The following is a 62,525-nucleotide window of genomic DNA, read 5'->3' on the forward strand; positions in this document are numbered from 1 at the left end:
CAAAAAGTATTATTTAAAAATAAAGAGGAATTCAAAACGGCCAAAGTCATGGATAAGGTCAAAGAGGATTTGGTGGGGCCCAAGATCATTAACATCAGTTTCTCCCCCTATATCATGGCTTGCTCATCACGTTCTCAAATTTGTCTCCTCCCTACCTACGAGACAAACCAACCAGAATCAGAAAGTTCACAAATTATCAATATAATTTAATTCTAACATTCCCAAACTATTTCTTAGAGAACAGAATCTGTCTTCACACAATGGTTTAGTAAAAATGTCTGCAAGTTGTTCTTCGAATTTAACAAATTGAATATCAATAGTTCCCTTTTTCACATGTTCTCTAATGAAATAATATCTCACTTCAATGTGCTTGGTTCTAGAGTGCAGAACAGAATTTTTTAAAATGTTTATTGTACTCATATTGTCACAAAATAAGGGTATGCTATTGATTTTCAATTTGTAATCTTCCAACTGAGTTTTCAACCAAATTAATTGTGAACAACACGTAGAGGCAGATATATATATTCAGCTTCGGCTATGGATAGAGCAACTGTGGCTTGTTTCTTGCTTGACCACATGTTATGTGAGCTTCCAAGGAAGCAACACATTCCGGAGGTGCTCCTTCTATCCACCCGGTCTCCCGCATAATCTGCATCACAAAAACCTACTGCACAAAAGTCATTAGTTCTAGGATACCATAAGTCATAATCATAAGTTCCCTTAATGTATCTAATGATTCTTTTTACAGCTGAAAGATGGGATTCTTTTGGGTGAGATTGAAATCTTGAACATACACCCACACTATGAACAATATCCGGTCTAGAGGATGTAAGATACATGAGTGAACCAATCATTCCTCTATACCGTGTTTCATCCACATCTTTACCGTTCTCATCTTTTTCAAGTTTAGATTTGGATGCATTAGAGTTCACATAGGTTTGGAATTTTATAGGCCAAATTTCTTGATTAATTCTTTAGCATATTTTCCTTGGTGAATAAAAATGCCACTAGGAGTTTGTTTAATTTGGAGACCAAGAAAGAATGTTAGTTCTCCCATTAAACTCATTTCAAACTCACTAGTCATGAGTTTTCCAAACTCTTCACACAAGGATTCATTTGCCGATCCAAACACTATATCATCCACATAAACTTGAACAAGAAGAATATCATCATTTGATACTTTTATAAACAAAGTTGTATCGGTGGTTCCCTTTGAAATTAGTTTTCCAACAAGAAGGCAATAAGCCTTTCATACCAAGCTCTTGGAGCTTGCCTTAGGCCATAAAGAGCCTTTAAAAGCTTAAAAACATGATTTGGATATTCTTTTCTTTCAAAATCGGGGGGTTAGGCCACAAATACTTCTCTATCTATAAATCCATTAAGGAAAGCACATTTGACATCCATTTGGAACATTTTAAACCCCTTGTGGGTAGCATAGGCAAGAAGCAACCTAATTGCTTCCATTCTTGCTACCGGGGCAAAAGACTCATCAAAATCTATATCCTCTTCTTGATCGTAACCTTGGGCCACTAATCTAGCCTTGTTACGAACAACACTTCCATCCTCACCTAATTTATTTTTGAAAATTCACTTAGTACCCGTTACCTTCTTACCATTCGGATTAGCAACAAGTGTCCAAACATCATTCTTTTCAAATTGAGCAAGCTCCTCTTCCATGACTTTGACCCAAGAGGGGTCTTCAAGTGCTTGCTTCACATTGAGAGGCTCTATTTGTGACAAAAAAGCAACATTGCTAGGCTCGGCTTGTTTCTTGGATGAGAATCTTGTTGTTACTCCTTTGGAAGGGTCACCTATGATGAAATCATGAGGATAACCTCTCATAGACTTCCACTCTCTTGGTTTTCAGAGTAAGGATGAGCTTTGGTGAGCTTCAGCAGATTGTTCTATTCCAGATTCTCTTACTGGCTCAGGAGACAAAACAAAAATATCTCCTCCATTCTGATGAGATAAATTTGGGCAGACAAATTCTTCATTTTAGACAACTGTTGGGTTTTCTTGACTTGATTGATGGTTCATGTTAGCTTCACTTCCTGTATCATCATCTAAAAGAACACTGGGTATTGCATTAGTATCACAAAAAGAAACGTGTATGAATTCCTCTATGGTCCTATGATCTTTGAGGTAAATTCGATATGCTTTGCTAGTAGTGGAGTATCCAACAAACATTCCCTCATAGGCTTTTGGATCAAATTTTCCAATGTTTTCTTTGTTATTAAGCACAAAACATTTGCAACCAAAAATGTGGAAATACTTAAGATTAGGAGGGGTTCCTTTCCATAGCTCATAAGGAGTTTTCTTTAACCATTTTCTAATAATAGTCCTATTCAAAATATAACAAGCTGTATTCACAGCTTCAGCCCATAGAAATTTTGGAATCTCATTTTTACATAGCATAGCCCTAGTCATTTTTTGAAGGCTTCTATTCCTTCTTTCAACTACCCCATTTTGTTGAGGTGTTCTAGGGCATGAAAAATTATGAGCAATTCCAAAATCATCACATAATTTTCCAAAATCTTGATTTTCGAATTTCTTTCCGTGATCACTTCTTAAATGGGCAATTTTCAAATCTTTTTCATTTTGAATTCTTTTGCAAAGGGTTGAGAAAGTATGGAAAGCATCATTCTTATGAGCAAGAAAAAGTACCCAACTGAATCTAGAGTAGTCATTCACCACTACCAATCCATAATATTTACCTCATAAGCTTTGTGTTCTTGTTGGATCAAAAAGATCAATATACAACATTTTCAATGGCCTCTTAGTAGAAATTCTATCTTTTGGTTTAAAAGAGGATTTTACTTGTTTGCCTAATTGACAAGCATCACAAGTAATATCCTTATCAAATTTAATATTTGAAATTCCTCTTACCAAGTTTTTCTTAACAAGCTTAGAAATTTGGTACATGCTTGCATGACCCAATTTCTTATGCCAAAGCTATTTTTCAGATTCAAGTGATGTAAAGCATGTTACTTTTTGATCTTTTAAATCCTCAAGAGTCAATCCATATACATTGTTACACCTTTTAGCTTCAAACAAAATATCCCCAGTTTTTTTACAAATAACTAAACAAACCAATTTCCTAAAAATGACTTCATATCCAAGATCACATAATTGGCTTACACTTAACAGATTGTGTTTCAAACCATCAACAAGAAGAACATCATTTATAAAAGAGGAAAAATTTTTACCAACTTTTTCAATGGCCACTATCTTTTCTTTGCCATTATCACCAAAAATGACAAACGCTCCATCATATTCATCAAGCTTAATAAAGAAGGTTGCCTTTCCAGTCATATGCCTAGAACATCCACTATCTATGTACCACATATTGTCCTTTCACTTGGATACTAGGCAAACCTACAAAATGAGCTCAAGTGACCTTAGGTATCTAAATATTTTTGGATCCTTTCACGTTAAACCATATTCTCAATCCATTATAATCAAAAATAATTTTACAAACTTTGTTTTCAATCATTCTTTCACCAAAGAAACATTGAATGGGAAAGTGGCCATTCCGATTGCACAATCTACAAAATCTATGATCAGCTATTTTTACAAAGCTTGTTGGGTTTTGAAACCTTACATCATTTGAAGATGATGCTATGTTTGTAAAAGAAGATTTTTCAATAGGTTTCGCTGTTTTATGGAATCCCAACCCAGCTTTGTCGTAAAGAGGTTTTTGACTAGCCAATAGTTGATTTAAATTTTCTGAACTTTGAGCAAATATGGCTAAGTCCTCTTTAAGTCTTTTTATCTCTTTGAGCAGCTTCTCATTTTCTTCAAAACAGTTAAGATAAGCAACCACATAATGTTATTTTTCACACCCTTTTATTTCTGCTTTCAATTGCTTGTTTTCTTCAACAAGATCAACAACGGTTTCAGCTTCTCTCAGTTTTTCTTTTAGAAAATCATTTTCAACTTTAAGAATTTCAATTTGAGACTCAAGATTTTGGTTTTCTAGCAAGAAGCATCTAATTTTTTCAGAAAGATGATCAATCATGAGATGAAGATCTTCAGTGTCAGGGTTATGAAATACTACCTGCTCAACATGATCAGCCATAAGGCAGGTTTGAGACTTGGTTTCTGATTCTTCATCTTCATTCGAATCGTTATCCAAGTCTTCCCAAGAAGCCATGAGTCCCTTCTTCTTTTCCTTTTTCGGCTTCTCCTCTTTAGTTAGCTTAGGGCAATCAGATTTGAAGTGCCCAGTCTCCTTGCAGTTGTAGCATATCACCTTGCTGGAATTTTTCCTTGGTTTTCTTGAATCACTTCCTTTGTTCCTTTCCTTGAGCTTCACCATTTTCCTGAAATATTTTGCAAACAAAATAAATTTATTTTCAAAAGAATAATTACTGGATTCATCATCCAGGGGGTTAGCAACAGATGTGAGAGCTATTCCTTTTCATTTAGTATCTTTTTTCAAATGTAAGTAAGTTTTCTCTCAAATCATCATATGTCATGGAATCAAGACCACTGCTCTCAGATGTCACTATAGCCTTAGTTTCTCACTCTTTTGTGAGACTTCTCAAAATTCTCCTCACAAGTACAGATTCAGGATACGTGATCCCCATAGCATCTAAGCCAATAATGATGACATTGAATCTTTCAAACAACTCATCTATAGATTCTCCTTCCTTCATTGAGAATATTTCATACTCTCTGTTTAGCATGTCTATTCTGGTCTTCTTTACTAGGGTTGTGTCTTCATGAGTGACTTGTAATTTGTCCCAGATTTCCTTTGCTGTTGTGCATCTTGAGACCCGTCGGTATTCCTCGAAGCTGATAGCACAGTTAAGCAAGTTGACAGCTTTGGTGTTGAGCTCTACCTTCTTTTTGTCTTCTTCGGTCCAGCTGGCTTCACCTTTGAGAGAGACCACACCATCAGTCCCTGTGGTGGTTGGGAATTGAAGATCTTCTAGGATGATTTTCCAGAGTTTGTAGTCAACTGATTTGACAAAAATCTTCATTCTTTCGTTCCAATAAGTGTAGTTCTTCCCATTAAAGAGAGGAGGTCTGTTGCTTGACTGCCCTTCAGTCATAGTGTAGGCCACCAGGTATGAGCCACTATTTTCTGCCATCAGGATCTTTTCTCCAAGCTGCAAAGCTTGGTCTCTTTGAGACCACGCTTTGATACCAATTGATGGTTTATCAGTGGCTAAGAGAAGGGGTTGAATCTTAGCCCATTTTTGCTGTGTAACACTTGCTGCCCTTTTCAAATGATTTAGGAGATATTTCTGCTTTTTGTCTCGTCACTAGTCAAGAGACATTTTCTTTTTGTCTCGTAACCAATGAGGAGATATTTTTCATTTTTGTCTCCTACGAACAGAACCAGAAATTGAGTAGAAGAGAGAGAGAGAATCACACCCAGAAGTATCCTGATTCAGCTGCTAAGTGCAGTGCAGCCTACATCCAGTCTCCATCACAACAATGATGGAATTTCACTATAATCAAACAGATTACAGACACCAATTCTCCATGAAACTACCCTTCCTATCCTGGACAAGTCCAGAATCTATCCCCAATCCTGAACTTGACTTGGTAACCTACCAAGCTTTCAACTGCTAAGTGCTAATCCAACTTGCAAGGGAATACCCACAGAATCATGAAACACAACACAAATGTATAAAGGACCTCTAGGACATCTATGGCTTTTTTTTTAATTTTGTATACTCTGCCTTTTTTCACTCTATGGCTTTTTCATACAAACCTCACTGTTTGCCTTTTTTCATGAGACTCAAGACAGACAAAACTAAACAGAAAAATATAACTTGAAACTCATTGAAGGAGAAGAACTTCTGTTAGCTTGGGTAGCTATGAGAACTCTGTGCTTTCACTCTTTTCTCCTTGCCTCAAGCCCTAGATGTTCTCCCTTATTTATAGAAGGAGAAGCCTCCAAGGTTGAAACTGTTGAACTGAGCCAACTTCTTCTTCTTCATGCAAAAACTGGTTCGGCCAAAGAGAGGAGAGAGGAAACCGAATACTAAAACCAAAATGCAATTACCTCAGTGTCATCCTTTCTCACCAAGATCCATCAATCTGGGTCTTCCATCTTGACTTGCTCCCCAAGAAGGATTCCTAGCCCTTGATGAGTCCTTGATGCTTGACAGCTCCTCCTGCTCTTATCTTCTGCCTCATCCTCCACTACGTAGCTACAGTAGCTACCTCCTGTGGTGGTTGATCAAAAGTAGAGACGAGCCATGCCTTCAAGGGATCTTCTTCTCTAACCGAGCTGGATCTTCTTTCATTTTCGGGTATGGAGAGCTTGAGACTTCCTCACCACTTCTTACCATAAGTGACAAAGATCTCAGCCACACCCTACTGTGGATCTTCTTTTACTTAATTCCATCATCACAATGGCTTCTTGCTTGAGCCTAACTTCACTGCTACAGTGCCTAAACTCTGATAGCTTGCAACTTCTTCTTCTATGTGACATGACCGAAAGTGATGAGAGAAGAGAGAGAAGAGAGAGAAAGCTTTCTATAGAATTGAATAGAGAAATTAAAATAAATTAATTTACACTTCCCTTTTGCTTAGTAGCGTGTGTCGTTAATGATGGCAATCAAATCAATTGTAATTTCTCTCTCATGTTTCCAATGCTATTAATGCAAGTTGAATAAATTTGAAATCCATTTAAAGAGAGAGTGAAGTAACTGAATTAAGCATGCAACCTTTGCTTTCTCTTTTTTTCAATTTCAGACCAAACCGTTTGGTCTTTCACAAAGAATCAGATTTGGGCTTGCACAATAAAATCTGGCCCAAATATCATCACAATAATTAAGCCAATATATTTAAATATTTTTGCACAAGGCTAAAAATTCACTTCATGTTGGGCTTGTCATTTTCGGCCTAAAATAAAATCTGCACAACAAAATTATTAATCAATACATGTGAATTTAAAATTCAAATCAATAATTTTGTAAATAAGTATTTTAAGAATGTTTGATCATCATCAAATTAATTTAGAGTTTTTCAAACTCATCAAAGCTTAATCTAAAGGGTCCGAGCATGTGTCTCTCCAATCATATGGTTCAACACATTATCGTCAACCCACTGCCTAATATATCCACAGACTTGTCTATGCAACAAAGTCCAATCATCATCAGATTTATCATTAGGCTTCTCTGTACCCAAATCTGGTTGATGAAAATTTTGACATAAAGCAAATCTTCCATCTTTGACTTCCACAAATCATAATTAGGACCATTAAGAATGATCATCCTACTAGTATTAGTATTAGCTTCCATTGTTCACAGAATCACAAGCCCAGAAAAATACCAATAAATACTAACAAGCTCTGATGCCAGTATGAAAGAGCCTAGCAGCAGAAACAACACAAATCTCTAACACAAGAATAATATGGAAGTACTCACAACACAATATGGCAGCAACTATAATAAGCAAATATAGCAAGGCAATAACAAGAACACACCGAAATTTTAACGTGAAAAACTCCCTCAATGTGAGAGGTAAAAATCACGGGTCGTCCAGACCAATTAAATAGCTCCACTATAATTAAATGAGGTACAAGAGAGTCTCAAACAAAGCACAAAAATGTGCATATAACCAGCCAAAACATCAAAGCACCAAAACTCACAAATGAGAAGCAAGAAGATGAAAAATACCAAAAAATAGAGCTGTTGTCCGAAGCCTATTTCTCCCTCTGCAGACCTCCATTTAAAATCTTCACCGTTCAGAATAAAGGACAAGATGTGAGAAATCTACAGTTCAACTTTCACGTCGATCCAACAGTGAAAAATGAGAAACTGCCGTTCAAAGATTGCTGTTCTGTTTAAAAATGGGAAACCTATTTTCTCTCTTGCAAAGCTAATTTCTCCCACTGTAGACTTTAAATTAACATCTTCACCGATCAGAATGAAAAATAAGATGAGAAAAATACGCAGTTTAAATTTCAAGCCGATCTAACGGTGAACGAATGAGAAACTGCTATTTAAAATTTACTACTTTGCATAAAAATAGGAATTCTGTTTTCCCTCCTCTCTCTCACTTTGGTGGCTTCTTTCTCTCTCTCTCAAAAGACCCTAAAAATATGATTATGATTGTGGCACAATGGGTGCAAAGAAACACTATCAAAATATTGGGCTTGGACCTCACAAAGGAGAGAAAAAAACCCAACAGTTTTAACGATGCATAATCCTAAATGGTCATCCAAGGTGTAAGACCCAGAACCTTTGAAAAGTCTTATTATGATCAAGTCTCAAATCATATGGTTATTTATAGCCTTAATTTCAGAAATTATTTTATTAAAGATAATTAAGGTAATTATTATCCAATTTTACAATTATTGGATTATTTTCTATATTCAAGTTATAAAGTTGGTAGTTGTGAAATAATAAGGATTTCTATATGATTTGGATTAAATAATTAATATTTTAAATGTTAATACTGTTATTTTAGAAAATAGAGAAATTAATTATATTATTTCTAATTTTTAGATTTGGACATTTTATTGAAAATAATTTGTAAAGTTGATGAGCAAATAGTATTTTCTAAGTACGAATAGTGTTGGATTTAACTTGAGTTTCAATTACTATATTACCCCTACTCTTATATGAAATTACCGAATTGCCCCTAACCCTAAATTTCAAAAGTGAAACCCTAATCCCTAACCCTTAGCCGTCACTATCCCTTTCCCTCCTATCACCCAAATCCACGGTGAAACCAGAAATCAAGGCAAGTAGAAAGGGAAAAACAGAAATGGGGAAAAGAAGGGAGGAAGCGCGCCGGCCAGGGGAAGGAGTTGCTGCCGCCACGGTCGATCACGTCTGCTGCCTCGCCTCCGTGCCACCATGCCTCGCAGTCGAACCCATTTCTGCTGCTACCACCGTCACGGAGAAGAGGCGTCGAAGAGGGGCCGAACTCGCGCCTTGTCGCTGCCGCCCCTGGGGCTTCGAGCCGCGTCACCATCCTTGGTGACCCACGAACCGAGAGCACACGCGCGGGGGTGGAGGACGGCGTTGCTGTCGCCGCTGCTTCTCCCAACTCCGCTGCTGCCCGTTGAAGACGACGCCGTCGCTGGTCAGAACTCAGGCGAGAGAGAGGAGGTCATGAAGGAGGGAGCCGCACTCAGTCCCTGGTCGCCGCCGCGCCAAACGAGGGAGTGGCCGCCGTCGTTGCAGAGGAGCCGCGCGGCCACCTTCACATTCTCGCGCACAGAGAGAGGGGGATGCGCGAAGGGGGACCTTCTTCCGCCGCTGCTGCCTGGGATCCTGTGGTCCCAGCCGCCATTGATGGAGCTTGAATCGTCGTCAGCCATGGCTGCTGTGCCTCCGGTCGCCGAGAAGGGCCACCGCTGCTGCTGCCGGAAATTGCCACTGGAACTGGTGTCGTTTGGTAAGCTTTAACCCATCTTTAGTTTCCTTCTCCATTAAAGTTCATCTTTACCATGAGAGTTGTGATGCGGCTGTGTGCTAGGAGTTGCTGCAAGTTGCCGCTACCGGAATCACTACCAGGGCTGCCGCTTCATGGTTCAGTCACTTCTTATTTGCGGTAAGCGTTTACGTTCCGGTAATCCCTTTAGTTGCTATCCTGTTAAACGTTGAGGTGCTGTAACATTCGTTGTTATGGGAGTTAATCTCGTTTGTTACGTGTTGCGATTAGAGTTGATGTGGTTACTGCAAAGTGAACAAAGCTGTGATTCAAGCGGCCGGTAATTTTGGGTTAAGAGAGAAGGTTCCTGTGACGCGTTTGGACTGTGGTTTTGCGTTCTGAGGTAGGGGCGCTTTCCGAAAACTATGGTTTATTATTGGAATTATTACATATGGATACTGATGTGAGACAATTGGTATTTGGTGATTGTATCTGCCTTGTGTGTCATTGGATTGTCTCGAATGGTTGTGGATGTTTGTTTGGCTGAATTATTGTGCAGCTTGTGAAATATAATGTTTTGAAGTTGATTCTTTAAAGATTTGAAATCTGAGTTTGATCCGTTGAGCATTGATTTGAATTGAGTCAATTATTTTGATAATGTGAAAAGTCAGACGCACTTTTGAATTCAGCCTGGTTTACTTTAATTGACTTGGTTTTGGACAAATGATTTGTTATTGAGCCGTTTCTTTAAAGCTTTGGAAATGAGTTAAATCGGTGGATATTGATTTGATTTTGAAATGGTTTCCTTGAGATATGCCACTGAGGCGACTGTTGGATTTAGCGTGATTTTGAATTGATTTTTGGGTTCTTGACTGTTGAAAAGGATTGAGGAACGGTTTAGTTGGGACCCGAATCGGGTGGCAAAGTCCAAGTTTTAGGGGAGATGCTGCCGGAATTTCTATAAAAATCGAGGCTTTATTTGAAATGTTATTTGGGAAATTTTGAGTTTAATGTCTTTCCTATTTACTTGGAGGATTGTGAATTTAGGGCTTCTTTTATTACCTTTACTTAGAACAATTATGAAAACGATGAAGCTACGCTTTGAAAGAATTATTGAAAAGAGAATCATGATTTCTCCTTATTTTTTTAAGAAGAATAGTATGTCTTTGGGTACAAGTTATTCGAAAGAGAATTTTGCCTTGAGGCTGTTTTAAGAGGTAAAACGGGTTTATGTTTTTCTCTATTAAACATAAAGAGTGTCCATTGGAAGAGTTTTCGTGATTTTAAAAGGAATTGGATTTCGATTGACGAACCTCCTTATTTTGACGTTTGAATAAGATTCAGAGCACCCTTTGAACTCTAGTTTAACACAACAAAAATGATTCTCTTATCAGTTTGAAACGCTTCAGATTTAATTATGGAATTGAAGCCGGTTTTGTTTAAGTAAAGGAAATGGCTTTGAAAGAAGTAAATGATTATGTGACTCGGTTTGGCTTAGATCCTATTTTATTACTCAAATCGGAAAGCCAATGTTTTAATGATTTTAAATGAATTTGGCGAAATGAGTTATGTTATTCTCCCCTAAAGACTTGGGACTCCGCCGAGAAACTTTTGTTATAAAATCCCATTGTTGGATGGGTGATTTTGAATATCTCAAAGAGGCTTTTAACTTGCCATGATTATGGAAGTTTTGGAAAGAGGATGTCGAGAGTGGCATTGTTTTAAAAGGGGAATTTACCTTGAGTAAAAGTGGCTTATGAGCCTGAGATGATTTGAGAAATGAGATCTTTAAAGCCAAGGCTGAAAAGAGTTGAAACTTGATTTCAAAGTGAAATGAATTGAGAAAATGATTTATGGCTTAAATGCCGATTTCATAAATCTGATGATTTTGAATGGTGGAAGTGCTGTTTTATTATGAGCCGGAATGGCTATGTATGATTATGAATATTGACTGGTTCTGGATTGAACCGTGAGCCGGAATGGCTGTGTGTGATTATCAATATTGGCTGGTTCTGGACTGAACCGTAAGCCGGATGGCTGAGATGGATGTTGATCCATGGATGAGAATGAATGCATGTATATGCTGAATTATTGATAATTGTGATTTTTGCACTTCCACTATTGGAGATGAGGGTTTTCCTGGGTAGTAGCAATGGCTAGCCACCATGTGCTCCAGGTTGAGACTCGAAGCTCTGTTAACCCAATGTCGTAAGTGTGGCCGAGCACTGTGAAAGGCCTGGATGAGCTCGCCCCCATAAATATTCACCAGTGATGGTGATGGATAAATATTCACCAGTGAGGGTGATGGATATGGATCATGATTATGATCAAGTTTATGATGAGTATAACTCGAGTTGGGGATGCACGACAGAGGGACAGTCCAATGGTTAGCTACCAGGACTTGTCGGGTTGGCTCTATAACCGACAGATGATATCATCAGCCACTAGGGACAGGCATGCATCATATGCATTTGTGTGACATTGGTTGGGTGTGCATATTATACTTGGTTTGCCTATGTGATTAATTGCTAACTGTTCTACTTGTAATAACTGTTTGTTTGTGCTTGAACTTCCTATCTGTGTTTGCATCTGGGACTCTGTTGGATTGTGGTGATTGGTTGTTGGTTGGATTGTTTGGGCCTAGGGCCGTGGTTGGAAAGAGATGAACTGATGGTTGATTTCGGTTTTGTGTTTTTGGTTTGGAATAAAATTATGAAATGCTATTTTGGTTCTGCATAGATAAACCATTTTGAAAGGCGTTTGAGTTTTTGAGAATTGAACGGTTCTTCTTTCCGAAAAGGTTTCCGACTTTACTTTCATTGTAAACCGTTATTTTTGAAAAGAGGCATAAGACGGTTATGAATCACTGGTACGGTTTATCTTCATGTATCCTATTACAGTAATTCCCAAAAACCCTCTACTGAGAACCCTTTCAAGGATGATGTTCTCACCCCCCTACATTTTTCCCCCTTTCAGGATATGGGCGTAGAAGTCATGAAGAGTTTATTTTGTTATTGAGATGCTCTATGTTGCTTTAGATTATTATTTTTGTACCATCGCCTTTATCTTGATTTATTCTGTAAGAGGGATAGGAATTGTATTGGTTAATGTTTGTAATATTATTTATGTATATGTATGTATATATATGGATGTACTCTTTATGAGTTTTTGTAAGTTGTATGGTATCTATGGATGTACGTTATCGAACGAAAGTAATTTTCGGGAGCGGTTTTGCGGTTTAAAGTTTCAAACAGGCTCATATTTTAGTATTAAATAGTATAAAAGTCGTCGTAATGTCCGAGCTATCAGAGTAGCGCAGCCAGAAGCGCGAGCTCTGGTAGTTAGGGTGTTACACAAGGAGGAGTGTTGTGATAAACATGATGATGTGGATGCTCATTCATTATATGGATGACTGATTTTTCCTATGAAAGAATGAAACTCCCAAGCCAAACTGAACTTAAATGAAGTTTGGAAAAGTCAATATTTTATCTCTATAAATAGTGAGGTCTCAGAGAATTGATGTACAACAATAACACACTGTTATTTTTCTTACACAATCAATAACAATTCTCTCTCTCTATTACCTATATACAAAAGTTTTTTCCCTCTCTCTTTCATACGTTACTAATATATATATATATATATAAATCATTTCTATTATATCGAAATATTAATTGTAGTGAATATTAATACTAGTGTTTCCTATTTACACTTTTTTATTTTATATTTATTATATTTATTTTATATTTATTATATCTTCCTTAGTTATTTATTTCAATCACTTTAAAAAGAATATATCTTCATCTATAGTTTGCTAACCAAATTAGAGTAAATTACCATTTTATAAAAAATTTGAACACTAGTAAAATTAACTGCAAAACACTTAATTAATCTTATATTTATAAAAGATGAATTTCCTTAAACAAAAATACACCGTCATTAAAATTTTGTTTACTTCATTAAAAAAATACATTAAATTTCAATATTATTCCTTTAACATCATTTTCAACATATTTGAACCCTAACTTTTTCTAATAATAATATTTAAGGTTTGATTGGGTGAGCTTTTAAGAAAAAATATTTTTTGAGTTATCTTTTTTTAAAAGATCTTATGAAAAGGTAAAAATAATTTTATAGTTAAATATCTCTTACAAAATTATTTTTTTATTTATCAATTATATTTGGATATAATAATATAAAAATATTGTTTGTTTATTTATTATGTAAAAAATATCTTTTTAAAAAAATATAAATTGTAACTTTTCAAAAAATATATTTTTTTAAATTTTTCTAGTGATTTTATTTGTACTACTAAAAATTTATTAAACACGCTAAAAAATAAAAAATATTTTTTCATTGAAAAAATTATTTTTATTAACTTAACGGCGCCCAAACAAATACTAAGAAAAACGCAAAATTCATCTAAATTCATACTCATCAACAAAAAATTACTCTCGTACTATTAGAATAAATAGTTAAATTGATCCTTGAAAGATATTGCGATCTCGATTTTGGTCCTCGAAAAATTTTTTTAATCAAATTCATTCCTAAAAAAAATTTAAGTTAGCTACGTTAGTCCTTCTGTCACTTCTCTTATTGACAATATTAACATAATCTGACTTAGCACGTTAAGTCACATGTCAGCAAACACAAGTGACACCTACTTGGTCCCCAGCATGATAATTTTGTAAAATTTAATCAAATTAATCCTTAAATAATAAACTGTAATTCCAAACTAGTGCATATATATCTCTTTTCTTTTAAATGAAATTGCAGTAGTTCCTTCAGCCAAAGCTTGTGAATTAGAGAAGTTTACTCAACTCTGTACTGAATCCTAATGATTTTGGAAGAATTGTTGAGAAGATGCTACAGATAGTTAGCCTCACAAAAAGACATATTCTAAAACAAATTGATTTTCTTAAGAATTATGGATTTTCTTTAGAGCAAATGAGGTAGATGATTGTTGGATGCCCTTAACCACTCGCTTTAAACATTGACATTATGAAACTCAGCTTTAATTACTTCCAAATATAGATGAAAGGGACCATTCTTCACATATGGTATGGAGTCAATAGGAAAACTAAGGTATAAGGTAATTTCACAAATAAAATGCAAAAATCTTAAACCAACACTAGAATAAAAATTCAGCAGAAATAATGAACTTCATTGACATAATACAAACAAATTGCTTTAAAATAAAATAAAAACAGAGCCATGGATCAATCTTGTATTACCGAAAAAAATTAGTCAATATGAACAAAATCCTAACCCCAAAAATGATTTTCAATTCAGTCATACATAATGAGGAGAAATCCATTTTTACTGGGGTACAATCGAAACAAGAAACAAGCTTTCAAAAAAAATAGATTTGGTTATTTAAGGGTGCTTTAGTATGAGTCAATTGATGAGTTTCATCAACAAATTTTATGGGTTAAGGTAAGAAACCCTCCAACCATTATGATTTATCAATTTTATGAACCCTAGATTTATGTATATGTGAACTTAGTTATATTAGTGTTGTTGGTTGAATTTGGAGCACTTGGAACAAGGTATTGGTGGCTAAAAGCTTATTGGTGTTGATTGAGAGCCTTGGAAGCTTGAGTTGTGATATGTTGGGTATAAACCGCTGTCATTAAGGTACGATTTAAATTTCATTTAAGTATCGTGTGGTGTAATGTGAATTCCTAGGTTAGATGTCCCTAGGAATAAACTTGAATAGCATATTTGAATATGTTGATATGTGTAGTGGATGTATGGACGAGATTGATATTAGTATGGAGGGAATTGATATGGTATTATGGAATTGATGTTGGTATAGATAATGTTGAGATTGGATAATGATTATATATTTATGAGTAATATATATATATATATATATATATATATATATATATATATATATATATATATATATATTGAATTGATAAATTTTGGGTCGGAGGCCGTGAATTTGGGTCAGAGGCCAGAAAAAGGTAAGAAAGGTGAGTGATGCTTGTATTATGATGAGGATTAGGGGTATTGTGGGGGGTATGAGTATGAATTGGTTGAATGAATATGAGTTGATATATGAACAAATGTTGTTGTGTTAATTATTGATGAGTATTAACTTGAAGTATATTAAATTGAGAACTTTGAATGAGTTGAGGAATTGAGGATTGAATAGTTCAAATGGTTGGATGATTGATAAATGGTTGATAAGTATTTAGTACTGATTTTGAGTATTTTGTAATTGATTTGGTTGATAATGGTCTGGTTTGAAAATGAGGATTTGGAAAATAGATGTTTTGAACTTTTTGGGTAAAATTTGATTTTTAATGAACTTCGGTGATTCATAACTTGAGCCTCAAATTTTGGATTTGAATGAAACCTATTTCAAATTAAAGATCATTTCAAGAGCTTTAAAACGGTATAAAATTTGTGAAAATCGGAATTTTTTTAGAGGAAGTTATGGACATCGAAAATTAGGTGTAGAAAACTGAAATTTTTCTAAATGCAGAAAACCATAATTTCTTTTGTGTGTGTGTGTGTGTGTGTGTGTGTGTGTGTGTGTGTGTGTACGCACAGGTTAGGAAGGTCATTCTGTTGGGTGTGTACGCACAACACTTATGCGTACGAACACTACCCTGTTTTGCACAATAACTCTATTTTACACCGTTTGACCTTTCTGACAAGTTTTCAAACCCCTGAAACTATTGATTTGATGGAAATTCACTATTTTTGAACTATTAAACATTCTTCTGATTTTCCAAACCTCTAAAAACTCTTATTGAAATTTATTAGTAAGGTTTTGAGTCACGAAGTAAGGGTTAGTGAGTGAAAGAAGATAGAATTGGTATCGGAGGAGTTGAAGAAGGAGATACACGAATTGATGAGATATTGAGTAATGGCTTTAGGGATAGACAAGTAATCCCTATCCGAGTTATGATTTTGTAGATAGATGAGTAATCTCTATCCGAGTTATGATTTTATAGATAGATGAGTAATTCCCATTCGATATGAGGCTTTGAAGATAGACGAGTAATCCCTATCCGAGATGATGGGTAGACGAGTAATTCCTATCTGAGTCATGGCCTGTGGATAGACGAGTAATTCCTACCTGGGTTATGGTTTGAGGCACCTACCTGAGTAGACGAGTAATACCTATTATGGGTTGGGTGAAACACCGGCATGGAGAGACGAGTAATACATGTTCCATATTGTGGTGTTCTGTCCAGGATTAGCTACCGGACATGTCGGGTTGGCTTTATAACCGACAGATGAGACTCATCAGTCATAAGGCAGACATACATCATATGTATATGTTTGAATTGTTTGAATTTATTTAACTACTTTGGTTTACCTAATTGTACATGTTTCATGATTATTTGCTAATTGTCTTACTTGCCTTACTTGTGTATTACTTGTCTGTATTATTTGTATTTGTATAAAAGCTGAATTACTTGAGGGATGGTTCGGTTCTTGGATTATTCGGTTGGAAGGTAGTGAAAGTATGAAGAATATTGGGTTAGAATTAGAATCTCTTATGATAGTTGCCAAATTATGGATTAGTGAAAACTTAGGATGGATATGAAGAGATAAGAAGTTTAATATGCTTAGTAAATTTATGTTATAGTGCATTGTATTTATTTGACACTTTTACCGTACTGAAAACCCATGAGTCGGGAGTTTTCATTCCGTATATATTCTCTGTTTTTCAAATGCAGCTCCTGGTGCTCAGTAGTGAGCTGGATTCGTCTGGACGGCGGCGAAGTTTATTTGATTCTGTTTTGTACTTTAGAATCTCTCTTTTTTATGTTGAAAAAACTTCAATATGATGTATGTAAATGTTTAATTTGTAACTTGCTATAGAAGCGATGATGTATCTTTGGGAGAGATAGGAATATTGTTGTCAAACTAGTTTTAAATTTCTGTACCCTAGCCGGCCTAAACTTTGCAAGTCGCGACTAGTGACTATTTAATTATGTACGAGAGTGTCTTTCGTTCGCGGTTTTATTTTATTCCTTTTCAAGCTTCTTGTTTACTAATTCTTTCATTAAACACACACATATATATTCTTATTATTATTCTACATTGAATCGTATTACCGTAATATCATTGGCTTATGACTCGAGTATAAGGATCTGCATATTAGGGTATTATACACATAAATTCAAATAAGGGAAAGGACAGTGCGAATCTCAGAAAGGGATAGAGAAATGGAAGACGTACGGTTTGAAAATCTCGAAGGGCAACACTGGGAAGGTAGAAAGAGTGAACGCAGGAGAAGGTGAGGCGACGAAGACGGAGGCGACGAAGACGGTGGCAGGAAAATGCACATTAGGGTTCGAAAGGGAACAACATGAGCAACACAGAGAAGAGTCGGGAAGAGGTGTGACGGAGTTTCAAGGTGTGATGGCGGCGCAAGGTGCGATGGCAGTGCAAGGCTGAGAGGCGCCATCGATAGAGCATTTAGAGGGGATGGGTGTGGAAGCGCGGGGGATAGAGATGTGAAATGAGGAGGAGCTCGTAATGCCAATTTTTATTTTAATATTTTCGACAGAATATTATAATAATTTAATAAAATACAGTATTTTTGTTTATTTAAATACAGACAGATTTTCTATCGGTAATTATTTTCCATAAAAAAACTTAATTTTTTTGACAGAATTATCGACAGATTCTCTTTTCCGTCTGTAATTCATGTTAATTCATTTTTTTTTGTTTCAGACAAAAATTCTCTCGCAAAATCTATCTGTATTTCTGTGGGATAAAATTTGTCGAAAATATCTATCTATAATAAATAATTTTCTAATAATGAGATATCGAAATAATTTCTGATTTATATATATTCACATTGATATCTTTAAAATTATATTTATAGGATAAATTTGCGTCATGTTTTACAAAAAAAGATAAAATAACATTATTAGCATCATACCACGTTTATCTATCTAATTTAAACTTGAAAATATTAGATAATAATACAAAATAGAGAGAAAGACAATATATACATAGTAATGTTATATGATCTTAGTTTTATTTTTGGTAAATTCTATTCTACCTTTCCTATAATAACATTTAAATTATCCTCTATAATATGTCACTTTTTAATTGGTTGTTATGTTAACTATGGTTAAACTATTTTAAAATTAAATTATATCCCAAAATGGATAATTGTATAATTTACTAAAATACTAAAAACTGAATCTTTTCTTCTTCCCCCAAATTATGCTTTCCTCTTTTTTTTCTTGGATCCTTTATCAAAATGCTTGTTGGCCCAACATCACTTGCCAATTCAGTGGATTCATTCAACCTTCTTAAGTCATACCCTTTTACTTTATTGGCTACTTATAAATAATCAGACATCTTAGAGCCAAAAGACCCTGAAACACCTAATGTCTCCAACTCTTTCACCACGCAATCACATATGTCCTATAGAAAGGAAAAATGGCACCAGGAAACTAATGAAAAAAATAGCAGCAGATAATAATCTTTTATTCAATAGTAACTTTTTATTAGTTATATCAAACACCATACCTTCATAAAGCTACTGCGGAGCTGCGGGGTTGAGTTGATTGCAGTGGTTGGCGTGGCTGCGGAGGCTGCAGGCGGTGGGACTGGGTCAATGGGTGGGTAGGGCTTGAGTTGATTTTTTCTTTCAAGTTCAGAGAGAAATGGGAGCTGTGATGTATTGGGTTTCAGAACAATAGTAAAAGACATAAATTTACTTTTTAATATTTACAGAAATTATATAATCATTCATCTTATAAAATTATTTAATTATAAAATGGCCCTACTACTTTAGTTAAGATATTAACTCTTAGTGGGTTAAATTAACTCAAACTAAAATTAAACATCTAATTAAAATGTGCATTGTCATACAAAGTAATTTACATGTTGTTTTAGAGGAAATTGAATAAAACTCACCTTTATTTTTTTGTAAAGTTACAGTATATGCGTACATCAAATAATAAGTACTAATAAAATAACCTGAGTTAGTCGAATAATTTTACTCGTTCGTTTAAATAAGTATTAGAGTTTAAATTTTATTTAGTGTATGCAGTAATTTATTAAATTAGACTTTTTAATATAATTTAAATTTATAATAAATTAATTATTAACTTGTTAGTTTGGAGGATAAGATGAAAAAAAAATAATAAGTAATAAGTGGATGATAAAGTTGTATTATTTAAAGGTGGTCCTGTTATTATATATTTACTCTATCCAAGGTGAAGGGGGTGTGGTGTTTGTTGAAGAGAGCTTCGAGTAGTTGACAAAGACACATCTGTAATAGAGTTTTATGCATAATAAGGATTGTGATCATACGTAACTACACGAAACCATATGTGGTGACTTTTAAGGTGAAACTTTTTGAAAGCATATATATATATATATATATATATATATATATATATATATATATAATAACAGAATTAATAAGATGATACGGATGCCAGCTTGATTTGTTTATGTTGAACTATGAAATTGACTACACTCAAAGAAACTGGTTAACCAAATATGGCAGAGGTTAACCAAATATGGCAGAGGTTGATTATAGGTTTCTAGTTACATACATATCATATCCACCAGCTTTTGCATCCAAAGTCTCATTCGGATATTCACAGGATGGAATAAGAATAATATATTGAATTGTCAGGTCTTTTTTTTTTTAAGAAAAAGAAAAGATGGCATAAAACTTCTGAAAAAATGTACAATTTTGTCCTATATATTAATGGATAGCTGCTTTAATTAAAAAAATTATATAAAGAACATCGTGAGTTTTGATGCTTTGCAAAATTAGTTTCATTCTATTTTTTCTTTCTTTATCTCATATCTTGTCATTGATGTGTCTTGTATTATAGGTAAAAGAATGGAGGGTTTAAATCCAAATTGATTTAGATAAAATTAATGTTTTAATTTAATTTAAATCAAAAATCGATCGACGAAAATTGTATTAATTTAAATTTGATTAGATTTTTTATTTTTTTAACAAACTACATAGATCGAATCGAATTATAAATCTGTTTTTTTAAAACTTAATTCAAATTGTATAATATAAGATAATATTATTATTTTATTATCAAATTTAAACTTTGACTTATAATATATTTAATTTATTAGATATTTTTATTTTATTCATATATTATTATTATTTAATAACTATTTTATGAATATAAATAAAATTTATTTATTTCACCAATCTAAAATTGTTTCTATATTTTAATAATAAAATCTTAAAATTTTATTTTTAAAAATTAAATAAATTATTGAGTTAGAATTAGTTTTAATATGATAAGATGATGACAATGGTGTGACGTTACCGAGGAGAGAAGAAGGTGCACAGCGGCAGCGTCGCTTGCAGAGAGAACAGGGGTGACGCGATGCATAGGAGAAGAAAGTGCAGCAATGGCGTCGAGAGTAGGAGGCGCAATGCAAGGAAGAAGAAGGTGTAGTGACGGCGTCAGTTGCAGGGGGCACAAAAGCGGTACGACGCATGGAAAAAGAAGGTGTAATGGCAGTGTGCGTTGCTTCTTTAGACGGTAGCAGTCGCAGTAAGGTGCATTGGTGACGATACAATGGAGAAAGATGAAAGGTAAAAAATTAAGATTGTGACGGATAAGTGAGATGGAATATTTGTTATTTTGGTGAACTTGAAATGCAATCTATTATTCACATTATTCGCACTTTTCATTGTCTACCTGACATAACTCATGACCATATAGATTATAGAGAATGTATAATATGTGTAAGAAAATTTTATTGTAAATTATATATAACCCACTCATCATAGCTTTGTATTTGAGGGGAAAAAGTTGGCATTTTCTACAGATTGTGTCAATTCAGTGATCAGTAATCAATGCCTTCAAACTACCGCAAAGAAATTCAAACAGCAATGATAATATTAAGCAATCAAACAGCAAAGATAATAATATTAAGCATAGTTCACAAATTCTATTTGTACAAAAGATAAAATTGTCTATGAAAAAGAAAAAGGTTCTGTAAGAACAATAATCTTAGGTGGCTTTATTTATCAAATAAAGAAAAGTAATTAGAAAACAGTAAGGCATAAAAAAAATTAATAGCCGCTAATAAAGTCAAAATAAACAAGGAGGCGCTCCAACTATTATTTAAACATGCCAGTGAGTTTGGTAGAATGTTAAATTTTCCCTCTATAATAATTTCACACTGCATAAGAATTAAGATTGGGCCAACTCAAATTCTATACGTGCACACGGTATTCTTCAGTGAAAGGCAAAAGAATAGTAGCTAAGGTGTTCGATAAAATGTCTGACACAAGAATCATTGTGATTAAGCTTGACCCTTCTTCTCAATTTTCTGTTCTGAAACAGTAAATCAAATAAGAGTCTCTCCGGTGACCATGATCCCCAGCAACACCACACGAAGGTAACTCCTCTTCCAATAATCATATTCATTCTGCAGTAAAGTGCACTACACTAATGACAATAGCACCTTTGCGCTCACTTTAAGAAAAGGGTTCTGCTCCAAGTTTCCAAACCTTTTTCTTCATAGCAAACCCTGCTTTGGGTTAATTGTGATTGTGTTACGTTGTTCCATTTCAATTTGGTTGAGCACCACTTTGACCCGCTTTTTGTGTTGCTACAACAAAGCCCCACACACTCACACACTCTCTCTCTCTTCACATGATGCAAATGCATTTTACAAAAGCAGAGATTTTTTAAAAATGGAAGAAAACTCTTTCTTTTGCGTACATTCGCAGGAAGAAAAAGAAAAGGAGAAAGAAATAAAACTCTGACCGAGACATTACTTTCACTTCGTCAGAGAGAGAGAGCACCGCATTCAAAAAAATTCCCCTTTTCTTCTTGTCCTTGCACTCTGCAAAACAAGACAACAAACACATCATTTCCTTCTTAAAAATTCCTTCTTTGTCTCCAACTCCATAACCTCAGATTCCTTTTGTTTCCGTCTTTGTTGCTCAGAAGTCAGAACCTTCTTTAACTTGCTGAAATTTTCAATTTTGGGCTTGTTTGATCACTTTAACGTGATATGGGTTTGCACTAAATTAGCCCACCTCTAATTTTCAATTCTTTCATTATCTTTTTTCTTTTCTTATTGGCTAATGGGGGTTTTTTTCCTTTCTGAATTTCAAGTTATGTAGTATGTATATGCCTCTCCGGATTCTCAATTGCCCAGTAATTGGAATATAATTTGGTTTTGAAATTTCTGCATAGTGAAAATCTTCTTGATCATTTTAGCAGTAGCTGTTATTATGGGTAGTGGTAATGGTAGAGTTGATGTTGTGAGTGGCAAGGGATGCTCAAGGCTGTTTTCATCTTCGTTCAGAGCTCTGCAGCCATTGGAGCCAATGTCTTCTGTTTCGTCCTCCCCACATATTCGATCAAATGCTCCTTTTGCTGGTCTTGTTATATGCGTTACTGGGCTATCCAAAGGTGAGAGTTTGTCTCAATTTCATCTTTGGTGTATTGAATTTGGTTTCAATTTTGTCCAGTTTTTTTTTTTTTTTTTTCAATTTCATGCATTTAATGAAAAAATAAATAAATAAACTAAGAGATCCATATTCTCTTCAGAGTCTGGCCTGATTCGTTGAGTTTTGGTAATAAGGTCTGGATACTGTTCCCTTGAGACAAAAGGAAAAGAATCATTTGTTTATTGAAACAGTGAACAGGCTCTCTGTCCCTTTTTGTTGTTTTGTGAAAGAGAGGAAGGGGTGAGAGAGAAGGGGATTGATGATTGTGCTTCTTGTAATATAAATTGTAAAATAGATGTCAAGTAAATCTGGAAGTCTTCCAACAGCGTATATGCAAATCAAGACTGCTGATATAAGCCGTTTCTATTGGAAAAAAATGTTCATATATAACTTGTTCAGAAGGATTAACTTAAGTTGTATATCATTTGATATTTGAGAGTAGATAAATATCCTGATTCCTATGCTCCTCCACCTCCCCCCCCCCTCTCTCTCTCTCTCTCTCTCTCTCTCTCTCTCTCTCTCTCTCTCTCTCTCTCTCTCTCTCTCTCAATGTGTCACAAGTTGTGGAGTAATCCCTGCTGCTTTTGTTTTGGCAGAAGCACGGAATCAAGTCATGGAGGCAACAGAAAGATTAGGTGGCCAGTATAGCCCCAATTTGCATCCACAGTGTACCCATTTGGTGGTTCAGATATCCTTTCCTCTTTCTGAAACATATTAATTTTCTTATGTGATGATAGCACAATGGTTTAGTAGGATTAGGCATTTTTGTATATTGTCACACACTGAAAAAGAAAACTGTATAATCCAATTTTTTTTCTTCTAGCTTTCATGTGCTTCAGGAGAAAATATTATATTGTATTTTATTAAGCCTTCTACTTGAATTTGATTCTACTGAATCAGAAAGACCTTATTACATGATACATAGAGTTGGCCTCTCTTGATCGTGTTGTTTTCATGGTATCAATTTTCCCTGGCATTCATATCTTCTATTCATTTTGTATTTACACTGGTTTGGTGCTGCCATTAAATCCTTAACAATCAGTACAGTTTTGGAGGACGCAAGTTTGAGCATGCGCTAAAGCATGGAGCAAAAAACGGTCTCTTTGTTGTCACACTGGGTTGGTTCGTGGACAGTGTCAGGAAAAATGGTACTTGAGCTCATTTCTTTTTCAGTCAAATAGTCCATAATTTTCAATCTACAAAAGCAACCGGTCAAGACTGTATTCTCAAAACGAATGCTTTTGTCTTGATGATGATAAGTAATCAAATATTAGATAGCAAAATTGAGCTGTTTAGCTGTAATTGTTATGAACTGAAATAGATTTTATCTGCTGCAGTGAGGTTGAGTGAGTCCCATTACAGTGTGAAGAGTAATGTGGACAATAACACACGCTTGGATGACTTTAAACTGCTTCCTGGGTATACCGGTGCCGAAAATTCTTGTCTTCCAGCAAGTCTACGTGAGACCAAGAACGTTGATAATGTTGAAGAATTTCAAAGATCTTCTGGTAGAAAATCTAATAGAAGTGTGGACTTCACTTTATCTGGTTACTCCATCTATATTGATCCAGGAATTTCATGTGAATTGAGGAACAAGGTAAAATGATGTATCCTAAAAGTAAAAATCCAGAGATTTTCTGCTCATACTAGCTGTATGTGATGTTTTCCACATTATATGGAGTCTGTTATTCATAGGGTGGTCATCATGAGTTCCGTGTTTCAATTAAGTTAGTGCATGTCCAATAAACTTAGATGCTTTGCACATTTGATAGGTTGTTGATACTGCCACGAGAGAAGGTGCTAGTCTGACGGAACGATGGTTTGTTGGCTGCAATGTTAGTCATGTAGTGACTGAAGGGACATTCGTACAAAGATATCTTGGATATTCGAGTAACCTCATCACAGTATGTGCTAAATTGTGTTTTAATATTAATCTGAAAAATGGGAATGACTCTTTTTGGAGGCATGCAATTGTGTCTGAAGGCTTGCTCTACTACATTGCTTATTTAAAAGTGCCAATAAGTATTCTGGAAGACATTAATGTTATATTGCACATTAGAAGTATTATTTATATCACAATGAAGTTCTTTGATATATGATTTGTCTCAGCCACTGTGGATTCTCAAAACAGCCAAGGAGAAATATGCACAAAGGCTTGTTCATATGTCTGCTGATTTGGCAAAGCAAGTTGGATTGATGCTTGAAGACATTCATAATGGCATTTTAAGGGAGGTAATTTCTCATTATACTCCTTTAAAACCTTGAATTCACTATCCCATTTTCTATTGTGCTTGTATGTATCTCTAGTCGTGTGTGATTAGACAGTAAACACGGATTATCAACATATTGGCAGAAGATGTAGTACTATTATTGATAACATTCTGTTTGTTGTATCTACAAAGACGTGAACCTTGATATATTGGGTGATGAAATACTTAAATAAGTTGTTGTGGGGTTTAATACATTAGATTATTGACACTTTTTCCTTATAACTGATGCTAAAGGCTTCACTTATTATATTATGAAGTTCTAAAGCCCTAGATGTTAAACAACACCCCCCCCCCCCTCTCTTTGCCCGCCCACTTGCTTCTTTGATCATGGAATCATGACATGTTTTTCATTGATATATCAGGAAATAAAGAAGCAAAAAGACAATGAAGTTCATCAGGGCAGTGAAAGTGAATATAGTTACCACGAGAGGCAACAAATAGTGAATGCTGCAAAAATTGGTGTAAGAAGTCGCCGTGGTAGGCAAATGCAGGTCAGTCTCTGTTGCAAAGTCATACGACAGTTGACCTGAACCTACCTGTTAGGGCCTCTAAGAATACCAGTTTGCTGATGTTTTATAATTTTTTTTCTGAAGAGCATCAACTGATTAATTTTGTAAGCCAGTACTGGAAGAATTTGAGAGTTTTAGGCATGTGCATAAATGATTCCTAAGTGACACAGCTGTAAGAATTCATCGTGTTCTATATATGACTAAACATTGGATCCATGACTTTGCTTTTCAGACTTGTCAGACTCCAATTCGTCCTATAACTCCTAACAACCTTCTAGACTCTATCAGCTGGTCTATATCCGAGCCAACTTCAGCTGCTTCCATCTACACAGATTCTTTCAGTGTTGAAGATCATACTGAAAATCATAATACTTCAATATTTCTTGGTGCAAAAGGGGATGGCAAGGACTCAGAAGCTTCATTTTCAAACTCCACTCGTCATCTGACCGAAAGGTTGTTGGCTCCCTCTATGCCATAAGGTTTATATTTTCATTGTGGTGCATGTGACATTATTTAGATTCTTGTAATCTTAATAATTTCCCTGCCTTTTTCCAGCGAGAAATCAGAGTTGATATTTAAAAGCCATTTTCTCACCATACTCTTCCCAATCGACCGATTTGCCGAGATGGGTCCTTCTTCACAAACTTTCTTCAGCCATAATGGTTTTACATGTCTTCAGGTGTTGGATCATATCCATGCATTTTATCAGGTGCAATATTTATTCTCTTGAAATTTTGCATGCATGTTTTCTTAGCTTTCTGGTTCAATTTGGTTTCTATTGTTTATATTTGCACTGAGTCGCTGACTCCACAATGATTGTGTAAATTCTACTTTTATGTTAGGAGAATATGTCAAACCAAGAAATAGAAGCTGCAATTCATACCGATTCACGACATGCTGATAGGCTTAGATCAGTGTACCGCAGTAAAGAAACTGCAGAGCGTGGCTTTGTGTTGTTCAAACGCATTGAATTTTTGGGAAGTCGCACTAGTTTTGAAATGTTGAAGCGTGTAACTGGGGACAACAACTCCAATGTGTATGAGCTATTACTTAGGGCTTAAGGTATATGAACCAAGTTAGAATGGCCAGTTCAGGTAGCATGCAAAGTTTTTTTTTTTTTTTTTTTCAATGTATAATTAGTCTTGATGGCATTTAAGAATTTTAAGTGTTGCCAAATTATTTGAATGTTGTTAAGATGTATATGGGAACAAGTGTAAGTTCAGGTGTAGGAATAATAACTGTTTCGTACTCAAGTGATAAATTGAATTCACATCAAATTGTTAAGTTATACAACAAAAATTATAACCCTACTTCCTGTGTTCCTGTGTTGAGTTTCCTACTCTTTTTATCTAGTGATTTATTTTACTCCCAGTTCTCTCAGGGAGGACTTCTTCAAGAGACATTTTTTGTTTCCCAGGACTCGTCCTTCTCCACCCCAAATTGGTAATATAGTGCCACAATTTTACACCCACAATACATAAAAAAACCATGGTCTTGTATCACTGATTTGAGAGAGTTTGTCAAATCAATGGCACAAAATAATAGTGTCTTATGTGTTGTGGCCACAAAGTCGTGGTACTACTATTATCTTATACAAGAGGCAGAGAGACTAAGCATCATCAATCTTAAGCTTCCCCAGTCGTTGCAGCTCATGAAGTATTTTAACTGCAGCAGAGTCATATGAACTCTTCTTATCAGCTCTAGCTTCTCCTGTGCATTCTATATTACCATCATTCGGTATGCACAAGGTTATTTTTGACACAAAGCAGTTGACTCCCTTTGTTCCTTCCAGGCCTTCGCTGGATTCAAACAGGGATCTGTACAAAAAGACACTGGTAAGAAGTAATGCCGTATTCCGGAGCAGAACTTTCTTTTATTTTTTTTCCCTCTTTCTTTTCACAGTCCATGTCATTACTTGGACCAAGCTAATATGCATATATGAATGCTAAAAATGATTAGAAAAAGTATGAGGAATGAGTGATGAAGTACAAATTAATTTGTGGATTCACCTATCTTTATACTCTGTTGAATCATATTCTGGCAATGGCCACTGTAATCTCTTGCACAGTTCATATAGTGTGGTTCGGGGTCCTCCTTTCTTCATATTGATAGATGCAATAACTGTAGAAGATGAATCAGCAATGAAGTGAGAAATCTAAGCATCAGTCTATATTCTGATAAAAGCACAAAAATGAAGAATGAAAACAATGACACAAACCTGGAATGGAATCAGAGTCCTCAGGAGATGAGTCTTTGTGGGGCAAAGAAACAGCAGATGCAATTTCTTCTGTGTTAGTTTCATCCACTTTCGCCCTCTTATTCGCTACTGTCTTTGACGAATGTCCATCTGTTAGAGCAGTGCAAATACCAATATTGGTTTCTGGATTAGACGAATCGCATAGATAGTCAGGATTCTCTCTTTTTCTCTTTGGCACGCTACTGCCATGTGAAATTCCCTTCTTCTGTACAATCACAGATAAAGAAAGAAAGATGACCACAAGAGGCTGTATAATATATATTAGAAATTAAGAACATATCATATCTCAGAATATATTCAGACAAAAGAACCGACCTTGAGATCTTTCAACAAGTGAAATGCAGCTTCTCCTTTTGCTATTTTTTTAGTCATTCCGTTTCCCTTCCGAACTAAGAGTGTGTTTTCCAGTTGTACACTAAGCTCAGCATGCACAGTAGTTCCCTTCCTTTTACAATTTTCTTTGATAAAATATCCAAGAGAGCCACATAATTCAATTAGTTCACGCAACGGAGGCAATTCAAGTTTATCAGGGGTAACAATGGGAGACAACAGAGGATTGAAAATTCTCCACACTTCATCAAGATTGAGCTTGGTATCAACTAGTATAGCCCCAGCAATACTTTCCACTAGATCTCCAAGTGCCTATCATGCGTAGAAAATGATCATTAAAATCATCTCTAACAAAACTAACAGGAAAATACTAAAATTGATTTGGTTAATTCCTTTGATTCAAGTGCATGTATAAATCCACCAAAAGATACTTGAATTTGAGTAAATTTTAAGTCTACTTTTAAGTATTTGATTATTTTTGCGTATACTACTTCACTCATTTTACCTATTCTTAGTCAGAGTAATATATCAAATCATTAAAAAAAAAAAAAGCCATGTGAAATCAATTGCAAGTTTGCAACCATATCTCGAGTTTGAAACATAGAATGATCACTCTAGGAACCAACCTTGGGGGCTTTAATGCCTGGGAGTGATCTGGTACTGCTCTCTGATTCAGAAATGACCTTAACATATTCTGATATCTGGCTCACCAAATCTCCAGAGCTGAGCAGAAGGTGTGGGTAAAGGTTTCGTCTAACGGCAACTTGAGCAAAATTGTCATTATTGACAGAAGCAGAACGCAAGTCAGTCAGCTCTCCTGGATCAATATCTTTATGGCTCTGATAAAGATGCCATGTAATAAGAAGATCCAATACAGAGTCGCCGAGAAATTCAAGCCTCTGCCAGAAAGTCAAGTAGTGGGAATTGAGAAAACGAATAGATAATATCTAATGTGTATAACACCACCATAAATGAACTTGCATATTAGACGGTAAATAAATAACTAATCTATGCGAGTTAATTATGAATGGAATTCACGAAACTTCACATTACCTCGTAGCAGCAACCAATCCCAAGTTCAGCCTCAGATACATGTGTCATTGCCTCCAGTAAGAGTCCCTTAACAGAAAATTTATACCCAATTTTCATTTCAAGGGTTGCAATCTCGTCTTGTTTTGGTGCATATGTATGGAGAGATGCAGCAGCAATGGCTTCCTCAACCAAGGACGGTTCTAGCTCAGAATCAATGCCAAGCCACTTCATGACATGTAGTGCAGCAATCAATCCGCCAACTACATAGTATGCTCCTATAAGAGCTTCAACACAATCAGAAATTGTCTTTGAACACATCCAGCGGTGACCCTGGTCACAAAGCTTTCCGACCACAACTTTTGGATCTTCAGTCTGGAATTTTCCATCCACAGGAACTTCTGGGGTTTCCACCCCACATTCACAAGAAACAACATGTATAGAACGCTGTCCTGGAGCAACCCAACGGCGTGGTTCAAATGCAGAATCTTGGATATAGCCCTACTCAAGAAAACAGCACAATAATATGAAATTAACTCAATTGATTGCTTGGCCACTTATTGAAAGCCTCATAACAAGTTTACTTTGGGATAAAAAATCCCCAGAATGTAAGACACACAATTATTAAACTAACCGTATAATAAAAGAAATTTCTACATAATAAATTAATCATGGGAGAAAAAATAACAAAAAAAAAAGATCACAGTGCCTGTGTTCAATTTTATGTCATAGGATTAGGATCTGAAGAGTTAATTACTTGTATAAAGTATTCCACCGTTTCTTACTTCCCTCTTTCGAAAGTGTGGTTTTCAAACAAAGGAAGCTGAGAGTTAAATACTGACCCTGGTAGAGAATGTCCATGCCTGAAGTCTCTTTGAGGCTTATCATGATCAAGTGAAGTACAAAATTATCCGTAACTTGTACCAAACAGCTTAAGCTTTCAAGTACACTACTCCATTGACATTATCAAAGATTCAAAGTAATAAAAATCTTAGTAAAAATCTTAGTACCTGTAATTTGCGATTTATTCCCAGTTTATGCAGAGTTGAATTACAAACAGCCCACTTCCGTCTATCAGATAATTTTCCTTCATGTTCCTTAGGATATTTAAGAAAGAGATGACAGCTCACTACAAACTTAAGAACAGAATCTCCTAGCAACTCAAGACGTTCCATTGAAAAATTTTCACAGCATCTTAAGGTTGTCAGTGCTTCTAGAATCTATCATTGGAAAAAAGGAAAGAAAAGAAAAAGGCATATGATTATCATAATGAAAAAGAAGAAATTAAACTCAGTATCTTATCCTCATAATCCAATCATGTTGGACAAACCAGAGAGCTAGGTATGCTGATATTGCTACTCTGACCATCTATCTCTCGTCTAAGCTGACTGGACAACGTGAGAGATTCAAGACGATGCATCAATGATGGTAGCAAGTACATTGACTTTAAAACATGTCTTTTAACATCAAGAATAAATAAAAGCTCAGGTGGAATGTGAACATGCGCAGGCATTTTGGTGTTTGCTGGGCCAATTTGCGATGACTTATCCTTCTCATCTGTGGAACTCAGAATATATTATAATCAGAATTCAGAAATTTAAACATAGCGCACTTGCATTGCTAGCACATTTTTAATTTGGTACAACATTATAAATATATGAAGATTTGCGGTTTAGGACCTTTTTCTTTTTATTACTGTTGTATACAAAACCACAAGTGCCACATTTGAATTTACTCTAATAAAAAATTTCATGATTTTGCAATTTACCTCAAAAAGTTTTGAAATTTAGCATTAATATGATTAAAAAGAACCTAAGCTTTCCCCCCTTGTGGTTTATATGGAGTTCAAAATTTCATGGATGAGAGCTCATTTGAATTGTCAGGGTAAAAATGTGCAATGCTGGTATATAATGTAATTTTGAATGAAGATTTCTCACAAGCAAAGTGGCGCAAGATAAACTTCGAATAGAATTAACCGACCTTCCTCATAGAAATTCAAAAGAACATTGTGTGCATTATGACTTTGCTTCAAACGTAATAAAGGTTGTCCTGGATGTTTCATAGCAATCCCATAGCTGACAATGATCAAGATGTTTAGGTAACTACATGAATAATCTATGAATGGCAAAGCAATAAAAGCAAGGGAAAGAGAAAATATGGGGTGTATGGTAAAGCAAATCAGGCACCTTTTCTTGAAGTATTCTGCGAAGGTCATGTGGTTCTCTGGAGACTTCTCATCGTTTCCATCAAACGGACTTTCAGCGCATAGCTTGTTATCTGCTTCAAGAATACAATACATTCTTCCAGTGTGAATAGCCAAAACTACCCGATTCTTTATACTGTTAGCATCAACTACACAATTGGCAAAGTGAATTTTATCTGTGCCTTCACAGGCCACCTTTGATGAATTAGCATCACAAGGTGACACAATTTTACTGCCCCCATCATAATCTCCAGCAACCAGTGAAAACTTGTTCCTTAAAAATTCAACTGCAGGAGCACAAGAACTTATTCCAGACCAATTTATTTCCAAAGATCCTTTAGATTCATCATCCCCTTTTTGTAGTGGTAGAAGCAAATAGAAGTGTGGACTCCACAGTGATTTTGTGTCTTTCTGAAGCAAGAATTCCCTCTCTCCTTTTACTGATTTGGACTTATGAACCAATCTCCCAAACAAACCATTGAAAAAAACCTCATGGAAGCATTTTGCATACATCATCTGGTAGATAACAGACAACAAAGCAATGAAAGCGTCACGTTAAACCTTCAGAAGAAACTATTATCAGTGATCTATTCTACAATCTACAATGGATAAGACATTATTTCCAGACCTGTTCAGCATTCAAATAAACTTGTCCACAGAAAGATAAGGAAGCCTTTACGGTTTTTTTTATCAAATAAAGATCTAATTCAATATTTCCAACATCATCGTCAAACTTTGACTCAATCAGGAGAACAAATCCTGAGAAGATTTCACCGACAATGCTGCATTTGAAATCAAATCTATAGGCATAAAATTTGGCTCCGTCTAGTTTGTCTTCAATTGTACCACATAAAGCTCGAATGCTGGCTGTGCCATGTAATTCTTTTCTTCTTGTGGTTCCTGCAAATGCAAAAAAGCAAAGCAGGATTAAAATAAGGCAGATTAAGCAGTTAAATAGTTTGGATGTAAAACAAAAATTTGCATGTCCCAGTACAAAAATATATACCAAAAATCAGTCACCCACGTAAAATACATGTTGGAATAGGAAATTCAGATGAAAATGTGTGAAACAAGAAGACATAAATATACACAATACATGATGACTGATTTTTTGTGTTCATAGTATTTTTGCAAAAATATATGTATGCTTTAATAAATGCAACTAACACATCATTGTAGAACTTTGACATGTTTGCATTTTAGTTTACCAAATCAAACAGGAAACATTCATCAAGTGTCGAATAGTTATAAGTTAGTATCTCATTTATCCATAATATTTGAAATATCTTTTTCAAAAATGAAAAGTACGGAGACATGATACATTATCACATACATCAAAAAATAAGTACATGTCACATGATGAACAACTTTTAGGTGTCCGATAAGGGAGCGCCTAATTAATTTGGATAACTTTCTCCATCATAAATGCAGCTTTCAATTGCAGAAAGCTTTTTGGTATAAAAAAGCGATGTTGAATTTCTACAGGGTAAAAATAGCATCTTTCTAAAAGCTACAATTTTGAGCTATTTCTTGGTAAATTCATAGGTTCAAAAGTTAACCATAAAATTACTTGAGCTTTCTCCCACTTCAACAAATAATACAGTACATCTCATACTTTTCGTAATTCACGGACAAAAGTCTTATTTTATACATTCAAAATAAAATATAAAATCTTAGTCCCTTTTCAACACACATTTCTAAGCACAGAGCTGATTTTTGTAAACTAATTTTTTTTTTATTCCCAGTTAATCCAAACACATACTAAATTGTAAATGTAGGGTCTGCATATAGATTGCAAAACACAACACTTTGACCATCAGATCTGAAAGTTGATGGTGATTACTTCAAAAAGGATTGTGGTTCAGAGGTGTCACTGCATTGTTCCCAGTAAACATCTATATCATGACAATTTCATAAATAATATATTTATTGCAGTATCTACTACTTCCATGCCACCATAGGAAGATGCTTCATAAAGGTAGCTCTCTTTGCATCACTACATCGTTAAATCCTGTAAAGGATATCCAAAACATGTATGCAGGCGACAATGATATAATATTTTCCTTTTTTTTACCAAATACATACTTGCAAAGGATATTTGTAAGTTTATATGTTAACTGTAATTGCAAATTGAAATTAGAAATATATTCCAGCAGAATTACCCTCAAAGGTAGTAAATTATTTAGCAAAGAATTTATACCTGCACCTGATCCTGTACCAGATTCTTGGTTTTGCACACTATGTTCAGCTTCTGGAGGCTTTTCAGTGAAAGGGACAAGATGATCATTCAAGGCATGCATCTGATGCAGCTTCTTACAAGCTTCTAAACAGACAAGATTCCTTGCCAAACGGACATCTTTACCCAAGGGACCGACTATTGTTTGGAAAGCTGCATTAGGTGGTAATGTTAATTTACACCTGTATGCCCCTTCAAAAGGCAGGAATTCAAAATTGGGCTTTGCACGGGGGTACCTAAGAGAATAAAATTCAAATTGTATTCATAAGTTTTCTCTCTCTCTCTTTTTTTTGATACTATGCTTCGAGAAATCAAAAAATAGAACACAGAATAGGATAGGTCCATACTCATCACATGGGAGCTTTTCACAATATCGATTTAAAAGACTAACACTTGAGTCCAAGTTGACTGATGCTCCAGTAGACTCAACATAATATATATTTGATTTTACTTCCGTAATCACCCTTAAATTAGAAGCATGATCTTCTTTATATATAGCCGCTTCAGTCACGGATCGCTCACTCCTGATGATGTCAAACAGTTTATTTCTTTGATCCATGTTTCCCCTGTACACCAAAAAGAGAGAAAGATGTTACAAAAGGTATGGAAGACTAGAGATCCTCAAATTACAAAAGGATTATTAACGATTTAAACGGAAATTGCTAAGGAGGATGCACTAAAAGTATGTTCAAGGGAAAAAAGGAAATTCCCGAAACAAAATAACTTCTGTGTATGTCACATGGAGAGCCGAAAAAACTGGAATACACACCTCTCCAACATCACAATAAATTGGGAGTCATCCTGCCTAGATCTTCCCCGAGACTGGACATAACTGCGACATGTGTTCGGTAGGTCAAAACGTATCACACATGAGCACTTTGGCACATGAATTCCTTCCTCAATTACCTCGGTTGTAAATAATATATTGACCTAAACAAAATGATTAATAACCTATTATGAACTTTCAAAACCAACATTTATGAGAATTTTACTGAAAATAGAGGAGGCTTTGCTACAACTTGATTAATACGACGCAGTGAACAAGTACCTTTCCAGAACGAAAAGAATCCAATGTTTCCTTCTGCTTCTTAGCAGTCAGTGAACCAGCTGACGTATTGTTTCCGGTTAAATAGGAAACTGTAAAATGAGATATCTGTGGAACTTTCTTTATAAATCTTTCAATCACCTTTGCTGTGATGATTCTTTCGACAAAAACAAGGCACAATACCTCACATGAATGTCTGCAAACATAAAGCATGATAGATTATCAACATTTTTATGATAGATAGGTGATACAACTTAAATGCAAAAGAAAACTAATTATATGACAAGTAAAATGGATCCATTGTTCCATACCCAAATGACTGGAAGAGTTTAATAAGTTCAAGTAATTTGGGAGATAAGTATCCCAGGTCTACTGCCTTTGAAAAATTAAGATCAAGCTCTGGAATCTTGTTATCATCTGAAGCAACAATAGTTAAAGATTAGATGCAGAGACCATATATATGGCAATGCACAAACAAATATTGCATGGTATCATTTATTCGAATGCTGTCCAAAACGTAACATATCATTTTTCATAGAGAATGACTGGACGAGAAACTAATGAGCTCTTTAGAGGATTTATTTATTCTAAAACAGAAAAATGTATATTAGTATATAAAATCTTATTAGTATAACAATGTCAATACAATTACTATATTAGTATAAAAGTGAGTTTGTCATAAGCAAATGAATTATATCAAAATGCATACCAAGATGGAGGGATTCTTCAACTATTTGCATGACTACGTCAATGAATGCTTTGCACTGACTAAAACCTTTTCGGTAAACTTCACACTCTCCTTCGACTTTGGAGAAATTTTCATGCCATATTTTAACAGCCTGCGTACATATTAACGATTTATTAGTAAATATAAGAAACAATGGAAATGATTGATGAATGTACATAAATTTGTACATTTCCCATATGCTACGGAGAATCAGTCATTAAAAAGATTAGGACCATCAATTACAGGACTCTTAGTACATTTACAAAATGTTAGAAAAAAGAAAGAGAACATTGTTCCATTTTTCTTTTCCTTTATGGCATAATCTTTCTTTACAGTTTACACAATTTCAGTGTTTGATAAGCACCTCATAAGCACATAGGAGGCCAAGATCTTCAAGGCAATACAAGACTCTTGCAAGTTCATTGGACATCCGCTTATGCAGCGTATTTAATTTATTCTCCACATCCTTAGAGTTACCATCAGTTGAGCTTTGTAATTCCGATAACAATGCACCAGACTGTCCAAAGAGAATAACTTCTGTCAGTATCCATTAATGTAGGAAGATTAATTGAGGGGGAACATAGTCATATACATGTAACATGAACCAAAAATACCTTGGACCACAAGTCTTCAATCTTTGGCTTCAAATTCAAATCAGGGAATTGTGCCTGGTCATAATATCTACAACTTTCTTTTGCAGAAGGTATATATACCTCCATCTCGGTCCTATCTTCTACAGTATATCTCTTAAGAAATAAAAAATGAAAATCTATTAAACTTCCTTTTTTGTTGAAAAGATACTTAGTCATGTGCACTCATGGAAAAAAATTATTGAGTCAAAATCTAGAAATCACTAATACCCGAGAATCCAAGATACTTTCCAGTTCTGATATCTGACCCTCACAATCCACAGAAGAGGAAACACCTAACAAATATGTAATACATAATGAGTCAACATCAAGAAATTACTAACAGTATACCTGGATAGTTAGGGACACAAAAAAGTTACCTTTTTTACCTACTGGTGATGCTGTCATTCCAAAAATTTTAGGCTTTTCATCAGCCTTGTGATAGAATTCCTTCATAGCACAGGCAATAAAATCATATGTAAATATATTCTGATTACCTAATAAAGAGCAACCAAAAACGGCCAAAAAGAGAAAAAAGTGTATGATGAAGGAAATACAACTCACCTTCATTACTTTTGCATAGGGATGGTTACCAGTTGCTCGATGACACTCATCAATAATCATCAAGCATATTGATTCCATCTTCAAGAAAGCCTTTCTTAGAGCGTCCAAAAGAAGCTGGGGTGTCATAACCAGTACCTATTAAACATCAAATATCACGGTTATAATAACCATAGAGCTAGGCCAAGAATATTCATGAGTTTATCAGCATAATTAACCAAACCAATTGTTTGTAAAACATGTCACTTAGATTTGAGATCACACCAAAAGCCATTCAAAGATTCACATTGATATAAAAATTCATAGACTCTTTAAGTAATTATAGTAGCATATACAGATAATTCATATAAAAATAACTAATCTTTGCCAACAAAGCCATCAAAAGCAAAAAAGACCATAATAATTAATGAAAATGAAATCAACCATGATTGAAGGAAGACAAACATAAGTAGCATTATTAGGAGCATGTCATAAAAACATACCTCATTTTCACTAATTTCCTTCTCCCAGATACTTAAATCCCATGCGTCCACTCCTTTTGCCCCATAATACTCCTGAACTTGAAAATCTGTAAGATCTTTTATATTCTTATATTGCTGCAAGGGGAAACAAAACAGCAAATAAATTTAACCTGCGACTGTAGTCAAACCAAGAGAGAAAAAAAGAAAAACCATAAAAGGGGAGAAAAATCTCGGGGAACAAGCCTGGTTGACAAGATGAACGGTTGGAGCTAAGAAAATAATCAACTTTTTCGAGCCACTGGACCTGATAGCTTGACCAATGTTCTTCATAAGCAACACAGCTATTAAGGTCTTACCAGCACCTGTATCCAATACTGCTATTGTGTTCCTCTTCTTTGCAACTTCAAATACTTCTAATTGATACCTGTACGGAAAACAATTAACCACAATAATACAAATATAGGCAAGGTTATATTACCATCATCCAAAATAAAGAAATTGCAAGGAACAACAAAGACTCAAACTTTAATGAATTATGATCATTCTGCGGCATTACCCACACATGAAACACCAGAATAAAAAAAAGGGCGAAACAAACAGGAATGAAATTAACTATTTAATTAAACAGAAGAAAAAAATTAAGCCCAAGAAAGAGAGAAGAAAAGGAGGTACCCTCTAGGGTCCATGGTCTGGGGTGTCTCGGAAGGGAGTGAACCTGATTCTGATTCCTCAGCACAAGGTTCTGTGTATAAGTGATTAAAAGTTCGGTTGGGACAAGGTTGGTTCTGGTTTGATGAATCCATGTTGAAGAAAAAATGAAAAAGGAAGAAAATTTGGCAGTGAAAACAAGAAAAGATTGGACCTTTATAAGTACAACAATAATGGGGTAATGGGAAGAAGCAACATTGTCGACGCGATCACCCCAAACAGAAAAGAGAGCAGTGAGCTTAGGAGTGTGAAGAAACTGAACTGAAGTGAACGCCTTCACTTGACCACGTGTCAATCAATTCTTTATAGAAATAATTAAAAATTAAGATAAAATAAGAGAAGAATGAGAGAGTGAAACAGAACTGAAAGAGGTCAAAGTTGTTTTCAAGTGTTTCTGTTGTTGAAGCAGAAAAAACATGAACAACAAATTATTGTCCTTGTCATCTCAAACACGTGATATACGATGATTTGTGCGTGAAGTCTGAACTATTTCGTTAAAAGAATTAACTTCTAATTTGGTCCCAAAGATTCAGCACCCCAAAAAAGTTTTTGAAACATATTAATATATTATCAATAAAATCATTTTTGAATGATTTAAAAATATAATAAAATTAATTAATAAATATTATACTTTTTATAAGTGATAAAAAAATTTAAAACTTAACAAGTAGTTTATTCATTTGATACAAATTTAATATTTAGTTTTTTTTGTATTTTTAAGCTTTCTAAAAAAAATTTGTCGTTAATATTTTTTAAAATTATTTTTAAGTGATATAAATTTTTGGGTACTATTTTAGTAATTTTTTTCATTAAAATTTTATATTTCTTTGAAAAATTTAATTTTGAGATACTTAGGAATGCAAAAAATATATAATATTAAAATCTTGATAAATGATAGTCAAAACTGATATGCATGTAATAGTGAAATTATCTAATTAAATATTTAGATTTGTAACTAATTAAAATTAATCATAATTTGGTTTGAAAAATATCATAATTAATAAGACATAATTAAGTATATAGAACTTAATTGCATTGTGCGATATATAAACTAATATATTTTTTATTCACTTTGAATTTGTGTCAATATTAACTAATTTTTTAAGTAAAAATATTAGTTCCTAATATTCTTTGAAATAAATTAACGAGAATAAAATTGAAAAATAAAAGTAAATGTGAGAAGGGACATAAAATCTCCAATATTGAAAATCACCTCTGAATGGTTATTTATGTGGTTTGGAGGATGAATCATTAAAGATATATGCTATGTGGTATGGGGGATGAATCATTAAAGATATATGTAACATCAGAAAATCATATTTGTTATTGAAATATTGGATATTCTGATATTGGACGTCTTTAAATTTTTTTAAAATCAGTATAATAATTGTAAAATCCGGTTAATTAATGGTTAATTAATTCATAAATTAAAATATATTATAAAAAATGAGAAAATGAGATTTTTATGGTTTAATGTGAAAACGAAATTTAAAACGAGAATTTTAATACCAATTTTAAAAAAATCAGCTCAAAATTGAGTCGAACGGACCGAATCGAACCAGCTGGACCATATTGGGCCCTTGGTTCAGTCCAATACCCAATTAAATGAAGGGCACAGCCCTTTCTCCCCCACCTAAACACCACACACGCTGAAACAAAGAGAGGAGAACTGGAGAAGGGGGAAAGTGTGAAACCCTTGCTCCTATTCATTCCTAACTTTCATTGATCATAACTTTTGATCCGGAGCTCCAATTGACGCATCGTTTGCGGCCACGCGACCGCAGCGTCGAGCTCTACAAAACCCACACCAAGATTCTTGAGGTAAGCCACGTTTCACCTCTGTTCTCTCAGCTTTGATTTTCGAAAATCTTGGACAAAAATGTGGAAATTGTGAGTTCCTTTGTGTTATAGGATCACATTAACTTGAGGAGAAGGCTTGTTCTTACTCCCTTGATCCTTGGGTAAGGTAAGGAATTTCAAACCCCAGTGAAAATGTTAAATTTGAGGTGTTGGGTATTGAGTTATTGTGTATTGATGTGATATTATGGCTTAGACATTATATATGTGTGCATTGGTCCTTGATTGGTGATTTTGGAAAATTTGGAAAGGAGCTTTGTGTTAGAAAAATCTGTTGATGGAGTTTGGAAACCTTGGAAGGTTGATATTAGAGGTGTTTCGAGTGGAACGAAAATCGACCAAGGTATAGTTTTGGTTTTCTGTATCTAAAATGTAATGTGGTGTGAAAACGTCGACTAGTGGCCTTAGGATAGGATTTCGAAATAATGAGGTAGTTGATGAATGATGTAAATTGTGTTGTTATGCATGAACTTGGTAGGTTGTGATATGTTGATATATTTGATGAATGAATTGGATTGAGATAGATACATGGATTGATATCTTTGTTGATGAAAAGGTTGAAGCTCTTGTTGATGAGCATGTTTTTGGAGTATGATATTGACATGTGAAAATATATGGTAATTAGTGAATTTGAATGTTGATTGAAAATTGAAGTATGAAATGTTGATTATGATGTGGAATTTGTTGAATTGAGATTTAGTTAAATGAAGGACAATTTGGGGGGGGGGTTGATAATTGAATGAGTGGATGGAAGTATTGGTATTGAAACTGAGTTTGGCTGGTTTTTGAATGAGTTTGGTAAGTGTATGTTTTTAAATGGGGAGTTTATGAGTTTTGGTGAAAATGGAATTTTGATGAACTTCAAGTCTTAACGGATCATATCTTGAGTTATTGTTTTCGGAATTTGATGTTTTTATATCAATTGAAAGATAATTTCATAAGCTTTAAAATGGTTTAAACTTGGTTGAAATCTGAATTTTGTGAAAGGAGATATGATCGTTGGAAGTTCGGGCCAAAAAAATCTTAATTCTACAACTTCTGCAGAATTTGTGATTTATGGGTTGTGTGCGTACACACAGCCCTGTGCGCACGCACACCCCGCGGAATTTTGAGCCTGTGCGCATACACAGCCCTGTGCGTACGCACACGCAGGAACGGGGCTGCTGCTAGGAGCGCTAGCACGCTCTATGCTCGCGCATGGCCAAGGGAGTCTCGCGAGCTGTGCATACACACAGATATGTGCGCGCACACACGTTTAAAAATGCTTCTAGGCGTGCGCACGCACACCCCTGTGCGTACGCACGCGACCCGGTTCTTTTCTAAAGCTATTTGTTTTAAGTCTTTCACATTTCCAACAAGCTTGTAGCCTTCCGAGATGTTATTTCATACTTATAAACCCCCAATTTCATCTTCTAAATCTTAAATTAATGTAAAATGCCTATTGAATGAGAGTAAGCTAGGAAAAAGGGTAACTTGTGGAGGAAGAAAGGGGATATTATGATGAGTATAATGAAAGATGATGATATGAGTTGTTGAGGGGTATGGTAGAGTGCTGTATATGATATGAGCCAAATGGCTAAGTATAATATGAGTCGAATGACGGTGTGTGATGATGATTATGGCTGGGTATGAGATTATGATTTGTAAGCCAGATAGCTGAGATGAATGTTGATATATGGCCGTGATTTATATGCATATATGCTTAATTATGATTATTGGGATTGTTGCATTCCACCTATCGGAGATACGAGTTTTCTTGGGTGAAAGCAGTGGCTAGCCACCATGTGCTCCAGGTGGAGACTCGATACTCTGCTGACCCTATGTCGTAAGTATGGCCAGACACTATGAAAGTTTCGGATGAGCTCGCCCCCGTAGACATACACCAATGAGGGTGTTGGATATATATGAATTTATGATTTATGTTGAGAATAACTCGAGTTGGGGATGCACGACAGAGGGACAGTCCAATGGTTAGCTACCAGGACTTGTCGGGTTGGCTTTATAACCGACAGATGAGACTCATCAGCCACTAGGACAGGCATGTATCATACGCATTATATGTGATTTGTTTGGATTGCCTAATTGACTGCATCATTACTTGCTAATTGCCTAATTGTCTTATTTGCTTCCTACTTGTGCATCTCTTTGCTTGATATAATTGTGCTTGCATATTGAATCACTTTTGGCGGTTGGGAGGTTTGCAGAATTTGGAAAGGGGATATTTAGTTAGTCTAAAGATTTTTAAGTTAGTCGCCTGTTTTTATTCTCATGGTTTAGTTATATTTCATACGCTTTGATTATATATGGAAGTTCTAGGATTGCCTTCGGCTTTCCTAGGACATTACATGTTAGATATTTAGCCACTGTTACCATGCTGAGAACCTCTGGTTCTCACCTATGCGAATTTTGTGGTTTTCGGATGCAGGACGTGAGGCTCCTCGCTGAGACATGCTGGAGACTTCCTTTTGGCGGAGATCCTTGTATCTTGTGATTTTATTTTGATTATTATATACTTGTTTAGATATTTACATTCTCCACTGTATATGTATTTTGTATTATCTCCTCTTAGAGGTTATTTTGGAGAAATAGGTCTTGTATATTACCTTTTGGGTTCTTTTGGGATTACCTCACATATATGTATATATTTACTTATATGCTCGGGCCGGTTATCTTCACAGGCCAAGTCCCGAGTCTTGATATATGTATTTTGGCACTCTTTTGTATATCTCCTAGCATCAGCCTACTCTTTATCTGTTTTATTTACGTTATCGATCGGAGTGTTGCACGTTTTAATTTAACGGTTTTGATTTACTCCCATTTTTCTTCAAAGGCTCCTAGTTACAAATCTTTTCACACTACTATACGTAATAAATTTTATTTTTAGATGTCGTAATATCTCGCCACTTCTGTTTTATGACTTAAGCATAAGACTCTGTGTGGTAGGGTGTTACAATAATCGTGTTATGCACCTGATAAAATTGAAATTATAATTTTAAGTTGTTTTGTTAAAATTGATTTGAATTATAATCATTAGATTAATAAAAAAGTAACATGTTTTGCGTTGTTTGTTTTTTCTTAATCTGGTATTAAGTGTATCAACTCTAATATAGTTATTAATCGTTTTTATTAATCTACTCTAATAGCGAGCACGTGGCGGCGCGACGGGTTTGTTCTTTATGTCATTGAATAGCCGCTAGGTTTGTTCACTTATTTGGATTTAGGGTTGTTTGTGAGATTGGTTGTAACAAATAGCAATTAGACCCCAATTATGATGAGATTTATGATCCTAGTAAGAGAAAGAGGGAAATTGCTAGGTAGATCTATAAAAGTAGGTGAGGTAGTTAAATAGATTGGTTAGTAAGTTCTTTGTTGTGATTGTGTTTGGAGCTGGGTTAAATGGGTTGTGCTTGAGTTTGTATTTGTAATATCTATTTAGTTTAATTTTTATTTTTATCATATGTTACAGTTAATTTTAAAATATTTATTTAATATACCATGTGCTAATACTAAAAGTATTTTTTAAAAAGATATATACGTAAAATAGATATAATATGATTCAAGATATAACATAAATAAATATATTAAATAAAAAGTTAAACCAATATGCTTACCAATGTATTTGTTAAATTTTGCAAATTAGAAAATAAATATGTATTCAGTTGTTTGGTGATCACGTAGATAATTAAGTAATTGGGTTGCAAATTAATCCTACAGTGTGCACCTTATTTTTTCCTCATTTCTAAAAGCGAGAATTAAGAGAAATAAGTAGTAATATATCATAAAAAAGATAAAAAATTTTGCATATGAATAAATAATATTTAATCTATTCTAGTCCTTAGACATGTATAGATCAGAGTTATTCTCGTAATGACAACCAATTAAAACATCATAAATTCGAACATTTAGAATTCGTTCAAATCCAGACCATTCTCTTATTAAATAAGTTTCATTATCCGCTATCCCTACAATGCAATAAGGTATAGGAGTGTCATACCAAAAAACTAAACTGACATTTATTCCGCTCAATGGCATTGCATTGATGCAAAATAAGGCCAGTAATTTCTAAAAAAACATAGATATGTTATAAAATTATGTTAATTACGAAAAGCATAAAATAAGAAAATTTGAATATATTACCAATCATTGAAATTGCATCTCCGAGTTTGACATGAATTTATCAAAACTGAACTTAAATTGAGGAAATTCAATCTCATTATGTGCTCCACTTCAAAGATTTTCAGGTAGACGTAGAAAAAATATGGAGGGGATGGAACTTGAACTTGGCCTACAAAGCTCTGTGGAAACAATTCCTCAATCAAAAATCAAGCTCCTTCAATGAAAACTAACTTTATTTACATTCCATTAGGTTGGTCATAATATATGGGTAGATCTAATCATTTTTCGGTAAAATAGAATTTACTGCCCCTTTGTTGGACGCTGTAATTAGAACCCAAATCAGTGAATACAACTTGAGATGATATTTGATGGATGTGGTACATTGTAAATGATTGCGGTAAAAAACAATCGCACTAGAATATTACACGAAAAGAATAAGTTGGAGTAAGAACAATCATTAAATTATCAAAAGAATAATATAATAGAATGAGTATATAAAAAATACTATAAAAAATTATAAATTATACCTTAAAAGAATCAACTTCGATGAAAAACAAAAAATACATTCTTATTCTATAAAGTAGTCAAGGAAGAATAATAAATTAAAAAATATGAATTGACTTTCAAATGTAGACTCACGAACCACAAAAAATACTATATATAACCTTTATTAGAACAAAAATAATTATATAAATTAGTTATTATTAAGTTAATTTTTTATTATTTACATCATACATCATATATTTGCTGTGATTGAATAAGTCATTATCATATCATATACATTTTTATCATGATTAGAATCATAGATTTTTGTTTTAATTTTTTAAGGTAGATATCAATATCAACCTGCCAGAAATTACGATTAATTTAAAATTATATTACAGTAATTGAAAATTAAAATTATTGACAATTAACATAATTATGTATTAAATGCTGATTTGAAGTATAATTATAAAAAAATTATTGACAATTAACATATTAACATAATTATGTATTAAATGCTAATTTGATGTATAATGATTGACAATTAATATAATTATGTAAAAAATAAAACATAACAACTAAAATTAAATTTGTTAACTAATTGAAGTTAGGTAGATAATGTTTGGCAATTGTTTTAGTATTATTATTATTATTATTATTATTATTATTATTATTATTATTATAAATGGATCACCATTAACATAACAACTTGCTACTAATAAAATTAAAAGTGCTGGTCGCTAGACTTTCTCTAAAATGATTGCATAATGAATAAAAATTAGAATTGTATCAATATAATTAAAATGAATAAAAATATTCTCGATTGATAATTAGTTTAATAATGCATTAAATATTAATTTTATATAATTATAATAAAAATATTTTCCTAAATTAACATATCATGCATTATTCATTAAATGCTAATTGTAATATAATTATAATATTGTAATATAATTATAATAAATATATTTTTTTTTAAAAATAAATTTAGAAGAGAAAATAGTGCTTTCATTTTCGAGGAAAATAAATTCATGAAAAATTGACACCTTACTTTTATTAGTTGATAATGCATTAAATATTGATTTTATATAATTATAATAAAGATATTTTTTTAAATTAGTATAATCATGTATTATTATTTAAATACTAATTGTAATATAATTATAATAAAGATATTTTTTTTAAATAAATTTAAAAGAAAAAATAGTATTTTTATTTGGAAGAAAAAAATTCATGAAAAATTAACACCTCACTTTTATTAATTAAGAAAAAAATCCAATTTTAGTATATTAAACAGATATTATTGACCTTTTTTCTTAGAAGAACATATATTAAGAATATCATTTTCATATATTAAAATCTTTCAAAGAAATATACGTTGACATCCTTAATCTATTATATATTATTAAAATCGAATTTCTTCGATTAATAGTATAACTAACATGGTATATTTTTAAAAGTTTTTTTTAATTTATTTTATTTAATTCATTTAATATTTTGTTTAACTACATTCACCATAACTAATCAATTATATTAATTATTTTGATTTTACTGAAACAAATAAATTAATTTTGTTTTAATTTATATTAATATTTTACTTATGAATTTTGATTAATAATTTTTAAAAGTATTATAATTAATTATTTATTTTATTTGATCGACAAAAAATTAATTACGTTAATTATTTGATTTGAATAGAATAAATGAATTAATTTTATTTTAATTTACGTTAATTTTTTTATGTAGTTTAATTAATAGTTTTTAAAATATTATAATTTTTATATGGCATTTTTATAAGATATTTTTATTTATTTAACTTATTTTATTAAGTCAGACAATTATAATTAATTTAAATATACAAGTTCTCAATATCTTAGATAAGAGAAGGTTGAATCTATAATATCTTTTAATCTTGTATACTTTTAACCAGTATTTAAGATAAAGTTACTGTAGAATCTGCAACATTAATTATGCAGGTGACATTTATTTTGTCACTCATCGAATGAATAAGGAACAGAACAATGATGAGAAGTTAACACTCTATGATGCTATGACTTCTGTGAAGTTGATTAAGTAGGAGATAATTTCATTTTGTCTTATAACTAGCAAAACAAAAAGAGCAGAGAAAAAAAAAATAACCCAGCCATATATCCTGGTTCAACCATGTACAATGTGGCCTATATTCAGTCTTTACCACAACGGTGGTGAAATTTTCACTATCTTTATCAAAGATTTACAAATACTAATTCCTAAGGATTCTACCTAATCCTATCAGGGACAAACCAAACTTCTAACCAAGCTTGATTTGGCTAAGTTCACTCGCTAAACTCTCACCACTAAGTGCTCATCCAACATAGCAAGAGAAACCTCTCATATTCATAAATACAAAACAGAAGTGATAATAAAAGAGATTAATATAATTTCTAGCTTTTCTCCAAGCTTATTCTCTTTACCTTTTCTCTCAATGATTTTTACGGATACCTCATATATTTGCCTTTTTTCATTGATTGAAACAAAGAAAGATAAATTTAAAGAATAGAAAATTTTAATGTTAAACTATGAAGGAGAAGAAGGTATAGTTAGAAAGCTATAAAGATCCAAATAGTGTGCTCATTCTCCTTAATTCAATTGCTGGTCCGTTTACCATTTTATATAAGAGTAAAGCTTCCAAAACTTGAGCTTGGTAAGGATACCGATTCTAAACAGTAGAGCACATTTGACTTTGTCTTCTTCCCCAATCCAAGGAAGTGGATACTTATTTTTGATAGTGACCTTAGTCAACTGTCGATAATCCACGCACAACCTCATTCCTCCATCCTTCTTCTTTACCAACAGTACTAGAGCTCCCACAGTGACACACTTGGACGAATAAACTTCTTCCCATGTAGCTCATCTAATTGCTTCTTCAGTTCTGCTAGCTCCAATGGTGACATTCAATAAGATGCTATCGAGATCAGTCCAACTCCAGGTATCAAGTCAATGCCGAAATCTATCTCTCGCTGAGGAAAAAACTCTGGTATGTCTTTAGAAAAAACGTCGAGAAATTCCTTCACCATTTGGATCCATTTCAGACTTTATCCATTGTCGTTTGAGCTAGCCATCAACAGAATGTACCCCTCACACTTACTCCCATTACAGGTAATTTTTACAGAATTTAAATATAAAGTATGGGATAACACTGGTCCAGTAGGTACATTTTCAGACAAAATGATAACATTCTTCTCAAAATAGTCCAGAAAAACATGGTTCTTGAATAACCAATCCAATCCTAAAATAATATCTAAACCATGTAAAGGCAAGCAAACTAGGTCATGTGCAAAAGTTCTGTCGTCTATAACAAATTCTACTTGTCGGCATACTAGGCTAGTCAAAGCATTTTGGCATGTGGGTGTATGAACAATTAAATCAAAATTTAGTTTCAAAAAATTTAATCCCAACTCACGTGCAACAGTTAAAGAAACAAAAGAATGTGATGCATCTGAATTGTACAATACAGTTAAGAAGCGAGTCTTGATATAACACTAACCTTAGATTAGGGAGTTCAAATATACAGTATCATCAGCAATCATAGCAAATACTCGTCCTTGTTGTTGGGCCCTAACTGGTTCTTGAACAAACTTCTTTGGACAATTTCTCACCATGTGTCCTAGTTACCCGCAGTTATAACGGATAGTCGTTCCAAATTGTCAAGGCCTACCAGGATGATTCTTCCCACACTGCTTATACGACATGTCCACTTGGACATGCTGAGGTCGTTTGTCAGCATTATGTCTTAACCTATTGCCATTTTCAATAATAGAGCAAATAGAAATGTTCCTAGCTTGCTGATTCTCTTGCACAGGTGCTCCAGGTGCCTTAAAATTCATTCTTCGTTGCGCATACCGATTGAAATTGTTGAAATTTCTTAGTGATAAACTTGGACGACTCATTTTTTATATTGCCATCTTCTTCTCGCAATCTTCCATCAATTGACTCTTCTAGCTCTGCAAAATTTTGCATTTTCAGTGGAATCAGCGAATGCATCAGCTCGTCACGAAATACGCCTTCAAACTTCAAACACTTCCATTCTTCAAAATCATCTGGAATTCTTTGACAGATCTTAGAGAATCGGCACAGATCTTCAAACCTTCGAGTGTACTCTACCACGGACATATTCCCCTATCTCAACTGCATCAATTCCATCTCCTTGGCATCATGAACTGATCTAGAAAAGTACTTCTTGTAGAATTCTTCCTTAAAAGTATCCCAAGAAATCTCTCCAGCATTCTGTCGTAGCAACCGTTGTACTCCATGCCACCATCGCTCAACTTCTCCTTTTAGCATATATGTCGCAAAATCCACATGTTGTCCTTCTGCCACATGTTGCACTCGCAACAACTATTCTCGATACCACGGAAGTCGGAACCAATTGTCAACTTCAGTCGCAACAAGCGTTCTCTTAAATTTAAGCGGATTCACCTTCAGAAAAACTGTGATCCCCGGTATCCTCATTACCGTTGCTATCTTCATTCCACTCACCATTACATTCACCATTCCTCTCCCCTAAACAGTCAATTGCTCGGGTAGTAACAGTCACCGTTTCGTGCACAGCATCAGCCATGGTGTTTACGACAGCTATAACAGCATCCGCGCCGCTCCTCGAAATATTTCCTGAATTCTCACCTCACCTACTGCATCCTCGTCCTCGTGCAGCCATTAAGATCCTGTTCACACCCAACATTCCATATTAAAGTAATCAGTCTGAATATTTTAGGTAAAGTGTGAATGGTCTCTGAAATAAATATATAGCAACAGTCATGTAATTCATATCACAAAGATATTCTAAATGCACGAGACACAACTCAGAGTATACAATGAAATATAATTCAATCCATTTTTCTAAAAGAACTGCTCTAATACCAAATTGTAACGACCCGATTTTCAACACGCCATGATCATACTGAAAACTAAGCACTACTAACTTGTTTTTCTAAAACTTAAGTAATAATTATTAAGCCTGTAATCAAATTAGTACACAATTGACATATATTTATTTTTAAAACGAATCGAATCATTGCCAAAAATTAAACAACACAAACAAATACGAAAAAATAAAGCAATACATAAAAAAATTGTAATAATATATAATATATTCATATCTTCTATACAATATACACAAAGACAGCTTAAACCAAAATTAATTAATTTGTACAATTATTATTAAAATTTTTTAATTTTATTTTTATATTAAAGTATTTTGTATGTATTATGTTATTTATCCTATATGTATTTATTGAAAAATAATATTAATAAATATCATATAATCATAAAAATATTGAATTTAATAAAAATATTTGATATTTTTATTTATATATATTTATATTAATAATTATAAATCATAAAAAATATAATTAATTTAAATATAAGTCAATATAAAATTAAAATAATATAATAAAATTATGGGACAATTTGACTATATAATCAATAATTAGTATATGAAATAATAAGAAATATGACTTAGTAACAAAGAGAATATGTAGTACAAGATTTTTCTAGGTTCAAATTACATTTTCATCAATTTTAGAATTTTTTTTAAACGGTTCAATTGAACCGATTTTTCACCAAATTTTATCAATTTTGACCAATTTTTACCGACTTAACCAATTCTTACAGGTTCTTGACCTTGAACGATTTTTTGATTGGACCGGACTGATTAGAGACTCGATTAACTGAATTTTTGGTTGACCAAACCAGCCCAATCCAATTTTTTAAACTATATGCGTGGGCAGTATCCTCCTCTTTATCCAGCAATAATGACACCAGCATCCACTGCCGTGCCATTTCCTTTCCTTTCTTCTCTTCGGAAATAAATCCTTTCAATTTTTTTTAACAATTGAGAGAGTCAAGTGTGATCTTTCACCATTAATTTCATAAATGAAACTAAAAATAAATATGAGAAAAAGAACAATAAAAAATTAAAAATCACACTTTACACTCTCAAAATTGAGAGGATCCATTCCCCTTCTCTAATCTTCTCTTTCTATTCTGATTTTGAGTTATCTCTAATATTGTTGTTAATATTATTATTCTAATTTTGATATTTGTCTTTAGTAATATTATTGCTGGTAGTGATGATATAGGGACGAGAGATGAAGTGGAATTGGAAGGTGATAGATAGTGGTTCCGACAGCAGGAACTGAACGAGGATAAACTTAACATTTTTGGAAAAAAATTAATGATTTAGCCTACTTCGCAAATTCAATATATATCTTACCATTGGGTTATTGTTCAGCGGTTATTAAACTTAGTTTTAATTTACTAAACTGACTTTACACCAGTATCAGTTTGCTACTGCACTTTGCATTTTTGGAATCTCAATTCCGATTTACGATCATCGCCTGTTCAATTTTATTCCTATTTTGACTTGATGCTCTCAGCCAACGCATAAAATAACTAGTCCAATAGTAGGGAAAGAAGACCAGGGAATTTACGTGGTTCGGTCAAATGACCTACATCCACGGGAACAATAATAACAGCATTCCACTATAAAAAATATAGAATCCACAGTACAATCTTTGAAATACACGGTGAAAACAGAAAAGAAAAAACGGTTAGGGTTGTAGGCAAATCTTCCTCCATGATGCCGCTCCGATTAAATACGTGAAACATCCTATACACACGAACACAACATATATCCACTCTACTTGAAAACATTGGAATAAGAAGCAATGTAAAGCAATAACTCGGACGCATTTTATTAGGTAAGAACATGATCCAAATAGCAACTCAGGTCAAAACAGCAGATTTCAAGTTCAGCGTGCAAGAATATATACCGTTTGAATAGATCAGCATGCATATACACGAGGACGATAAAATAATGGAGTTATGCGAACACATACACCAAAGCAGCTAAGCAACAGAACTGAACCATCAATAATCTTCGATAATGTCGCATCAGTTATTGCAAAATCCACCTTCAAAAGGTCACCAAGCATTCCAGAAAGAACGAATTAAAACTAGAGTTAATTGATATCCTCCCAAAATGAGGATAACAATAGTTGAACAACAAACGCATAAAATTCAACACCACCCGCCTACCAGTCGTATACTGTTGGAACCAACACAACACGTACATTGCAGCATTTATTTTAGCACTGATCAGAGCCACCGAAATACCATCCTAGTACCCATTCAGTCAAACAATGCATATCAACTAGCGCACACCCCGTAAAAGAAACCATCAGGAACATATAAAAATGGCCTAGATCACATAACTGCATGGCGACACTACCAAACATCCAGATCTAGAAATCCAAATGCCAAAAAATCATTGGAATAGAAGATATACATAAAATTTACTGCAAAGCTGCGAGAGATAACTGCACAAGAATGCTACTTCAAAGGCATAGAAGTTGACCTGGAACAACCGCCCAATAGGACCAACCATTCTGTAGTGTGTCAGAAGTTAAGAATAAACACACAGAAGCGCTATTTACAAGGGCCAGTAAAACAAATTTCATAAACAAATCCACGAAAAATATGAAACAGCTTTCCAAGACGAAACACGTGAGCGGAAAATGCAGATCTTAAAAACATCGTTCTGCTTTTACTGCTTCTGCTAGAGAGAAGATGAGGGATGCACTTGAACCATGGCATCCTACAGCAACCACTACATTTGCAGATTGAAAGTATCTTCACCACACCAGCCTACAGATATCAAATAACAATATAGATGCGAGACGAGAGACGAGAATCAAAGAATTAAAACCAATTATCGTGCGTCCAAAAAAATAAAACCACCATAACTGCTGTAGAATCACCAATCACCCCAACCTTTCCTTGAATACCCTTCTCTCCGCATACCGGAGCACTCGCTCGAACAGCACAGAAGTTGGTCCACAATTCTCCCAAATGAGAAAATACAAAAGGCATATCAGAAAAGTTCAGATTTCAGAAACAGCTACCAACTCCTGAATGCCATTGTGATCTTCGTTCCCCCAAGATAGAAATCAGCCAAAAAGGGGATCCGCGAACTGCACAAAAGCAAGTTCGCAAAATGATAGTAAACCTCAATTAAAAAACCTTCGTAATTCATCATGAATTAAAATAACAAAAAGTTCCTAAACCCTTTGCTACCACGGTAATATCCAAATCCCTAGTAAAAGATTCCCTCACCAAAATTCACCCGAGGCTACAACAAAATTGCATTCAAAGTTAAGAGGCAATCAAGTCCCCCGAGGAGGAAAATTAATATAGATGAATAGGAGCATCATTTCCATTTCAAACTTCAGTTGCTTACCGTGCTAACTTATATTATGAATTTTAGAGGTATTTTCTCAAAGAATTCTACTAACTTGACAAATCACATAAAGAACTGAAAAGATATCTTCAAACTAAGAAGCATAAAATCATAACACGAAACAAATAACCATGTCTAACCGGGTATATCTGACCACCTTAAGATCCTGCATTGAAAATAAATGTAAAAGTAATCCAGACGAAAACCAACATGCAATCAATAAGCAGAAAAGGGGCGATTCACAGATGTAGAAGAGTAGAATAGATGTGAGTGGTTCTAGTGTATTCTTTTGTTTATGATACACTGATGAATATATTAGCCAAACGTAGAAGATCGGAAGAGGAAACTTCCAATTCAATTACAAATCCCTAAACCTGCTGAATATGAAAGCCAAATGTAGAAAAACGGAAAAGAAAAATTAAGTTGAAGATCCAAACAAAGAAGCTTTAAAAATCAGTCCCGGTTATACTTTAAATCCTTCGATACTCCAAATTGAACCCCAGTTCCTGCCAAACATAAGACACTGAACCATAGAAGAATGGAAGGGATCATGGTGAAAATCCACAAAAAAAAAATTAATAACCAGTTAAAAATCATCAGTTATACTTACGTCCTTAACACCCAAAGTCCAATTACAAATCCCTTATACTGCCAAACGGAAGAGAAAAATTTTGAAAATCCAAACAAAGAAGCAGCAGCTTTAAAAACCAGTCAAAATTATGCTTAAATCCTTCAGTACGCCAAAGTGATGTTTAGGTTGAAGACTTGAAACCCATAGAAAGTCCAATTGCAAATCCTAGCTCCTGCCAAACATAAGACACTGAACTGTAGAGAAACAAGAGAGATTAAGGTGAAGATCCAGAAAAACCAGTCACCAGTTATGCGTACGTAGAACAAAAGACAAGATTAAGTTGAAAATCCAGACAAGGAGAAGCTTTAAAAACTATAGGACGAAAATTTGAAAACCATTCAGAAGTCACCCATTTAGGTGCAAAATCCTGGTTAAACCATCCAAGAAGAGGTCCTTCAATATTTCAAACTCAACTTACAATTTCCAGATGCTGCCAAACACATGGTTACTCAACATGGAAGATTGAAAGAGATGAACAGAAAAGAAGTTTCTAGTTATGCACAAAAAACAAAATCATAGTTGCAATTTGCCCAATAGAAAGTGAAATCAAAGACATCATGGTTACAGTTTCCCTTAGTAGTTAAGTAAAATCAAGACACGTTAAAAGCTAATAACAGAAAATCCTTCAATACTTCGCATGCAAGAACAGTTTAAGGCCAGCACAACAATCTACAACAGTTTTAACATAATTCAGCCCCCTCACAGCGTTCAAGCAAAATTCTCCAATTACGGGTAGTGTGACCAATTATGGCAAACGCGTATGCAGAAAGCTGAAAATAAATGAAAGAAACAGCTTGTCAAACTGATGGAAGACCAGATCAAACAAAAACACCTGAGAACAAATGGCAAAGTTGAGTTGGGAAAACTATGTGTAGACAAAATCTTGCTCCTGAACCCCCAAAGTTAATCTCCAATACACTAAGTCGTTCAACTGCACAAAAGCATGTTCACAATTCAATTCCAATACCTCAACCAAAGAAAACACAACACCAAAAAAGAAGAACTAAAGTCAAATCCTCTTATCCTTATTAGTGAGACTGAGAACTGATAACCCCCCACAACCGATACACCGTGTGATTCTGCTCAGAGATAACTGGAAGCATAAACAACTATACAATTCGTGTTACCGAATCCAATAACTTTTATGTGCTCGGCCAAAAATAAAAAGCGATAAAAAGCAAAAGTGATTATATATGATACAGTCAGCATATATGGTCAACGACGACAAATAAGTGCTCATTAAACGCCTACGGTCCTATCTTGAAAGTGTGTCAACTACTAGGATGAGGGAACAACAGGTTGGGCCTATCATCATTCTCAAAACTATCAGTCAAAATCATGAACAAAACACAAACAGCTATACCGAGGTAGAAGTCACCATATGAATGAATATGGTAGTCAAAAGTATCGATTGGAAGACAACACTGCAAAGGAACAGGAATTGACATGTTCATACTAAATACATGGAAAGAAAATAAGAGAGACAAAAGGAAAGATCCAGGGCATTCAAACTCCAGCTAGAAGTCACCAACTCCACATCTATCTCGATTACACGGACAATGTTAACGATCGTAACACTGCAAGAAAACAGGTTGAAATTGAACTTTACACGAACCATTAATGCTAAAAAATAAATATGGAAGAAAAATTCAGTAGAGAAGACAAGTTTAATCTAGATCATGAGCCTGTATTATTTTTGCAGAGCTTTTTTCCCAAATCATATCTTCTTTTCCACACCAATGAAAAGCATTGGAGGTCATAAAACAACGTGAAACAACTATATAATCAAGTTATTTTTATAATATTTAGGGGATAGAAAGAAAAAAGAATAATATAACAAGGACATATCAATCTCAGAATCTTGAACTCTCGGTGCAATCCCATACCCTTCAATTGGTTCCTAAGGAAAAGAGAAACAAAAACCGATTTCCAACCACGAGAGAATAACGAAGGAAACAACACAAAGTAGCAAATTTAAAATTAAAAAAAGCAAAAATCAAACAAATGAACCAGGCAAGTGCAAAAGCATATCACCAGGATGCACTCTACACCCATGATCGGACAACACTGCACGGGAAACCAACGACATTTAATTCAAATGCTGCTAGCACAGTAGGTTGGAATGAACAAAAAGGAAAGAAGAGTTTCGAAAAACTGTTTTAGGAAACTAGATTCCATCCACTGTATGCATCGTGCTCAACAACCAGGCTACAATGCTGCATAGAAAATAAACTACGTTTTAATTCACAATGCAAGCTTTAAAATATTTAGTTAAATGATCAAGGAAATAAAATGCATAGAGAATCAGATTGCTTTTATGGAATTAGATATATGGTCCTCGGGTCTTGCGAAATATTCTTTCCAATATCTCCGATCTATAATCCCCAATCTCCCAAATAGGCAAATACACTGCAAACCAAGCAAAAACAAGCAAACCTAAATCTCTCTAGGAATAAGAATAGTACAGAATAGGAGAAATTTTAGAAAAAAGCAAGGATTCAGAGAGTTCTCAGTTTCTTCAGATCTGGGCAAAAGTAGAATTCATCCTCCAAACACCAACAAAAAGCGAGCATTCATAATCCAGATAATGTCGCCTTAACAATCAACAGAACAGAACAGCTGCATAGAATTTTCAGAAAAAGCAAGGATTCAGAGAGTTCTCAGTTTCTTCAGATCTGGGCAAAAGTGAATTCATCCTCCAAACACCAACAAAAAAGCGAGCATTCATAATCCAGATAATGTTGCCTTAACAATCAACAGAACAGCTGCATGAAAGAAAAGCCATGTTCAAACAACACAACTATCCCTGAACCAGATCATCAAATTAGAAAAGCTCAACCAAACTTCCAGGTCAGGAAAGATCTTAAATGAAGCCAACACATCATCCACATAATTCGCTACACCTGAAGAGAGAAAATCACAAATTCCAATCCAGCAAACAAGAATAGCACCCTGTCCATATGTTCATTGCCTAGTTCTTTTCCCTGTGAAACTGTGTGAAACTATAACCATTCCCAAAATTATCGAATCCAGAAAGAAGCATCTTGATCAGCAGCTAAGTAAATCCAAAATCCACAAATCCAAGAATAGTTCTATAAACTAGATAGAAATTCACAGGAAAAACAGATCAAAGAACACTCCCCCCCAAGCAATATGAAGAACATCAAAGAAATGAAATGCACAGGAACAGACACAGAGAACACTAAAGCCAGTTAGAAGTCACCATTGTACATGAATGCCGTTGCCAAAAGTATGATTGGAAGACAACACTGCAAATGAACAGACGAAATTCAATTGATATCTGGATTACTTATGCATATGAGCTAGCAAAAAAATAAAAAACCAAGAGACAACAGATCCAGTGCGTCCAAACTCCAGGTACAAAGTCACCAGCTACACAACATTACTTGACCAAAACAAAAACACTGCAAGAGAACAAGTTCAGATTTAATTTTGCACGACCATTAACGCAATATAGTTAAAAAAGAAAAGTTAATCAGATTATGAGCCTGTATTATTTTGAGCCTTCCTGCCATACATCTTCTATCCATGATTCCAGATTTCTGTAACCAATTTAAAGCATTGCAGGACATTAACAAGAAAACTCCGTAATCGAACTATTATTTAATACTAAAAAAAATTGGTGCACATGTTAGGAGGGAATTATCAATTTCGGAATCTTGGACACATCGCCTAAGTGCAATCCCATATCCTTCAATTGGCTCCTAAGGCAAAAAAGAGAAACATAAACCGATTTCCAAGAGACAGAATTATGGAGGAAACAACAAAGAACCAAAGCAGCCAATAATTTAAATTAAAAAAAAAAAAAAAGAGCAAAACTTAAACAAAAGAACCAGTCAAGTGCAAGAAACATATCGACCAGGATGCACTCAACACCCGCGGTAACAAGATCAGACAACACTGCATAGGAAACACATCCAGATTTAACTCACAATGCTGCCACAAGTAAGTTGGGAAAAAAATGCAGGGAAAGAAAGTTTAGAAAAACTGTTCTTGATCTCTATCCTCTGTATGTGTCGCACTCAAAACAACCACGCTTCAAGATGGACACCGCTGCATAGAATATAGATTCACATTTTAATTCACATGCATGATTTATAATTGAATTTAAAAAAGGGTAAAAGTAGAGAATCTGTTCTGTTTTAAGGAATTAGATATCTAATCGTCCATGTCGAAAATTGCAGAAAATTCTTTCCAATATATCCGATCTATAAATCTCCAACCTCCCAAAATACACTGCAAACAAAGCAAAACCGAAGCTAAATCCCTCTACAATAATAATGATAAGAACAGTCGAAGAATAGAAGTTTTAGGGGGAGCAAGGGTAGTGTTCTCGGTTTCTTCGGATCTAGGCAAAAGCAGAATTCATCCTCCAATCACCAACAGAAAGCAAGCGTTCACAATCTAAATCGCGCCTGAATAATCAGAAAAACAGTCCCGTAAAAGAAAAGCCATGTTCGACAAGCAGAACCGTAGGTAAATCTCTATACATAAGATCAATAGTTGAAGAATAGGAGAAGTTTCATAAAAGGATAGGGTAACGAGAGTTCTCAGTTTCTCCGGATCTAGGAAGAAGCAGAATCATCCTCCAATCACCGACAAAAAGGAAACGTTCACAATCGAGATCTCACCTGAACAATCAGGAAAACAGTTCCGTGAAAAAAAGGAGGTCATGTTCAACAACACAGTACCGTAACAGAACAGATCACAAATTAGAAGAGCCCAACCAAACTTCCAGATGGGAAAATATCTTCAATTCAACTAACAGATCATCCAAAAAAATTCGCCACACTTAAGTAGAGGAAATCATAATTCCAATCCAGCAAACAAGAATAACACTCCGTTCATATATTCATCACGTAGTTCTCTTCTCCCTGAGGCAAATCAATAATCCACAAATCCGAATACAGTTGCATAAACGGAATCAGATAATAATTCACAGTAAAAGCCTATCAAATCTTCTAAATCATGGATGAAATCTTGAAATCGGAAACATAAGAGAACAACACCAACACGGAGAAGACTAAAGCAAATATTCACAAAAAGAGAGGAAGAGTAGCATTAGCTAAAAAGAGAAAAGAGTCGAAACTGAAACCACTGCACCAACGCATTCAAAATTCAAAATAACCTACAATGCAGTATGAGGAGAATTTAGAAAACGCAAGTGTTTATAACTTTATATACGAAGGGATGGGTGAGAATGGACGGTTATGATTAAGTCGGTGGTGAGAGAATGGACGGTTATGATGCGATTAAAAAAATAGTCCCGTTGATTCACGCGGTTTTCCGTTTTCCTATTGAGGCGGTGGAAAGGCATTGAAAAGTTTGGTGTTAGCCTTCCAAAATCAAGACATATTTTACTGGATTTAGATTTTGTAATTTCTATGCGGCAATTTTTTGGATCGGTTTTGAATTACACTGTGTCATTTAATCTGGTCTAACATTATATTTTACAATTAAAATATATATTTTAAAATAAAATTAATAATATTATATTATATTTTTATACTTAATTAATATTTTTTATATCATATAATATTATTTTTATGTTAAAATAATTTATTTTGATATAAATATAATATAATATTTATTAATATAATTTTTAAAATAAAATTTTATTATTTTAATATATAAAATTTACAAATTTATATATGTTAATTTTACATCAGGTAGATTCGGTTTTATCCGGTTTGTTATGAATTATTTTTGAGTCGAGTTAAAATAAATTTGATGGCCTTTTAGGATCGGATCCAATCTATGAATATTCCTAGTGTTAAGGGTGTTGAACATGATTACCTGTCTGAGTCGATTAAATTAGTTTTGTACAACCAATGAATTATTGGATATAATTAGATCTGTCTTAATGATATCTGATCATAATTGGTCCAGATATTGATTTTGGAGAAACATAACTCAAACTAACATGTGAATTCGATGACTCTTTTATTAAATAAAAAAATATAAGTTCTAATAATATATATTTATAAAATTTTTACATTAATTAATCTAACTATTATAATTGTAGATTTATAGATATTTTATTATTATTAGAATATTATTAATTTATTAGTTGATATTATATGTTTATTATGTTAACATGATTTTTCTAAAAAAATTCTCATTTTTTTTAATTTTTTAAAATTTATATTTTATCGGATACTCAATTACCTTAATCAAACTAATCCATTCTTACTCAGTTTAATTTGGTTGGATACACAGACAAAAATATAAAAATAAACCAATCCAAATTAATTATAATTTAATTGGTTCGATTCTCATTTTACCACAAATTCAAACCAATTCACCCAAAACATCCTTATTTGATGTATAAAAGCTTTTTAGATAAGCATTACCTGTCAAAAAAAAAAGAAGATAAATTTGGCCTAAAAAAAAGGTCAAAAAATTTGGATATGATTTTTTTTTTAAATATTATTCTAAAAGATGAAAATGTGTCGCGTTAAATTTTAGATATAAACAGGTGGGTTTATCCTTCTTGGCAATGGATGAGAATTTTTTTTTAAGAGAAAAAGACAAATAGGTCCCTGATCTTTTGTCTCACGGACATTTTTGTCCCTGACCATTGAAAAATACTTTTAAGTCCCTGACCTTCACAAAACTTGGACGGATCAGTACTTCCGTCCAAATGCCTCTGTCAAGAACTGATCCGTCCAAATGCCTCCGTCAGGGATTGATCCGTCCAAGTTTTGTGAAGGTCAGGGACTTAAAAGTATTTTTTAATGGTCAGGAACGAAAATGTCCGCGAAACAAAAGGTCAGGGACCTATTTATCCTTTTCTCTTTTTTTAATTATTCCAAAAGCGATTCGCATATAGCAAGAAGAATTTTTTCAATTTTTTAAAAAATTTAAAAAAAATACTTGATTTTAGTGAAAAGAAAAATTTTAAATATATATATATATATATATATATATTCAATTATTAATATTATATTTAATGTTAATATATTAGTATTAATATATTTATTTATATAAGTATATTTTTTTATGACTATTTATATAAGTATATATAACAACGTACAATAATAAAAATATTTATGTAGTGACCAAGAAGTTAAGGAGATTAAAGTGACTATATAATGTGTGCTGTATTTTTTGTGGACACGTGCAGTAAAAATTTGTGGTTGATCAGTATTATGACCAAGTGAATTTACTAACTATAATAAAAATAATAATAGTTGGTAATATTAACGAATGACAAAATTATGAAATTGAAATTTCTGTTTGGAGAAAAATTTATTAAAAAAAATAAAAGAAATTTGAAAAGTACAATTAGGGTTTTAACTTTAAACACGAAACTTAGTCGAAGAGTGGTGTAAACACGAAACTTAGTCGAAGAGTGGTGTAGTGAGTCAGATTAAGTAGTCGATGTTGAAGGCTCTTGACCTCCTTTTGTACCCGACGGTCGTCTACAGATGTTAAATCTGGGACAATCGTTATGGGTCGTTGGCGTGGCACCTGTTAGGCATTGATTGAAGAAGGTGATTTGCGTGGATTCTTCTATCAAGGTGTCGGAAGCGGAGGCTATATCATGGGCGGCGTTGAATGGCCCTAGTTGGAGGTGAAATAAGGGAACAAGCGTTGTGGGTCGTTGGCGTCCCACCTGTTAGGCGCGGATCAGAGAAGGTTGTTAGGGGTGTAATCAGTTCGATTTGGTTCGGTTTTGGACCGAAAACCAACCGAACCGACCTGTTCGGTTCTACAATGATGCCAACCGTTCGGTTTGTTATTTTCTAGACAACAAAATCGAACCGAACCGAACTAACAGCGGTTTGGTTCGGTCGGTTTTTTCGATTTTCTTAAACCTAATAATCAGAATTTAAATCACCATAAAATGAAATTTAAAACCATCAATAAACTAGAATAACAAGAGTATATGACATCTAAATTTAATACAAATTCAACTTGTCCCAACAATTAAATATAAAATAAAAACAATTAAAAATATCTAACAAACAACAAAAACAAACACACTTTAAACATACTAAAAATCGAAACAGCCACTTTAAACCAAATAAAAACCAAAACAACCACCATACTTAATCTGAATCAACACCAGACTCATCATCATCTTCTCCGGTTGGTGCAATTTCTACAAAAACAAAATAAAATAATCAATATGAATTATAAACATAAACATAATATAGAAAAATACAACAAAATAAACAGCAACAGCAACATACTAGGTTATTAAAGCAACAGCAATATATTTTATGAAACAAAATAAACAAGTTGTGAAAAGCAACAGCAACATATTTTCAACAATATTTTATTGAAAGCAACAACAACATATTTTTAACATATTTTCAACAAATTATATATATAACAAGACTACTTAAATGATTATATAAATATTGTTTGAAAATTCCAATTTAAGTTCCATATCACAACCTGCCCGTTTTACAAGATAGAGAGAATAATTCATTATTAACCCTTTCTAAACCATGACTTTTTAAACCTCTCTTTTTGGTAATTTAGTGACTAATTTAAACATTATCTCTCAAATCAGAGGTAACTTTTGGCTCTAAACATTATCTCTCAAATTTTTGAAATAAATTTTATATATATACACTAATTTGTCATATAAATGTGTTAGATAAAATCAAATAGGTATCTCAACGGTTTTGATCTGAAAGGTGAGCTTCCAGATTTCAATTCCATGGATGCACTTGAAACTATGTGAGATACTCATAAATCCATTTTTTTAAAATTCTGTTCTAAAATTTTCTACAAAAATAATTTTGTAAAACACTAAGTAAATTAACTAAACTTGTTTAATTCTCAGTGATTTGCACAATAATACCATAGAAGGCCCCATTTATGATTTCCTAGAAAATGCAACACGTGCTTTCGGCAGTAGAATGAAAATTTCTCCATGATTTTGTGTAGGAATTTGTCTCACAATAGATTCAATGGCAAATAATATTAAATTTCCAAGCATATGTATGTATGTGAGTGGTAAATCTTATCACAAAGATTGGATTTTGTTGTCAAATTCCTACCAACAGACATGCATGGACAACCTTGTGACAATGATTTTTTATGAAAGCAACAAGAATAGACCAGCAACAAGAACATCTCATAAATTGCAACAAATTGTGAAAAATCAAGTTACTAACCTCAGAAGAAGACATTGAGTTGCAGGAGAGGGCTCGGACTAAGGGTTTGCTCGGCACGGGGACTGCTGCTCGGCGACAGAGAAGAACGGCTCAGACGAAGATCGACGACGGCGTGAAGACTGCGGTTAGACGACGGCGCGATGGAGATCGACGATGTCCTTCACGGTGATGATGGACGACTTGCGACTGAACTATGAAGGATGGCGGCAGCTCACTGGCTCTCTCAGGCTCTCATTCTCTCAGAGTCT

General features: G+C 34.0%; 2 protein-coding genes and 3 long non-coding RNA genes across 9 annotated transcripts; 2 read left to right on the top strand and 3 right to left on the bottom strand.

Annotated features, from left to right (window-relative positions):
* Nucleotides 1–21,127: 21,127 nt before the first annotated feature.
* On the top strand, nucleotides 21,128–26,881 carry LOC112784061 (uncharacterized). Of its 4 annotated transcripts, none has more exons than XM_025827165.3 (11): nucleotides 21,128–21,729; nucleotides 22,563–22,754; nucleotides 23,389–23,480; nucleotides 23,838–23,940; nucleotides 24,130–24,389; nucleotides 24,565–24,696; nucleotides 24,902–25,024; nucleotides 25,425–25,553; nucleotides 25,804–26,024; nucleotides 26,127–26,280; nucleotides 26,414–26,881. In XM_025827165.3, exons 2-11 carry the CDS (start codon nucleotides 22,574–22,576, stop codon nucleotides 26,630–26,632), a joined length of 1,614 nt encoding a protein of 537 aa, XP_025682950.1. In that variant the 5' UTR covers nucleotides 21,128–21,729; nucleotides 22,563–22,573; the 3' UTR covers nucleotides 26,633–26,881. The 4 variants fall into 4 exon arrangements, with proteins under 4 accessions (XP_025682950.1, XP_025682952.1, XP_025682953.1 ...); XM_025827167.3 differs by having other exon boundaries at nucleotides 21,481–21,729; nucleotides 22,648–22,754; XM_072229707.1 differs by having other exon boundaries at nucleotides 21,530–21,729; nucleotides 22,560–22,754.
* On the bottom strand, nucleotides 26,798–38,222 carry LOC112784060 (endoribonuclease Dicer homolog 3a). 2 transcript variants are annotated; one of them, XM_025827164.3, is made up of 26 exons: nucleotides 37,912–38,217; nucleotides 37,722–37,791; nucleotides 37,293–37,473; nucleotides 37,071–37,184; nucleotides 36,592–36,726; nucleotides 36,408–36,477; nucleotides 36,259–36,323; nucleotides 36,013–36,144; nucleotides 35,763–35,915; nucleotides 35,381–35,510; nucleotides 34,983–35,088; nucleotides 34,675–34,867; nucleotides 34,396–34,556; nucleotides 33,974–34,192; nucleotides 33,591–33,862; nucleotides 32,019–32,290; nucleotides 31,374–31,906; nucleotides 31,168–31,262; nucleotides 30,518–30,744; nucleotides 30,198–30,407; nucleotides 29,212–29,688; nucleotides 28,785–29,057; nucleotides 28,144–28,470; nucleotides 27,790–28,033; nucleotides 27,581–27,692; nucleotides 26,798–27,388 (listed from the first exon to the last, which is right to left on the bottom strand). In XM_025827164.3, the coding sequence occupies exons 2-26, from the start codon at nucleotides 37,733–37,735 to the stop codon at nucleotides 27,181–27,183; spliced, it is 4,923 nt and encodes a 1,640-aa protein (XP_025682949.1). In that variant the 5' UTR covers nucleotides 37,736–37,791; nucleotides 37,912–38,217; the 3' UTR covers nucleotides 26,798–27,180. The 2 variants fall into 2 exon arrangements, with proteins under 2 accessions (XP_025682949.1, XP_025682948.1); XM_025827163.3 differs by having other exon boundaries at nucleotides 37,722–38,222.
* Nucleotides 38,223–39,384: 1,162 nt separating this feature from the next.
* Nucleotides 39,385–42,334, top strand: LOC112786814 (uncharacterized). Its single transcript, XR_003194337.2, has 3 exons — nucleotides 39,385–39,578; nucleotides 39,669–39,723; nucleotides 42,040–42,334. It is a non-coding gene; the product is annotated as an uncharacterized lncRNA (long non-coding RNA).
* A 9,049-nt stretch (nucleotides 42,335–51,383) lies between these two features.
* On the bottom strand, nucleotides 51,384–51,725 carry LOC140182592 (uncharacterized). Its single transcript, XR_011878505.1, has 2 exons — nucleotides 51,610–51,725; nucleotides 51,384–51,496 (listed from the first exon to the last, which is right to left on the bottom strand). It is a non-coding gene; the product is annotated as an uncharacterized lncRNA (long non-coding RNA).
* A 967-nt stretch (nucleotides 51,726–52,692) lies between these two features.
* LOC140182590 (uncharacterized) lies at nucleotides 52,693–53,676 on the bottom strand. Its single transcript, XR_011878502.1, has 2 exons — nucleotides 53,102–53,676; nucleotides 52,693–53,014 (listed from the first exon to the last, which is right to left on the bottom strand). It is a non-coding gene; the product is annotated as an uncharacterized lncRNA (long non-coding RNA).
* Nucleotides 53,677–62,525: the final 8,849 nt, after the last annotated feature.

This window comes from Arachis hypogaea, chromosome 20, assembly GCF_003086295.3.
Source record: "Arachis hypogaea cultivar Tifrunner chromosome 20, arahy.Tifrunner.gnm2.J5K5, whole genome shotgun sequence".
NCBI lineage: Eukaryota > Viridiplantae > Streptophyta > Magnoliopsida > Fabales > Fabaceae > Arachis > Arachis hypogaea.

Coding starts and splice junctions, on each gene's coding strand:
- LOC112784061 (XM_025827165.3), top strand. CDS start 22,574: ATGGGTAGTGGTAATGGTAGAGTTGATGTTGTGAGTGGCAAGGGATGC. Junction 23,481..23,837: donor GTACCCATTTGGTGGTTCAG/ATATCCTTTCCT, acceptor AACAATCAGTAC/AGTTTTGGAGGACGCAAGTT. Junction 24,390..24,564: donor CATGTGAATTGAGGAACAAG/GTAAAATGATGT, acceptor CACATTTGATAG/GTTGTTGATACTGCCACGAG.
- LOC112784060 (XM_025827163.3), bottom strand. CDS start 37,852: ATGGATTCATCAAACCAGAACCAACCTTGTCCCAACCGAACTTTTAAT. Junction 37,185..37,292: donor CCGTTCATCTTGTCAACCAG/GCTTGTTCCCCG, acceptor TTCCCCTTGCAG/CAATATAAGAATATAAAAGA. Junction 33,863..33,973: donor GAAAAGCTCCCATGTGATGA/GTATGGACCTAT, acceptor TTATTCTCTTAG/GTACCCCCGTGCAAAGCCCA.